The 72089-nt window shown below is 37.3% G+C and overlaps 1 protein-coding gene and 2 long non-coding RNA genes across 3 annotated transcripts; all 3 read left to right on the plus strand.

The window, feature by feature from the left end:
- The first annotated feature begins 22798 nt into the window (after window positions 1–22798).
- Window positions 22799–23270, plus strand: LOC140836151 (uncharacterized). The gene is made up of 3 exons (XR_012118986.1): window positions 22799–22841; window positions 22936–23028; window positions 23196–23270. It is a non-coding gene; the product is annotated as an uncharacterized lncRNA (long non-coding RNA).
- A 1392-nt stretch (window positions 23271–24662) lies between these two features.
- LOC140836152 (uncharacterized) lies at window positions 24663–25276 on the plus strand. Its single transcript, XR_012118987.1, has 3 exons — window positions 24663–24812; window positions 24886–24993; window positions 25076–25276. It is a non-coding gene; the product is annotated as an uncharacterized lncRNA (long non-coding RNA).
- A 20386-nt stretch (window positions 25277–45662) lies between these two features.
- Window positions 45663–46196, plus strand: LOC140835705 (uncharacterized). Its single transcript, XM_073201111.1, has one exon. It carries the CDS (start codon window positions 45663–45665, stop codon window positions 46194–46196), a length of 534 nt encoding a protein of 177 aa, XP_073057212.1.
- Window positions 46197–72089: the final 25893 nt, after the last annotated feature.

Genomic DNA, 72089 nt, shown 5'->3' on the forward strand with positions numbered 1-72089 from the left:
TCTAACTCGACGCTCATCAGTGCAATCTAATGAATCAAACAACATCTCAATATCGTCTAGCCAACTCTCACAATCAATAGAATTCTCTGTTTCAGGGTTGACAGTTTGAACGACTGAAATCTCTTCAGTAGTGTTTCCATCGGTGTTGCTGTCACATCCATCGGATTACTGAGGTACTGCCCTGTTCCGAGATTCGTGAGGAGGTATATCTGATTATCAAAAGGGTTAGCAATCAAATCTGACAAATTTGTCTCAGTCCCCTTCTGATCATCTTACCTCTGATCAAGAATCAGTTCTGATTCAATCTCAAACAATACATATTTTCAATCAAATCAGATAATCAGGTAAACATGTATTAAAGCAGGAAAACATGCTAGCATTCAAAAGCAAGGAAGAAAACTCAATCTACCTTGCTCACTAGCTTCTATCTCAGTCTAAGGAACCTACTGCTCTGGAACCTACGGCTCTGATACCACCTGCTGTGGGGACCCGAACGCTAATTCATTTCTCAATCGTCTTTGGGAATAATTGGATCAATTAAATAAACTGATTCTAATTTTTTTTAAATAAATACAGGTGCGGAACATATGATAATCAATCTGATATAAACATCAAAAGTAAAAGTACAAGTCTCGTACAAAATATATTAATGTCAAACTAGGGTTCAATCACTATACGTTAAGTGCTGAAACTTATTCTACTTCTGGGTCCGGATCTCCACGCTAATTTTGATCTCTCATCCTCTTCTTGACCCTGATCCTGTCCCACCTGTTTTCATGCACACATACAGACACAACAACAGCTGGATAACTTCGGTGAGAATAACATTATCAACAACATGTATCAAATCTTAGGGATCCCGGTTCCCGGACGTTGGTATATTATATCGAATCTCAGCAATAGATTTTGAATTATGCTTGTTTTGAATCCATTTGCACTTAATTTATATTAGAATCCATTTTGAATTATGCTTGTTTCGAATAAAATTATGCGGTCTTTGGTTTGTTTTTGTTGTCAGTCCAGGAATGAAGAAAATAGTGGAACGCAGCCAATTGGACCAGGAAAACAGAGTAGTGCGCAGCCGAGAGCACACGCAGGAACAGAGGTGCGCGCACGGCCGCGCCACTTCACGCGCAGCCGTGCGCACATACACGCAAATCATCAACACGAGAGGCGCGCGCGGCAGCGCCACTTCTCGCGCGCCCGCGCGCGCAGGAGCATAGGCGAGGACCAGTAGCCTGCGCGCCATCGCGCAACATCATGCGCGACCGCGCGCCCACAGAAGAACATGGAATCCCGAGAGGCACACGCGACAACGCCACTTCTCGCGCGACCGCGCGCGCACACACAATCAGATGAATAGAATGGCACGCGCCATAGCGCCAGTTCTCGCGCGACCGCGCACGCTGAGCGTCCAGAATATTATAAATTGCGCGAATAAGGTCATACTCGGGTCAGTCGCCGTGGAGAGAAAACACACGAAAATACAGAGGGAAGACTCGGAGCGAAGGCGAGACGAAGGCACGACACGCGAAGATCGATTACAAAAACGAAGAGCGACGAATCTGGGGACAGAGACGACACTTTGGATTTGTTATATGTCTTTTGCATTTCGATTTTCTTATATGTCAATGTCTAAAACTTTGAATATGCGTCGTTTTTATTTCGATTTCGTGATGAACTAATCTCCCATTCTAGAGAATGATGTAGCTTTGTGGACACGATGATTTGACAGGGTTATTTTATAGGATTGAATTCCATTTTATGTTTACTTGTGTTCTCTGTGTTTACTGCACTGCAATTTACTGGCCATAAACTGTCTGTTGTTTGATTAATTCTACAACTCGGGAGAGGGACTAGGATTATAGATCATGAGAACACATCGTTAAATGTTTATAGCGTTCGGAAGACGTATAACTTTAGCGAGGCTTAGTAAGAACATTGTTTGCATTTATCAATGAAACGTAGATTCTAATTAGGAATAATTGAATCGAAGTTGATAGATACAATTTATTCGTCACTTGGGAAAGGGGGAATAAAACAATAGAAGTGCTCTTGGCCATTAAATGATTGGAATTCAGGAATATAAATTAAACTGTGAACAATTATCGTGGAAACTTTGTGAAATCATTTCTCTAGATATTTTCTTTCATTATTATCTCTCAATTCGGTGATTTAATTAATTCATTGTTTTCAGTTAATTCGTTCAAACAAACCAACCTTTTATTTAATTTCTCTAAATAAAGTTGAGACTATTTTAATTACAAGAATTTTAATGCCCGAGATTTAATTATTGTAATCAGACGTTGATTAACTGACATAATTGAGATTATAAGAACTCAAATGACGATGCCGGGCGTCGGTGCAAGAAAAACAAAATTTGTACAGAACCTTCGGCGCTCGAGCGGTAGAAAAGGACCGCCCGAGCGCCAATGCACCACAAATATGGAGGTTGGGCAGAATGTCTGGCGCCCGAGCGGTAGAAAAGAACCGCCCGAGCGCCAGTGTTCCGTAAGAATAGGCTTGGGGCAGAATATGTGGCGCCCGAGCTGTAGAAAGTTACCGCTCGAGCGCCAATGGATAATCACCCGAGCATCCGAGCAGAAACTTCCGCGCCCGAGCGGTAAAGATCAACCGCTCGAGCGCGAGACATTGCAAAAGGAAAAGGTGCCACTTGCTTTCATGCATGTCACGGGTGAATATATATATATATACACATGCAAAACCTTCAGATGTTCAGAAGGAAATCGAGAAGTTAGGGAAAGGCTTCGTTCTTGAGTTTTGGAACTTAAGTACGAGAAATCCGTCCGTCAAAATTCGAATCCGACTTCAGTACTGTGTTCCTATCAACACAGGCTACAACTGGACATTTGATATGGACAGAGTTGAATACAGGTCATCGTCTTCGTCAGACCGGGACGACAAAGGTATAAATTAATGTTGAGTTGGGATTGCACAACTCGAGTTAGGTTTGACTTGAGTTTCCCTAAATCACATACTTTATTTTATTGCATTGATATTTGCAGATTATCAGATTGATATGTTAATGTATTGACTTAGAACAGAGTCAGAGTCCGAGTCTAGGGCAGACAGCCTAGCTAGGGCAGAAAAGCCGAGTCTTTCTCAGAACCGATAAGACTCTAGACTTACGGTGTATCGACGCGCTTAAATGTAGATCAACGTTTAATGTAGACACTCGATACAGCATACCGAAGTCTAACTTAGATCGGGATCCCTAGATTAGAATGAGAGATGAGTCGAGTCTTAGATATTGAGACTAGAGTTTGATTTACAGATCTGTATTAATTTATGTTTCGTAGATTACGATTCATGTTTATGTACAGACTTGTATTGATACATGTTACTGAGTATGTTACATGTGACAAGATATAATTAATGCTCTTATGTTAATTCAGTTAACTGCATGTATACATTGTTTATACTGGGATATTTATATCTCACCGGAGTTATCCGGCTGTTGTCTTGTTTTGTATGTGTGCATGACAACAGGTGGGGCAAAGATCGGGGTCCAGAAGAAGATGAGAGATCAAGATTAGAGTGGTGATTCCGGACTTGGATGTAGATAGGTTTCATTACTAGAACTTTAGTAGTTGAACCTTAGATTAATTGAAAGACTATTGTATATTATGTAGATACCATTACCTTCCGCATTTTAAAAGAAAAATTTTTAGACCCTGTTTATCTTAACTGATAATTAAACCCCAAAGATGATTAAGAAGATGATTAGCGTCCGGGTCCCCACAACAGGTGGTATCAGAGCGATAGATCCTTTAGATTGAGATAGTCAGAATTGATAGATCTTTTATATTGAGAGAGTCAGAACTGATAGATCTTTTAGACTGAGATAGCAGAGAATGAGCGGGGTAGATTGATTTGTCTTTCCTTGCATGTGATTGCTAGCATGAGATTTATTTAATGTTGATTGACATTATGTGTGCTAGCATGATGTACTGCTTTCCTTATTACATGTTGTTTGTATCTGAGTTGATTGAAGCATGTAAGTGCTAAGCCTAAATCAGAACCGATTCTCGATCAGAGGTATATGATCAGAGAAGGGCTGAGACAGATTGTATAGCTTGTGTACTAATCTGTGTGATATTCAGATATACCGCCTCGGAGAATTCCAGAAAGAGGTAGCACTTCGTCTGAACAGATTGATGCATCCGAAACACAGATAGAAGTAAAGTTGAGAGAGTTTCAGTTATTTCAGCCGCCGATTTTGAGTGGTATCGAGACATCTGAAGATTGTCAGAACTGGTTAGATGACATAGAAATATTGTTTAATCTAATTGACTGTACAGATGAACAGAAAGTTAAATTGATATTCCACCAGTTACAAGAGGCTGCCAGAAGTTGGTGGATTACAATTACAAGAGTTTTAGCACAACGTGGTACTGCGATCACGTGGGAAGTCTTCAAAGCTGAATTCTATCAAAGATTTTTCTCAATCGGGAGGATAAAGGAGCAGAATTTGAGAATTTAAGACAAGGCCCATTGAATATTGATGAATATACTGCTAAATTCTCTACTTTACTGCGTTTTGCTCCTCATTTAGCTGGGAATGATGATGCTGTAGTGAATCAGTTCATCAGAAGATTGAATTCGGAGGTAGTTGCACTGATGAATATGCAGCGACCTTATCATTTTGCTGATATTTTGGGTAAAGCAAAGAGAGCTGAGGCGAGTCTGATTAGACATGCTAGGGAGGTTGTGCATGAAGCCATCCCAAACCCAGCAATCCTCTCTTCGATTCGATCGAGGCAGTACGAGTGGAAAGCAAGATTTTCTGAAAGCTCGAAAGAAGTCATTTAAGAAATTGGGAAGTGGTTCCTCTAGCTCCAGCAGTCCTAGTCCTAGCAATACTGGAGTGTATTGCAGGACTTGCGGTGGGAGACACCCCACAGAGCAATGCCAGGGAGTGTCTGGTAGTTGCCATATCTGCAGACAGCGAGGACACTTTGCTAGAGTTTGTCCCCAGAGAGGTCCTCGAAGATTTCAGGGGGCTGGACCATCTGGATATGGTGACCGAGGGACAGATCCAGGTCACACTGGGTAACATAGTAACATGTACTATTCTTTATGATTATATTGCATATGTATTGATATGTACTAATGCATTCGTTATGAGTATCTGTGATTGAGTTGCATGGAGATATGCATTATATGTTGGATCTGATTATACTGTAGGATTGATTCCCTTACTTGTAAGGAAACTATTATTATCAGAGATTTCTGAACATGTTGTATACTACAGTAAGATGAGAATGAAATAGAGATAGATTATGATGTACTTGTGTTTTCTAATGCATTATTGGCAATTATATGCTAAACAAGTACAGAAAGATAGAAATATTGTAGAACTTGTGCCAGAAATGGTAAGATTCAGATCAGAGTTGACTGATTAGTGGAGATACCACAGTAAGGATTCTAGATTTAGAATTCCTTTGATATCTGTATTGTATATGACTCGATTAGTACAGAAAGGAGCAGATTGCATCCTTATGTATTCAGTAGATCCACTGAAATCGAGCCTAGCATTGGCAGATTCGCCAGTGATATACGTGTTGGCCGATATCTGCCTAGATAAGATTTCGGATTTGTAGATAGATTTCAGAATTGAGTTACAATCCGGTATTGTTTGTCTGTTAGATTCAGTACATAATGATATTGAATATTTAAAGATTTTGTTAAATATTCAAAGAACGATGATTATTGTATACATCAATTACTCAGATAAGAATTCCGCTTGAAACAGATTGTATTCAGAATATGCGATATCTGAAATTAGTATACAGATTGATGTGATACAGTTGAAATTAGGATCAGTGACAGAGTAGGATATCGATGTCAGAAAGATCAGAAAGATCAGGAAGGTCAGAAATTCCAGAAATGCCAGAAGCTTATTGTGAACCGTTGAGATTATATACAGTTCACTTGTATCAGCGTTAACTTCGAGAGTTACAGCAGTTCAGAAATGAGAGCAGAATGTGTCAGAATGTTTCAGAATTGTATAACAGAACTGACATTAAGAATCAGAGCCGAATACCAGGTAGGTATTTTTTTTAATTTTATTATTAACTGATTTGTTTATACCGAATAGTTTGAATCTGAAATTACAGATAGTGTCAGAAATCCATTGTAGTGGATTCAGTGTTCATTTTGCTGACTGAGAATGTATGAGATTCGAACAGACATGTATGATATAGACAGATTAGATCAGTTATGGCAGAATTTATGCTGAAATGTTGGCAGAAATCATACTGATAGGTCTGAATCGCTAACAGAATAAGCAGAAAGATAGAAATCAGAAGATTTATTACAGAATTGTATATTTCTGAATAGGAATGGGAGTGCATTTCTATGGCTTTCGTAATGACAGTACTGCCATTTTCTCCAGATTGTGATATGATATGATTATGATTGACAGATTGATCAATCTATATCTATTAGTTTGTACCAGTTAACGTACAAACAGAACCAGATGACACAGATTGATGTTAGAGGAATGATCAGAATCAACAGAATGTTGAGATAGAATATATCAGAATGTAATTTTCTGGTTGACTTTGTACTTGTGACAGAGTATATCATGAGTTGCTCCTTAGATTTATCGCATATTGACAGACAGTCAGGGTATATGTTATCCAGATGTTGGAAGATCTTGGTAGAATTATAGAGTGCTGGATGTTAGCACTAATAGATATGACTTATTATCACTGCATGATAATACCTATCAGCCTACCAGATTGGTAATGAGATAGTTTCAGTCAGGACAGTATACAGTGAATACTACAGATTTCTAGTTCTTTTGAAGAAAATTCGAAAGAAAATGAAGATAGTTCAGAATGAACATATGTTATAACCAACATCGGATGATGATGATTGGTATTTGAAGTCGAGGATTGAATATGTCCTAGATCGAGAGCAACAGATTTGATGATAGTTGGCTGTATTGAATTATTATAGACTATGGAGTGGTTTATACGGAGGTTGTATAACCAACATGGCCAGATTGACTTTGTCAGAGTTAATTTGAGAAGTATTATGATAATATACTTCATGAAGTCTTATTCCAGATTTGAAATCAGAAGTTGATACAAGAACGAGATTTCAGAATGGAGTCAGTGAGATGAGAGTTGATTTAAACTCTGTTATACATTTCTTCTAATATATCTGAATTGATTGCTTAGAGTTCGAGGACGAACTCAGATCTAAGAAAGGGAGAAATGTAATGCCCGAGATTTAATTATTGTAATCAGACGTTGATTAACTGACATAATTGAGATTATAAGAACTCAAATGACGATGCCGGGCGTCGGTGCAAGAAAAACAAGATTTGTACAGAACCTTCGGCGCTCGAGCGGTAGAAAAGGACCGCCCGAGCGCCAATGCACCACAAATATGGAGGTTGGGCAGAATGTCTGGCGCCCGAGCGGTAGAAAAGAACCGCCCGAGCGCCAGTGTTCCGTAAAAATAGGCTTGGGGCAGAATATGTGGCGCCCGAGCGGTAGAAAGTTACCGCTCGAGCGCCAATGGATAATCACCCGAGCATCCGAGCAGAAACTTCCGCGCCCGAGCGGTAAAGATCAACCGCTCGAGCGCGAGACATGCAAAAGGAAAAGGTGCCACTTGCTTTCATGCATGTCACGGGTGAATATATATATATATACACATGCAAAACCTTCAGATGTTCAGAAGGAAATCGAGAAGTTAGGGAAAGGCTTCGTTCTTGAGTTTTGGAACTTAAGTACGAGAAATCCGACCGTCAGAATTCGAATCCGACTTCAGTACTGTGTTCCTATTAACACAGGCTACAACTGGACATTTGATATGGACAGAGTTGAATACAGGTCATCGTCTTCGTCAGACCGGGACGACAAAGTATAAATTAATCTGGAGTTGGGATTGCACAACTCGAGTTAGGTTTGACTTGAGTTTCCCTAAATCACATACTTTATTTTATTGCATTGATATTTGCAGATTATCAGATTGATATGTTAATGTATTGACTTAGAACAGAGTCAGAGTCCGAGTCTAGGGCAGACAGCCTAGCTAGGGCAGAACAGCCGAGTCTTTCTCAGAACCGATAAGACTCTAGACTTACGGTGTATCGACGCGCTTAAATGTAGATCGACGTTTAATGTAGACACTCGATACAGCATACCGAAGTCTAACTTAGATCGGGATCCCTAGATTAGAATGAGAGATGAGTCGAGTCTTAGATATTGAGACTAGAGTTTGATTTACAGATCTGTATTAATTTATGTTTCGTAGATTACGATTCATGTTTATGTACAGACTTGTATTGATACATGTTACTGAGTATGTTACATGTGACAAGATATAATTAATGCTCTTATGTTAATTCAGTTAACTGCATGTATACATTGTTTATACTGGGATATTTATATCTCACCGGAGTTATCCGGCTGTTGTCTTGTTTTGTATGTGTGCATGACAACAGGTGGGGCAAAGATCGGGGTCCAGAAGAAGATGAGAGATCAAGATTAGAGTGGTGATTCCGGACTTGGATGTAGATAGGTTTCATTACTAGAACTTTAGTAGTTGAACCTTAGATTAATTGAAAGACTGTTGTATATTATGTAGATACCATTACCTTCCGCATTTTAAAAGAAAAATTTTAGACCCTGTTTATCTTAACTGATAATTAAACCCCAAAGATGATTAAGAAGATGATTAGCGTCCGGGTCCCCACAAGAATTGATATACAATTTTACACACACTCCTCGTGGGATCGATATCTGTACTCTAATCAGTACTAAAACTTGACACCGTACACTTGCGGTAGGAAAACACGCAACAAGTTTTTGGCGCCGTTGCCGGGGAGTGTCAAATTTGAATTTATATCAGTATTGTTACCAATTAGTCTAGATTTTAATTTAGAACTTTTATTTTTATTTTATCTTATATTGATTAAGCTTTTCATTTTTTTCCTGTTTGACAGTGTATGCTAAGATCGCAAAACTCAGACTTGCTGATTTTTGACCCGGAGATCGAAAGAACTGCGAGAAAATTAAGAAAAGCAAGTAGAGAAGAGATCCAAGCAATGGCTGAACACAGAGAAAATGACAGACACATCCCACCAGAAGCTATACCTATCAGAGATCATTTCCGACCAGTGATCAACAATCATTACTCTGGTATTGCAAGAGGTACCATAAATGCCAACAATTTCGAGCTGAAGCCTGCCTTGATCAATATGGTTCAACAAAACCAGTTCGCTGGAACTGCTACTTCAGATCCTCATGTTCACCTGAGAACCTTCTTGGAGATAACGGATACAGTAAAGATTAATAATGTTCCTGATGATATTATTAGAATGCGTTTGTTTCCGTTTTCTCTCAGGGATCAAGCTAGAGGATGACTGCAATCGCTCCCCTTGTGAAGTATCACGACATGGGAGGAGTTGGCGACAAAATTTCTGGCAAAATACTTTCCCCCTGCAAAGTCTGCACAGTTAAAGATTGAGATTAGCACGTTCAGACAGACTGATTTTGAGCAGTTATATGAGGCATGGGAAAGATACAAGGAGCTGTTGAGAAAGTGCCCAAACCATGGCTTTGAAGACTGGGTGCAGATTGAGCTATTCTATAACGGGTTGAATGGTCAGACGGACAACAGTGGATGCAGCGGCAGGTGGCACAATCTTTGCCAAGTCTCCTGCTCAAGCCTATGATTTGCTTGAGCAGATGACTATTAATAGCTACCAATGGCCGTCTGAGAGGTCAGGAGTAAAGAGGACAGCTGGAGTTTATTCCGTGGATCCTATCACATCACTTACTGCGCAAGTCTCAGCGTTGACTACACAGCTAGCATCCATGAATAAAGTGAGTACATCAAACACTGAGGGATCATCGTTTGTTGTTGAAGAATCACAATCTCCTGAAGAAGTTCAATACATTAACAACAAAAATTTTGGAGGATATCGAGGTAACCCTCCCCCTAATACCTATCATCCTGGACTGAGAAATCATGAGAACTTTTCATATGCAAACAATAAGAATGTGCTGAATCCACCACCGGGGTTCAATACATCAAATGGGGAAGGGAAGCCATCATTTGAGGATTTAGTTGGGACTTTTGTTGCTGAATCTGGGAAGAGAATGGCTAGGACTGAGTCTAGGCTTGACAACCTAGAAACCCACATGGCAAGTATTGGTGCCACTTTGAAAATCATGGAGTCGCAAGTTGGGCAAATAACGAAACAACTCACGTCTCAACCATCAGGCGCAATACAAAAGGCTGCAGATCCAAATATGAGGGAAGTGAATGCTATCTTTATACATCATGAGGAGATTGAGATGATAGAAGGAGAAGAGAAAGTTATTGATCGCACATCCAGCCAGGACTATAAGCCGACTCCAAGCAAAGGAAACCGAGGTAAGAAAGGTATGAGTTATGATTTTAATCAATGCATTGATATTTCTTTACTTCCCTACCCCCAGAGATTTTTACAATTACAAGTTGAATTTAAAAAGAAAAAAGGTCTTGAAGATCTCAAGAACCTACACACTAATAATGAGTTTGTAGATCAGGTGGAAGGTGAAGTTACCGAAGGAATACGAAGAAATCTTCCTCAGAAGCTGCGAGACCCCAGAGAATTTGTAGTACCATGTGAAATAGGGGGTAAATTTGTGGAAAAAGCCATCTGTGATTCAGGAGCAAGTGTGAATATAATGCCAAGCTCTCTTTACGAGAAACTTGGATTGAGAAGGATAGAGCCCACAGGACTAATCTTGCAGATGGCAGATAAATCGGTCAGGACACCGCTGGGTATTGTGGAAGATGTTGAACTTAAGATTGATAAAATAAAGCTTCTAGCAGATTTTGTCGTGCTTGACATGGGGAACAGTCAGAATGTTCGTGCTATTTTAGGGCGACCATTTTTGGCTACTGCTGGAGCCATCATTGATTTGAGACAAGGAAAACTGACCATGGAGGTTAATGGTCAAAATGTAGAACTCAGGGCTTCCACGAAATCATAAGACCCACCATGAACATGATTAGTGAGCGTCAGGCTGATGACGTTAAACTAAGCGCTATGTGGGAGGCAACCCACAATTATTTTTGCATTCGTTTTATTTCTATTATTTTATTTTATTTTACTCCCTTAGTTGTTAATTTTACCCACCACCAGATCTACTGCCGCAGCCCATGGATGATGATGCTGAAGACGCTGCGAATGATGACTCGAGCTCCAAGTTCTGACACTCGAGAGCGAGGTATGTGTTGTCATATTCTTTATTTCTTAACATTGAGGACAATGCATACTTTAAGTTTGGGGGGAGGTAAAATTGCCTTGCCTATTGGAATTTTTTTTATTTTCTGCATTTTTTTTATTGCTCAGTAGTTAATTTGAACTTTATTTATTATTGCATGCTAGATTTGTTAGGAAGAGTCATGGATAAGAAAAATGTGTGGCCGATGATGAAAATTGAATTATGGTCCTGAGGTTTATATGTGTTCATGATAACTTAGGAGTCACAATTATTCTGCACTGTCGTGTTTGTTGATACTATCATTGCTTATAGACAAGTTGCATGTCTGTGATGCTAAATAGATGAGGGAGATCTGATTTTTGATAATTCTTGCATGACATTGATTGACACTTCTGCAATCATAGGAATGAGCTAGGCAGTTTTTCACAATATCCTTGGGCATGTGTTCTTTGTTTACTGTCAATTGTAGCCCTTTGAGCTTTAAGTTAATTGAGATGCTTACTTTTGCTTTGTGCACCTATTTCATCTACCATTTTTATTGAAAATTGCTTGTGACTGGTTTGTATGAGTTGACTAATGGATTGATGGAAGTCTAGAACTTGTTTGAACACTTTTCGAGGCGAAATACGGATAATATGTGATATAGGAATGATTTAGGCGATCTTTGGAGCCATTTTAAGCCTTCGAGCCTACCAAACGAAAATGAAATATCCCTAGTGTTCCATTTTGAGCCTACTAAAAAAAAATCAAGTGGTGTTTGTCAATGACATACAATTAGCCCCCACTTGTATCTATTCTATATCCCACAGCAACTACCAAATGTAGTTTATACACTTAATTTCCTACCTGGTTTTGAGAGAAATAAATTCATTGGTGTTGTAATGATGCAATGCTCCTTGAAAAGAAAAAGAAAAATTTAAAGTGTGCAAAAAGGAGTTGGCAAAGAAAAGAAGAAGAAAAACAATTAACAGAATGAATCAAAAGTGGTGAGCAAGAAAGAAAATACGGGAAATGGAGGATATGATGAGGAAGAAAATAATGAAGTGATGTTGAATGAAAGGATAGTGAAAATGATGAAGAATTGATTACTTCTCTCAAATTTTGATTTCCATACCTTTATTGTAGCCGTGAGCCGTGGCCTAACGTTACAAGCCTACAAGACCTATTAACAGTGTCACATTTATCCAATATACTAGTGGAGAAAAATTGTTCAAGTCAAGCCAATGGATACCTGAAAAACATAGTCATCAAGTATAAACTTTAATCACTTGCTTGCAAGCATCTCGTTGTGTGATTTCATATTTGGTATAATTTCGTTGAATATTCATTGAGCCAATTAATCACCAATAAAGTCATATGTGATCTATGAATGTGAATTTGTATTTTGATGAAGTGTGAGTTGAACTGAACTGAGGATTTCTTGATTCTGTAAGGCGAATGGGCATTACAACTCTATTTGAGCATTCGATGGGGTAAACGAACATTGACATATCACACACACGCACGTGACTCTTGGGAAATCGTGAATTACATGAAATTAGATGAGTCGGAGGTCAATATCACTTTTCGCATATCCATGACTTTAGTAGTGGCGTTAATCTTTTCCTTAGTTATTAGCTTTTATTCTATTTTGCTCGGGGCTAGCAAAAATTCAAGTTTGGGGGGTTTGATAAGTGCAAGATTTGCACTTAATTTATATTAGAATCCATTTTGAATTATACTTGTTTCGAATAGAATTATGCGGTCTTTGGTTTGTTTTTGTTGTCATTCCAGGAATGAAGAAAATAGTGGAACGAAGCCAATTGGACCAGGAAAACAGAGTAGTGCGCAGCCGAGAGCACATGCAGGAACAGAGGTGCGCGCGCGGCCGCGCCACTTCACGCGCAGCCGCGCGCACATACACGCAAATCATCAACACGAGAGGCGCGAGCGGCAGCACCACTTCTCGCGCGCCCGCACGCGCAGGAGCATAGGCGAGGACCAGTAGCATGCGCGCCACCGCGCAACATCATGCGCGACCGCGCGCCCACAGAAGAACATGGAATCCCGAGAGGCACGCGCGGCAGCACCACTTCTCGCGCGACCGCGCACGCACACACAATCAGATGAACAGAATGGCACGCGCCATAGCGCCAGTTCTCGCGCGACCGCGCGCGCCGATCGTCCAAAATATTATAAATTGCGCGAATTAGGTCATACTCGGGTCAGTCGCCGTGGAGAGAAAACACACGAAAATACAGAGGGAAGACTCGAGGCGAAGGCAAGACGAAGGCATGACACGCGAAGATCGATTACAAAAACGAAGAGCGACGAATCTGGGGACCGAGACGACACTTTGGATTTGTTAACTGTCTTTTGCATTACGATTTTCTCATATGTCAATGTCTAAAACTTTGAATATGCGTCGTTTTTATTTCGATTTCGTGATGAACTAATCTCCCATTCTAGAGAATGATGTAGCTTTGTGGACACGATGATTTGACAGGGTTATTTTATAGGATTTAATTCCATTTTATGTTTACTTGTTTTCTCTGTGTTTACTGCACTGCAATTTACTGGCCATAAATTGTCTGTTGTTTGATTAATTCTACAACTCGGGAGAAGGACTAGGATTATAGATCATGAGAACACATCGTTAAATGTTTATAGCGTTCGGAAGGCGTATAACTTTAGCGAGGCTTAGTAAGAACATTGTTTGCATTTATCTATGAAACGTAGATTCTAATTAGGAATAATTGAATCGAAGTTGATAGATACAATTTATTCGTCACTTGGGAAAGGGGGAATAAAACAATAGAAGTGCTCTTGGCCATTAAATGATTGGAATTCAGGAATATAAATTAAACTGTGAACAATTATCGTGGAAACTTTGTGAAATCATTTCTCTAGATATTTTCTTTCATTATTATCTCTCAATTCGGTGATTTAATTAATTCATTGTTTTCAGTTAATTCGTTCAAACAAACCAACCTTTTATTTAATTTTTCTAAATAAAGTTGAGACTATTTTAATTACAAGAATTGATATACAATTTTACACACACTCCTCGTGGGATCGATATCTGTACTCTAATCAGTACTAAAACTTGACACCGTACACTTGCGGTAGGAAAACACGCAACATATCTCCCGTTTAACATTGATTTATACATTTCTTTTATTGAGGTTGGCTCTGTTCTCTCTTTGAAATCTTCAATACCAATCCTGGAATAATATTTGAGAAGTACCATATCAATATACAACTCATATCACAATTTGTTCTGATCAATACTCGATCTAGATTAATGTCAACGGCACAACGGCACAATAACGATATCTCTGGTAACTCAACAACACGAGATATCCATTACAATTCATAACCAATAGCCAATACAATCCATAATCTCAGATTATGTACAATCTCAATCAAATCAAATCTGAAAATCATAACAATTTCATACGATATATGTTCTTCAATCCGGTTTCGATTATAAGATGTCTAATATCTCAAGAACACCATATATTAATCATCATGATTTCTTCAATACCAAATTTCCAAATCATCACAAAACATAAGAAAACTTACGTACGCGTGAAGCCTTTGTCGAGAGGATCACGGAAACATGTTCGGATCGAAAATCAGACGGTCGGATCTTGCAATAAAATTCAAATTCTCTTATATGAAGAACTTTTCTCTAGAGCTTCTCGTTCTTCTTCTTTGTTGATTAGGAAGGAATGAGGTTATTAACATATATATATATATATATATATATATATATATATATATATATATATATATATATATATATATTTATATATATATATATATTTATATCATGCATGGCTAGGACGAGTGGCCAACTTCTTTGTACTGCACGTCTCGCGCATATGAGCGACCCTCCTCGGCGCATATGCGCGAGACATTCTGTCTCGGCGCTTAACCATCACGACAGCTCACGCATATGCGCGCACCATCTCCGTGCATATGCACGAGACCTACTGCCTCGGCACTTGGCTTCTTCACATGCTCGCATATGCGCGCACTCTCTTCGCGCATATGCGCGAGGTCTGCCCATCTCGCGCATATGCACGGATTGTGTCGCGCATATGCACGAGACGTTCTGCCCTCGCACATACGATATCACATGCTATCTCATATCTTGCCTTAGAATGATCCTTCTATCATCATATTAATTCATAATCAATAATCTCGGATTAACAGGATAAAAATCTCGGGCATTACAGTACCACTTGGTACTGTTCCAAGGGGTCGATTTCCTAACTGATTGGCTATTTGACCCATTTGAGCTTCCAACCTTTGCAAGATAGCATCATGATTTTGCAGCCTCATCTGCATCCCCACAACATGTTTCATCATAAAATCCTCATAAACTGGTCTTTGATCTCCTTGCTTGAATCTTGGAGGTGGTTCTGGTACCAATAATCCTTGTTGTCTCACTTGTTGAGGAATGGACAGTGGAGGAATATGTGTTGGATTAAGAGAATTCTCAGCATTCTTCCAAGATAAATTAGGGTGATTCTTCCATCCTGGATTGTACGTGGAACTGTCTGGATTGGATTGCTGTCTCCATTGATTACCCACGAAATTCACTGCTTCCTCATCAAAATTGGGTTGTCCCTCGATGACTATTTCTTGGACTTGATTTGCTTGATTCAGTTGCAGCTGAGAGAATTTATGGGCCAACCCATCAATCTTAGCAGTAAGTGCATTCAACACGTCCATTTCAAGAATCCAACCTTCTTTTATCGTTTAATATCCTCCAACCCACACTATTTTCGGCCATATTTGAAATTATTTCCGAGGCAACTCGTGGAGTCTTCATATATAAATTACCATTGACTGCCGCATCTAGCATGGAATGCACAGAAGGATCAACTCCGTTATAGAAAATCTGAACTTGCTCAGATGAAGAGAAACCATGTTGAGGACACCTACTCAACATCTTCCTAAATCTTCCTCAAGTTATATGTAGTGTCTCCCCATCCTTCTGGCTGAAAGATGAAATATCCACTCGCATTTGTGCTAGCTTGGTTGGTAGAAAATATTGATATATAAACATTTGAACCAAACCATTCCATGTAGTAATAGAGCCAGCTGGTAAATCTGCCATTCGGATGCTTCACCATACAAAGAGAAAAGGAATAGTCTCAATCTTATGACATCAGTGCTCACTCCATTAAATTTGATTATGTCACAGATAGATAAAAATCCTTCCATATGCGCATTAGGATCCTCAGTCTGCGATCCTCCAAATCTCACTTGATTTTGTTTCATTTGAATAATGGATGGCTTCAACTCAAAATTGTTTGCTTCTACAGTAGGACGAGTGATGCTCGAACCATAACCTCCAGTAGTTTGTATAGTGAGATCATAGACAGTGCAATCATCCTCTTCATTGGCCATTGCTTCCATCCTTTTTGTTTTAACCTTGTCCTCTGGTTTTAATTGTTCTTCCACGTCAGAGTTTGAGGATTTCTCCCTTTGTGCTCTACGTCTCCTTCGAAAAGTATTTCAATTTCTGGATCAAATGGCTCTAATTATGTGTCTCCTTTAGCACAACTCATGCAGAGTTAGATAATTACTGAAAATAAATAAATAAAAAATTTAAACATACGAATATGCGTAAAATCCACAAAATTAAATAAAAACCTAATATCAAGAAAATAATAAATCGCAATATTAAACAATTCGATCATCGACAACGACTCCAAAAACTTGACCAACGATTTTGGTTAAGAATAAATCTAGCAAGCGGACTAGGATGATGAGTTCAGGTATCGTACCCACAGAGATCGATGTTTAAATACTAGAATATGAATTATTTTTTCTAATTTAGCTAATCAAATTCATGTGAGATGAGATATATGACTTGAAACAAATTTAAACCATTTAAATAAATTAACTAAAGCAAAAATAATCAAAACTATTAATTTAAATGAAAATTCAAATTATTTAAAAACGACTAAGGCGCACAACGGTACCAAGCAAACTTATAATCCACGTGTCAAATTTAAATCCAATAAATTAATTACTTGATTCACGCCGAAAGATTTTTCGAATTAATAAATCTAATTAAATCTAACGGTCCAATTATTTCTAACTGAATTTAATTATATTCTACCGCATTAAGTTGCTACGAAATTTCAGTTTTTCAACCTAAAGTCGCACACTAAAACCAAACACTATCTCTAGTCGGTTTAACCAAATGTTGATTGATGTATGAAGCAAATATTAATTTATCGCCTTCCGGTTTTAGATTAACCAACACATATTCAATTTAATTGGACATATTAAAAAAACACATGATAAACGTCATCAATCAATAAATAAAAATAAATAATAGAATTGAATCAAACTCAAAACATAAAAAATTTAGCCCTATCATGAACTTAGTCTATAAAAATTTACTCCATAAATTCAAAACAAAAGTGGAAATCCATGTTTAAATTTAATGAAGAAAACATAGTTGAGAAGGAATGAAAGGAATTCTCAGTGATTTGGCTTATGTTGAGGAATTCCTCCAGCTTCTGCCTTCAATCTTCCTCCCTTCAATCCTTATTCCGCGTTGTTGCTGCTTCACTGTAGCCTTCTATTCTGGACTTCCTCTATCTTTCTCTACTGTTACGGCTCCCCCTCTCTGTACGCTTCTGGCTCTCTTTTATCCTTCTAAATAGGCCTCCTCCTTCAATTCCTTTTAAGCCCATCTCCAACTTAAACCTTGTAGATAAGATTGTAGATTTTATTTTCATAGATGAGGGACTTCATCTTTATCAAGATATGCACATATTTTCTTCCAAAACTTCAATAATATCAAGGTAATAAAATATAAAAAATATTTTATTTCCTTTCTTTTGATATTTTTTCCTTTGAAGTCTTGTAAACTTATTTTATTTCCAAATTTAATCATTTTTCCTCTTTTATTCAAATCTACAATTATTAATTCACTTAAGACATAATTGGGATAAAAAGTTTAGATAAGCACAAATAAAATCCCTAAATCTCTATAAGATTTGGGCTTATCAGTCTCTTAGTAGGAAAAAATATTACACACCAATAATCTATCTCCCAAATATTATGTGTATTTCCATCTAGATCAAACACATGATATTGACTCTGGTAGGATCGAACGCTTAGCATAATAATAAAAGATATAGTTGATGATAACTATAAAACTAATATATTTTAAATTTTATAGCATACTCAAACATTATCATCTCGATCGCTCTATTAACAAGGACAATATTGCATACCAAAAATATTTTATATAATAAATATGTCCCTGTACACATAGTTGATTAAACCAATTTAAGCGACAATTAGAAATGATGATTGTTATTATTATCGTTCATTTCTCATTCTAAAGAGACGGGTGCACATGAACGTGGGTACATGGTCCATAAAAAATATAGACACATACATTTAAAATTTTCTTAGTTTCGGCGATAAAAACTAATATTTGGCTATTAAGCTACCCGTTTGAAATTGCTGAAGTTTCTCGACAAGTGTGTTGGCTATCTATCTAGCTGGACTTATATTTGCTGTTGGACAAACTTGCTAGACGCTCGCTATTATCTTCCAGCTGGTACCAGAGCAAGTAGAGTTATCTCAAGCTAGTCATTTGATCTGCTTCAAGCCATCCAACTGACTTCATTTATGTTTATATCTGCTAAACTATGTGCTAAACTTTACAAGCTGTCACAAGAAAAGGACAACCGCATACACCAACTGAGCTACTCATAGTTCAATCGAGAATGTTTCCAAACAAAAACCAAGTAATATCTAGCCTCATCTCTCGTTGTTTTATTCCTATTTAATCTATATTCCATCAGTTTGAAACACTATAATTTCGCATTTCTAGACTAATTTAAGTGATTATACGATAAGATCTTTTCCATATATTTAGATTTAGGATCTATCTCTAAGATGTAATATGATAGTCTAAAATAGAGTTCAATTTCTAATAAACTCTTTATTCTCCTTATTTATAGGATCTCGAGTATCTATGGAAAGGCGATCTATATAAAAAGGAGATATGGAGAGAAGTCCAGTGTGGAGAAAAAAATGAGAAACATCAGGCTTGTTGCAGGAATTTCAGAGTTGAAGATTTCGGCGTAAAGGCATATGTGAGTTAGTGTTTCACGTCACAACAGTGTTGCTGATCGGTGTTGACAACGCTCGAAGAACAACACTGACGCAGAGTGTTGATTGAAGAGTGATTTTGTTTGTTTTAAGCAATACGTGTTTTTTTAGTTTATACATCTAGTTTTGATGAGGTTTATTTTGATGCATTTTTAGTGAATTTTTGCCATTAGTTTATACATTTAGTATTCTCACTAGTATTGTTTTGGTGTAAACAATTTACATAATCTTCTAGTGAATTTTTGCCATTAGACTTCACACAAGTATTCGTACTTGTGCATAATTTATAACTGGTGTTTATTCTTTAAAGTTTGCGTGGGTGTTTAAAATATATTTCCGTTGCATGTTGTATCCTTGGTATTGACATCACCAAAGCACAACACTAACTTTTGATACACACACTATAATATTTGAATTTCCTGTATGTTTATGAACAAAATTCTTTTCATAACCGATTAGCCATTAGAGCCAAAATTAGCCACTATTAAGTAACATTTATTGTGGCATATTAATTTTGGAAAAAGCCAAAAAAACACATGTCATTCTCTGTATTAAAGGTTGTTGGTTGTATGAAAGAGGACCATTTTATAAAAATCTCTAACACTGATATTTTCAAATATTTTGGAAGAGTGAATATTTGTTGTATTTGTCATAAATCACTTTTTTGAACAGATTGAGAGTTTTGTTGAGCTGCTATGAGTTTCATTTGGTTAGAGTTAATATAGGTTGTGTAAACCAAAGTTTTTGAGTGAATACCTTTCTGCACTATAAAGAAGGAAAAATGTAGAAGGAATTCTTTCGAACTTCCAAAAACAAATCATTCCTCCACTTATTTCTACCTAGTTATCTTTGTCAAATTATTTACTGAGTTTAAAAAGCTCTTTTCACATTTAGAAAATATTTTTAATAGTTTTCTGTTGCATCCGACTGATTGAGATTCAATTTTGGTTTCCAACGAGCTGAAATCACTTAAGTTTCAAAAACCACAAAAAATTATAAGGTGATCGCTCCTCTCCTCTTGACACCTAATCAATTCTAACATATATTATTATTGTTGGAAATTTGAATCAAATTTAGAGTTTGAATAAAAATTATGTCTCATGAATGTGGGAGTGTCTTCTGGCTCTCCACATTCTTGAGTTAGTTGTGGCTCATTATTGTAGAAGTGTCTTTTCCACATTTTTAAGTTAATTGAAGAGTTTTGGCTCTTCATATTTTTGAGTTAATGAGAAGATTAATTGAGTTAATTTATCTTGCATGACTCTTGGTGTGTATTTTGAGGCTTATAAATACTGTGTTCATTTCCTTATTTCAAATACATGGAAATCTTATCTCTTTCAAGCATTCTCTTGCATTTCATATTGTTAGCTTTTCATTTTCCTCCGTTAAATCTCGGTGATAAAGTAAATGTACGTTTTCAGTTCGCCGTAGTAGTGTCCGTGCTAAGTCACTGCTAATTGTTCCGTTGTATCTTGGAAAACAGACGTCCAAGACGATCCTCGAAGCACATACAGAAGGGGACCCATATGTGCGCCGTTAATAGTGTTGCACTTGATACTATTAACGGCGTACATTAAAAGGTACGCTGCAGATATTACTATGGACGGACGTGCTTTCAAAGCACGCTGCGGATAGTAACTTGATACTATTCACGGCGTGCTTTCAAAGCACGCTGCAGATATTATTATGAACGGCGTGCATTAAACGCACACTACGGATAGTAATATCCGCAGCTTGCCTTTATGTGTGCTGTTAATAAATTATATAAACGACATCGCACAATAAAGACACGCCGTTAATAATACTATTAACGGCGTGCAAGTTTATGTGTGCTGCAAAAAATAAATATTTTTTTTTAAAAAAAAATCGTGTTCAGAAATTAACGGCGTACATTAATTGAACGCCGTCAATAGTATTATTCACGACATGCATATTATAAGCCCGCTGCGGAAAATGAGGTCGAATTTTAAATTAGCGACGGCTTTAGTAAAACCGTCACTAATTATAAAGTTGCGACGATTATAAGGTCACATTTAGCGACGGTTTACATGAAACCGTCGTCGATTTTAGGCCACATTTAGCGACGGTTTAAAACATACCGTCGCCGATTCAAATGGGCGACGCTTAATGATGAACCGTTGCTAATTGACACACATCGGCGACCGTTTATTAGTAAACCGTCGCTACAAAATCGTAAATTCTCTATTTATAGCCAATCTCCGTTCCAATTTTCTTCACAACACTTAAAATTTTTCTTTACTTACATGATTTAAGATTCGATTTAAATACATATTTTTGTTTTAATTTTTGGTTATTTTTTTAATTGTTAATTAAAATCATGAGTATTTTTTAATTGTTAATTATGATCATGATTATTATTATTACAATTGTATTGTATTTTTATAAAAATATATTAAATTATAAAAGTAATTTTTTTTTTAAATTTACGCAAACTTTAGCGACGGTTTCCAAAACCGTCGCGAAATTTTAATTTCGTCGCTACATTTTAAGACCGTCGCTAAATTAGCAACGGTTTTATACCGTCGCCATTGCACGACGGTGTGTCGAAAACCGTCGCTAATATTTTTTTTTATGACTATTAACAGCGTATATGTGCACGCTGCAGAAAGTTGTATTAACAGCGTGCATATGCATGCTGCCAATAGTTTAACTATCAACAGCATACTCTGCATGCCGTTATTAGACTAAACCGCAGTGTAAATCGCACGCCGCCAATAGTGTCAAAATTAAGACTGGCTTTCAACTTTACAGCGTGCGTCGCAGCGTGCGATACCTTTCCGCGGCGCATATTGCACGCCGCGGAAACCCACTTTTCTTGTAGTTATTTTGTTAAATGTGATTTCATAGTACAATTTTCTTGATTAACGTATAATATACTTACTTAAAAGTCTATACCAATTTCAACTTTAAAGAATTCAAAAAAATAAAATTGGAGACAGAAGCTTACTTAATTTATCCAAATAATAAATTAAGTTATCTCGCTCTATGATTTTGAAACCACACCTACACCTGTCTCGCCGTTGATTTTAAGTGCATTGCCAAGGCTACTTTCTCTTTCTGCACCCCGATACCATTAGTCTAAGATTTCGCTGTGAAGAGTTGCTTTAGACTCGAAATTCCTCCTTGAGTCTCATTTTAATCGAGACTGTATTATGTGTCAGTGTAGTAGTGCAGATCTTGTGCAAGTGTATATGTAGGGATTTGAATGGTTTTTTGGTAAAGTTGGAATCATTATTCGAGTGTGATTCCAAAGCTTCTTATTTGGTGCAGGTCTTGCAGGAATGTGAACTACTTCCAGCGCCTTTCGGTGTATGCTGATATGGGAAGTTCACAGGAACCTTGCTAACATACTTTGGCTATGGTCTTGCACGAGATGACTGGATTTCTTTTGTCATGACTCACATATCTGATAAATTCATTGTAAGAATCTTTTTTTGTTTTTTGAAAATAAGTCCACCATGAAGTATTTGACGAATTAAAAAAAATTGATATGTGTAATTGTTCACTTGACAAGGAAATAAGTGATCAACAGAAGGAATGAAGGAAGAAGAACATATACCCTCATCACCTTGCTTATTAGAGATATGCACGATTTGCTGAAGAAATAGTAGGTATATTTCAACATTTGTGACATCCAAGAAGTGACCGTTTCTTTCCTTTGCATTAATACTTGTAACATGGGTGGCTGTTTTTTTTTTCTAGCATGTGATATATATAATTGCATTTGCTGTTTTTTTTCAACATTTAATATCATTTGATTGTTCTTGAATGTAGGCAATTGAATTGTGTGACGATGATGATATCAATAGAGCTATTATTTGGAAAAAAGGGCGAGTGAATAACGAAGGGAATTTTGATGGCCAAGAGTTGCAAATAACATTAGAAAATATTGTGAGCAAACTATACATAAAAATCAATTATTTTATTTTAATGAAACTTTTTAAAGTAATTAATATTTTCAAGTGGATGACATGATGATTACATACAACAAAAGCGTGAGGGGAAATTTGAAATAAAAGGGACAAAAAAGGATATTCTCACGAAAGCACTCATTTCAGATGAACATGGTGGACGTGTGAGAGCTGTTGGAGGTCACATCACTCCAACAGTATATTTCAATGTTTGTAGAAGTTCGAAGACTGAGGAGGTTGACAGAGAGCTAATGATTGAGCAAAAGAAAGAGTTGATAGAGGCTAGAAAATTAATTCAAGAGCAAGATACACACATTCAAAAACTTGAAGCAATTGTCTACAAAAAGGGTGCATGGGACAGTGGGATTGATGACAAAGGAAGTTGCTCAGAAAAATTGCATCAAGTGAATGAATGTGAAATGAAAATCGACAAGTTTTTCCCTAGTTATGAAGATTTGAATGATGACGAAATGAAAGTTGTGGAAAAATCTGTTGCTTTAAAGGTATATAATTTGTTATGGTTATATAGTACTTAATTTTTTTTAACTAATGAGTTAGTACAATTCATTGAAATAAATATTTTTCTTTTAGGGGGAACCAGTTATTTTGACATTGGATTCTAGCACAAACATCGTTGCATATGGAACAGTTGTTGAGGTCAATGGAGCTAATAACTTGCTTCATGGTGTTCCATTACCTCAAACTTTCATGCGTGTATCCATTGATGAAGCAATGCAAAAATCAGCACTTTTTCCGGTTCCGATTCCCAAGTGATGCCATAAGAACAAATGTGGCTTGGCCAAATCATTTGATAATGCTAAGACAACAGGTACACATATGCTTATATTTCAAAGTAAATATCTGAAAATTCTCCAGTATTGCACCTATCTAACATTTTTACAATAAATTATCAGAATTGTCAAAGGAACTAAAATCTCAGTGTCGAAAGAAACCAGACGTTATCATCAAATTTGCCAAGAGCAGTGCACATGGTGTATTGTTATTGCAAGAGAGCCTTTGAAAATGGAAGGAAAATAACATTTCTTTTAGATCATGAAGTATTTGCAAATGATTATGAAGTTAACTTGCACTTTGAGGACATCAATCCTTTGTATCACTTGGAGCCAATTACAGGAAATTGTGTAGTTGTCTACATTTGGTAAGTCTTCGATTAACTTAAAAGTTTGTTTGTTCTTTTCTTATATTATTATATAAGATACATATAATTTGTTAGTTTAGTATATAGTGTAGTTTTGATTTTCTTTTACTTAAAATGACAGGCATCTTCTAAAAATATTGTGAAAGAAAAAAAGATTGAAAAATTCATATTTGTTAATCCACATAGTATCCCAAATTTGCAAATAAATACACACGACAAAACAGGTAAAACTGAAAGGTTGAACAAGAAGGCGAGTTCTTTAGTGGATAGGCTAAGTGGTGCAGCAATGGATCAATTGGTTTTGGTTCCAAGTTGTTTTGGGTAAGTAAGATCCTAATATAATTTTCAATTGTTTTTTTAGTGAATTGCATACGCTTATTATGTACGTGTGTAGTTTTCATTGGACTCTCACTGTCATCGAACCTTATAAGGAGATTGTTTATTTGGTGGATTCCCTAAGTCATCGCATTCGCGATGAGGATTGGAAATATGTTGTGGAAATGTGAGTACATATTTCATTTTAATGATGCATTTTATTTAATGAAAAAACACTCATATATCAACTATGTTCAATGTTAATTAAGGGCGTTGAGATTGTTTAACTCAACTAAGGGAAGGAAAGGAAGAAAGCATATACAATGGGAAGTCATAAAGGTATGTGTATTTCTCATTCGAGCTAATGTTTTAATGTGTATATTTGTCATTAACAATTTGACATTTTTTAACATAGGCTCCTAAGAAACCGGATGCAAACAATTTGGTTATTACGTGATGAGATTCATGAGGCAGATTATTGAAGAAGTTACAACTCTTGAGGGGGATTCACTACGATCGATAGTAATATTATTTTGCTTAACTAAAATAATTACAAGTTATCTAGCTACTTATCATTTTGAAAATTCATTAAGTTGTTTTTTTTACTTATATACTTTTTGTGTGTGTTAATAGTTCACAAAACGGAGTATTCTGTGGAAGAAATTGATGAGGTGCGCACCGAGCTAGCCGAATGCATACAGGATCATATTTATGAAATAGGCAGGACATGGGTTCATCTTATTTGAAAAAATACAGCTCATATTGAACGGATTAGAACATTATTGTTATACATTTTAACATGTTTACGGGTTGTTTCAGAAATAGTCATTTTGCACATTATTTAGCTTCTAAATTGGGTGAAATTTTTGTTTCTACTTTAAGATTTTTATAACATCTTTTCTGTGTATTTCAAAAGTGATTATTTTAGTTCTTCTTCTTGAGTTTCAATCTTAACGGTTTCTGGTTCACTCTCCACCTTAGACTGATAGCTACTTTCTGTTCCATTTGAACAGATTGAGCTCCATTGTCTTCTAGTCTATGCATGTCATGTTTTAGTATCTCCTGCTCATTGAAGATCACATCCCTGCTGGTGATTGCCTTAGTTGTTCCCTTTATCAAGACAATATCTGAACCCCTTCACTCCATCAGAATAACCCAAAAAAATACACCTCTTTGATCTATGCTCAAGTTTTCCTTCATTACCATGCACATATGTTGGGCATCCAAAAATTCTTAAGTTTGAGTAATTCACTGGACATATGTTGGGCATCCAAAAATTCTTAAGTTTGAGTAGTTCACCGGTTTTCCAGACCATATTTCTTCAGGTACCTTAAAATCCAAGGTTGTAGAAAGACATCTATTAATTAAGTAAACTGAAGTGGCAACTTCCCCTCAAAATTGCTTGCGCAAGTTATCATGGTTAATCATACATCGAACTCTTCAAGTATTGTTCGATTCATGTGTTCTGCAACACCGTTTTGTTGAGGCGTGTATCTCATAGTTTTTTGTCTTGCTATCCCTTGATCTTTACAAAATTATGTAAACTCGTGTGTAAGGTATTAAAGTCCATTATCAGTTCTTAGTCTCTTAATCCTCTTCCCAGTTTGGTTTTCTACTAAAGCTTCCATTGTTTGAAGCTTTTAAATGCCTCATTCTTTTGCTTTAATATGTAGACCCAAACCTTTCTAGAAAAATCATCAATTAAGGTTATAAAATATCTAGCTCCACCTAGTGTCTTCACCTTAGCTGGTCCCCAAATATCGGAATGAAATTAATCCAAAGTTCCCTTAGTGGTATGCTGTGCCAGACTGAACTTGACTCTAGTTTGTTTGCCGAAGATACAATGTTCACAAAAGTCTATTTTGTGCACAAGGTCAGAACCAAAGATCCCTTGTTTCTTTAATTCATCGATTCCCCTTTGACTAATGTGACCCAGCCTAAGATGCCACAGCTTTGTCATAACTTTTGACTGTTCTGAAACAAGACTGACTGTGGGAATAATTGTGCTGCTTTGCAAGACATAGAGACCTCCTTTCTTGATTCCTTCGTTATAACCAGAGCTCCTAAACTAACTTTTAGGACTCCTCCTTCAGCTTTTTATGTATAGCCTTTATTGTCCAGACATATGAGTGAGATCATATTTCTTTTAAGGCTTGGTACATATCGAACTTTTGTCAAAATTATACTGATTCCATAGTTCATGGTAATTTTGATGGAACCTATGCCCATTACTTTGCATTCGGTGTTTTTTCCCATAATCACTCGACCTCCATCACCTTCTTCAAGGTTTCAAACCATTCTCGATTTGGTGTCATATGGTATGAACACCCTGAGTCTAGTATCCCCTCAATCTCTTTCTATTCAGTGGACACAGCGAGTACTTCAGAACTTTCATATCCATCTGAAATAATGGCTTGATTAGTAGGTTCATCTTCTTTGCTTTTTATTTTCCTTTTCCAATCAGGACAATCCTTTTTGAAAATGTCCTTCTTTGTGGCAACAAAAGCACTTGAATTTTGTTTTTGATTTAGATCTACTTACCCTTTCTGTTTGTTGTTATGTTGCTCCCTTCTTTCTGATCTGCCCCTCATCACCAAACCTTACCAATCTACTTCATCTTTCACTAGTCTATCTTGGGTATCCTTAGCCTTCAAGGCTGTTAGGACTTCATCTAGAGTCATTGTTTCACGGGAAAACTTGATTGAATGGACGAAGATCGAGTATGATTTTGGTAGGGAGTTAAAAAGCAGAATTGCTTTGTCTTCGGTATCGATATTTATCCCAAGATTCTCCATTGCAATGATGATTTTATTTAACTCGTCAAGATTGTATTCTACAAAATTATCTTCGAGCATCTTGAATCGAATAGTTTGCCTTTTAGATGGATCCGGTTGTAAAGGGTGTTTTTCATATATAGCTGCTCCAATTTTAACCAATTTCCGGCTGCTGTAGATTCTTGATCAACCTCCCGTAAAACTCTATCACTGAGATGCAATATAATAATGTTGCAAGCTTGCTCGAGAATATCAGCTTTCTCATCGAAACTCATTGTCGATGGTAGACTCTTCTCCCCTTCAAGGTCTTTGACAACCTTCATTTGTACCAGAATTGCCTTCATCATCTTTCTCCTAATTGAGAAGTCAGTTTTTCCATCGAATCGTTCAATCTTGACTCAGGAGACTCCCATCCTTGACATTTTCGGACTTTCTGAAGCGATAGCTCTGATACCATTTTGTTGTGTATAATCTCAGTAGCTTCTTCTCATGTAATGTATAAGAACTCACCTACCATTAGGCATATGCTCTCAAGCGCATTCAATCAAGATTCAACAAGCAACACACGTATAAAGAAAAGCAAGAAACACGAACAACAAACACAAGAATTATAGTGGTTCGGCTTTCTTCGCCTACATCCACATGGAACTCAAAGCAAGATATTATTAGAATTTGCAGTAATAGAACGATACACAGAGGACGTGAAAGTAAAAGCAGGAAGAAGACTCTACAGGTCACGCTTCATGCTCATATATAAGCCTTATCCCTTTTTTAACTAACTTCTAATTACCTATCCTAACTAATTTGGATATTAGTCACCTAATTAGTTATTAGTGGCTCATTAATGAACACCTAAGAACGACTTCTGAATATGTTGATCTACTTTTCCTACATATTCTCATCAAAAATATATATTTTTTAATTTATACACTACAAAAAAATTAGGTGCCCAAACCATCATAAATAAAATATTTGCGATGATTTTTAAAACCGTCGCAAATATTAGCGACGATTTATAAAACGTCGCTGATTAGCGACGTTGATTAGCGATGGTTTAACAAAAAAACATCAATAATTAGCGATGATTTAAGCAAAACGTTGTTCATTAGCGACATTGCAAGGTAAGCGTTGGGACCTGTCGCTAATTAGCGATATTATTAAGAATTGTCGCTATAATTAACAACTTTTTTTCAAAAACTCATTGCTAATAGTGACAGTTTTATAGCCTTCGTCAATTTAACTCGGTGAAGATTTTTAAAACCGTCGCTATTGATGAGAAACCATCGCTATTAGCGACAGTTTCTCAAAAATATCGTCGCAACTTGTCTATAAATTTGGGCGTTTCGGTCCATTTTATCACACCTTTTCACCTATGTAATATATTTTTCTCTCTGAATAGATTTTATTGTTTACTTATTATCGGAAGATTTAATTGTTTCATATATTATTTATAAATTTGAAAATCATTAATTTTAGATGAGTTGAGTAGATTATTTATAAACTTGTATAAATAATTTTAATAACAAATTTTATTTTAAGAAATTATAAAACAACATTTTTTTTTATAAAAACAAAACAATTGGCGACAAAATATGAAAAAACCATCGCTACTTGAGAAAACCGCCGCTAATTAGCAACGGGTATTGACAAAACTGTCGCTAATTAGCGACAAGTTTTGAGAAACCGTCGCAATATTTAACGACGATGACTTTTGTAACGTACGGTACTTTTACTACTCAAAATTTGCGGAAAAATTAAAAATTTTCTTAAATAAAATGTGAACATTCAAAATTCGATAAAAGAAATATATTGTATGTCTCACAAGTTTTTGTAACAACGGCTTTGAAATTTAAGGTTTGACAAAAGTCTTAAATGTTTTCATAAAACTTAAAACATGGCGGTCCTCGGGTTTAGCCTCCTGCTCAGTCCAAGCCTGCTCCTTGGTCCCCACCTCCAGCCTCCTCGTAAACATCCTCACCTGCATCGATCAAGTCTAGTGAGTCTAAAAACTCAACACGTATAAATTGGAAGTAACAATTACAACATAATAAAATCACATACAACTTTAAAATAGAACATACATACTTAAAACCTGAACTTACATAACAAAACCTGAACATACGTACATACATACTTAGACGTGCCATCAACATAAACTTTTCTTAAACATGCTTGCATACTTGAACATACATAACTTCATCATTTTGCGTAGAGGTATGTTTCAAAGCAAGTGACCCATAACATAATCGTCTGATCAGACTAAACCACAGTACTAGGCTGACAGGGAAGATCCCATACCACATACATGAGATCACCGTTCATAATTTAACGGGCTGATTGGTCCCCGTTCATGATTTAACGTTTTCCAATCTCGATCTAAACCCGTTCATAATTTAACGGGGTGGGTTGGTCCCTGTTCATGATTTAACGTTTTCCAAACCCATACATGAATTGGTCACAAGAAATTTAGCATACCTCAAAAACTTGAAAACATTTTCTTGCACGTCAACATATTTACCTGGCGTTGAAGGATTCGTTGGATTTCGTTTAGGGCCGTTGCTACACATACTAGCATGAATTTAAATACTTAATTTGCATAACTTAGACGTAGGTACACATGCTCACCACCGAATTCCATAAATAACTTAAAGATATTCTAAAACACTCGTGACTTGACCTCATTTAAATCATAAACCCAGACATGGAACTCCCAAGCAAACAATCAATTTTTCCCAAAGTCATGAAGTACACGGACCCCGTACCTGGGTCCGTGTAGGTGCGCAAAAGAAATACCGAAAAGAAGTAAGGGCAAGGACCCCGTGCCAGGGTCCGTGTAGGGGTCCGTGTAAGGTCACAAAATTGATACCGTGAAAGAAAACAAAGGCACGGACCCCGTGCCGTAGTCCGTGTGGTGGTCCGTGTCGGCTTGCAAGAATGACACCAAGAAGAAAACGAAGGCACAGACCCCGTGCCGTGTCCGGGTCCGTGTACCTGCACGACTTGCAAACCCACGAAAATTCAATACATACAATGCTTATCATTCTAGACTCGATTGTACGGACCATGAACCGACACCCCGAGACCCATCCTAGTATGCCATAACATCGATTTTAAATCATACAAACACCCAAAGTAATGACGTCCACCCTATGACACATACAATTCAAAAACGTAGCAATCGACACCAAATCGTTTCCTACGACTTCTGATGAATTTGTGTGCCAATCGTCACTAATAGGTGACCAAAATTCCAACCCAACCTCATACTAAGCATACCTAGAAGCAGAAATGATCATCCGTCGTTCCCCAACGAAGCCTGCAACAAACAAACTTCAAGAACGCATCAATATCATAGTTTTCTGAAAAACACAGTTTGAGCAGTCCCACGAAAAACCTCATAACTCACTCAATATTTATCCAAATATTTTGAATTTACTGTCAAATCGGAGGTATCAAAATTTCTACAATTTTTGTGTTGAAAGTTTTCTTAGAATCACGAAATAAAAATCGCAATATTTAAAAAGACAGTAAAACGGTAATTTTAGATCTAAAAATGATTTCAAAAGTGATATAGACATAATTGCTCAAACTTCTACACATCACACATGTATTTTTACGCACAAATAACAATCCAACGCATAATATGACGAGATCGATGCAGAAATAACAATCCGGGACGACCGTGGCTCGATTTTTCTTGCACTAAAGCACATGAAAATTGCTGGAAAAGAGAAGAGGGGCGGCTGACTTCTAGATATGAACCCGAGGTTTGCATAGTCACAAATGAATAAAATCTGAATTGGAATAAGTGTGTGTGCGTGTGTGTTGAACGGTTTCAGTGTGGGTAAAAGTGTGTAAAACGTATGATTAGTTAATTAGGGAATTAAATGGCTTAATTACACAATTAAAAATACTAATTAGAAATGCTAATAAAAAGTCTAGTTAAAAAGTTAATCCTCCCTACAAGCCAAGTCCCTAATTTAAAATAAAACGCACACTTCCTAAACTTTAAAAGTTTTACAATCCTTAAAATCACTCAATTAAATAATTTAAGCTTTAAAATGCTAAAATGAATAAATTAATTAAAATGATCCAATCTTAACTTTAAAATAAAATACCGCATTTTAAATTGCCAAAATTGTCACCGGTCTTTTCCTCGATCCCGCCTCGAATAATCACCTAAAACATGAAACTCGAAAAACATTTTAACGTGCATCACATAGACATAATTAATTTAAAATATTGTATTTAAATAAATCATGCACCACTAAGAATCATTTAAAATTAAATAAATGTTTTAATAATTAAATAAATGCATGGGTTAAATGGGTACTGAATTTGGGCACTACAGTTCCTCCCCCACTTATAAAAATTTCGTCCTCGAAATTAAATCTTACCAAACAACTCCGGGTATGGAATCCTCATGCCCGCTTCTAACTCCCAAGTGGCTTCCTCCACGGATTGGTTTAGCCACCGGACTTTAACCAACTTGTTCACTTTGTTCCGAAGTCTCCGCTCCTGTATGTCTAGGATTTGGACAGGTCTATCCTCATATGACAGATCTGGAGCCAACTGCAACGGCTCGTAGCTCAGAACATGCGAGGGGTTAGCTAGATACTTCCTCAACATCGAGACGTGGAACACATTGTGTACCCCGACCAGATTCGGCGGAAGGGCAACACGATAGGCTAGTGTCCCAACTCTATCCAGAATTTCAAACGGTCCAACAAACCTCGGACTGAGCTTGCCTCTCTTTCAAAATCTCTCAACACCCTACATGGGTGCTATCTTCACGAAAACGTGGTCACCTACGGCAAACTCTAGATCTCTTCTTCTCTTATCAGCATAGCTCTTTTGACGACACTGGGCGGTCTTCATTCTGTCCCAAATCCTGACCACCACATCCACAGTCTGCTGAACTATCTCCGGACCAAGTTATGCTCTTTCCCCAACCTCATCCCAATGAATTGGTGATCTGCACTTCCTTCCATACAATGCCTCGTAGGGAGCCATACCTATAGATGATTGGAAACTGTTGTTGTAGGTAAAATCCACTAGAGGTATCTTCGATTCCCAAGTCCCCTGAAAATCGATCATATAGGTTCGCAATAGATCCTCCAAAATTTGAATCACTCGCTTAGACTGGCCATCTATCTGCGGACGAAAAGCGGTACTGAAAAGCAACTTCGTCCCTATGGCTGCATGTAAGCTCTTCCAAAAGGACGATGTAAATCTCGGGTCCCTGTCGGACACGATTGAAACTGGGATCCCGTGCAATCGAACTATCTCCCTGATATAGAGCTCCACATACTGCGTCATGGAGAAGGTCGTCTTCACTGGCAAAAAGTGCGCTGACTTAGTGAGTCGATCCACTATAACACAAATAGAATTCGATCCTCTGACTGACCTCGGCAACCCAACCACAAAGTCCATTGTAATATTCTTCCATTTGCACTCTGGGATGGGGACTGGATTAAGCATTCCTGGTGGCCTCTGATGCTCTGCCTTCACCTGCTGACAAGTGAGGAATGCAGACACGAATCTGCGGATGTCTCTCTTCATCCCTGGCCACCAATACAAAACCTGCAAGTCTTTGTACATTTTGGTCCCTCCTGGGTAAATGGAATACGGAGATGCATGTGCCTCTGTCAGAATATCCTTCTCTGATCGAATCAACACTAGGCACCCACATTCTACCTTTGTATCTCACCAAACCATCTGACACTATGTAGAGTACACTGTCCTTGGCTTCATCCTTCAGCCTCTATTTCTGCAACTGCTCGTATGAAGGCTGGCCCCAGGAATACGGTCTAGCAGGGAAGATTGACCTATCAGATTAGACAGCCTTGGAACTCTGCCCATGCGATAAACTTCTAAATCAAACCCCTGAATCTCAGACTGAAGAGGTCTCTGTACTGACAACTGTGCTACAACTACCACTTTCCTGCTCAAGGAGTCTGCGACAACATTAGCCTTTTCCGGATGGTAGCTAATCTCGCATTCGTAGTCTTTCACCAACTCTAACCACCGTCTCTGTCTCATGTTCAGTTCCTTCTGCGTGAAGAAATACTTGAGACACTTGTGATCGATAAATATCTGACACTTCTCGCAATACAAGTAGTGTCTCCAAATCTTCAACGCAAAGACAACAACGGCTAGCTCAAGATCATGTGTCGGGTATTTCTTCTCGTGCACTTTCAACTTCCTGGAAGCATAGGCTATTACCCGACCCTGCTACATCAGAACTGCGTCTAACCCGAGCTTAGATGCATCGGTATATAGCACAAAATCACATTGCCCTGTTGGCATGGCCAACACTGGTGCTGAAATAAGAGTTTGCTTCAAAGTATCGAAGCTCTTCTGGCACTCGCCACTCCACAAGAACTTAGCATTCTTCTTGGTCAGTGAAGTGAGTGGCACTGTTATGGACGAAAACCCCTGAATAAATTTACGGTAGTAATCGGCTAAACCCAGAAAACTACGTATCTCTGATGCATTCTTCGGTTCAACTCAATCTCTAACTGCTGCCTCCTTGGCTAGATCCATTTCAATCCCATTGCTAGATATAATATGACCCAAAAACGCCACATTCTCCAACCAAAACTTGCCCTTACTGAACTTTGCAAATAACTTGCGACTCTGCAAGGTCTGCAAAACTGTCTTCAAGTGCTGACTATGTTCCTCATGACTCTTCGAGTAAATAAGAATATCGTCAATGAACACTATGACGAATTGGTCTAAGTAGGGCTGAAATACTCGGTTCATCAAGTCCATGAAAATTAATGGAGCGTTCGTCAGTCCGAATGGCATCACTAAGAACTCGTAATGCCCATACCTGGTCCTGAAGGCTGTCTATGCACATTTGCATCTTTCACCTTCAGCTGGTGATAACCTGATCAAAGATCTATCTTAGAGAACACCGTGGCTCCCTGCAACTGATCAAACAAGTCTTCGATCCTATGAAGTAGGTACTTGTTCTTTATCGTTACCTTGTTCAACTCTCGGTAATGGATGCACAGCCTCATACTCCCATCCTTCTTCTTTACAAAAACTACTGGTGCGCCCCACTGTGAGAAACTGGGACGAATGAATTCCTTGTCGAGAAGCTCCTGAATCTGTTGCTCGAGTTCTAACATCTCAGCTGGAGCTAATCGGTACGGTGCCTTAAAGATTGGCGCTGTGTCTGGCATTAGCTCAATTGCGAACTCCACCTCTCTCTCTTTGGTGGAAGACATGTGACGTCGTCAGGAAAGACGTCTGGGAAGTCTCTAACTACTGGCACATCTGATACCGACGGAGTGGGCAGGTCAGGTGCAGAAATAACGCTGGCCAAGAAGGCCTGACACCCCTTAGAAATAAGTCTCTGAGCCTGTATGCAAGAGATCATGCGAGAGAAACTTCTCCATCTGGCTGGTTCAAACAGAAACTACTCCATGCCCACCGGCCTAACCAAAACGGATCTCTTCTGAAAATCGAATCAAGACTCTGTTCCTCGTCGCCAGTCCATTCCCAGAATGATATCAAACTCTGGCATTGGTAAGACGATCAAGTCGGCATACACTAGGTGGCCGTGTAATTCCAGATCGATGTCTCTGACCACACTAGTAGCTGATAATTCTTCCCCGGATGAGACTGTCACTGAATAATTCAGAGTCCAATGGTATTTATATCCAAGTGGCTAGCAAACGTTTCTGAAATAAATGAATGGGTGGCTCCTAAATCTATCAAGGCCTGAGTGGCTATTCTCTTAATAAAAATATTTCCTGAGAGACGTTGGCACAACACAAACTTATATCCCAATTTACTAACATTAACCTTAAACATAGAAGAAATCAATACTCCAAGTTACTCAAAATATCGCTAGCACATTAATAATCCCAAATAAACTTCCACATGCAAGGCAAAATTATACAGGGCTTAGGTAGAAAAGTTTACCAGTCAGTAAAGTCGTGTCTGGGTTCGCCTATTGTGCATGCATGGCGAACTGGGCATTCTTTCAGCATGTGGTCAGTAGCTCCACATTTAAAACATTTGCGTGACCCATATAAGCACTGCCCCGGATGCTGGCGGTTGCACTTAGAGCATACCGGGAAATTTCCGGGCTTCTGAGGCGCCCCTGCTGCTGAATCGGACCCTTGCCACTTGGCGGTCCCTGATAAGGCTTCTTCCCCGAAGGCCCCTGATACGGTTTCTTAAACTGGGGTCTCTGATGCTGCTGCTGGTGGTGTTGCGGTGGTGCCTAATAGGGCCTCTTGCCCTGCCTATCCAACTCGATATCCCTCTGAACCTGATCTGCCGCCAATGCTCTAGATACGGCGATTGCATAAGTAGTAGGACCAGCAACTCGGACATCACGGCGCAAGATCGGCCGCAATCCATCCATTAAATGCCTCAGCTTACTCTGGGCATCATTAGCTATCAGGGGTACAAAGTGACACCCCCTCTCAAATTTCTTGACAAAGTCTGCCACGCTACTGTCCCCCTGCCGCAGCGACATGAATTCCCTGGTTAGACGGGAACGTACTTCTTCAGTGAAGTACTTAGAGTAGAAAACCTCCTTGAAACCATTCCAAGGCAACACTTGCAAGTTGACTGCCACTGACACACTCTCCCACCATAGTCTGGCGTCCCCTGTCAGAAAGAACGTGGCACACCTGACCCTATCTACATCGGTCAGTTCCATAAAATCAAATATTACCTCGATGGACTTAATCCATCCATCAGCTATCATCGGTTCATTGGTACCCGAAAACTCCTTCGGATTCATCCTCCTGAATCTTTCATACACCGCCTCAGGTCGGGGCCTCGCCCCTGCATCAACTGCAGCCTGGTTCCCCGAAAATTGTGCGAAGAACTGAGTCATCCCAGCAACCATCTGAGCTTGCATATCTGGTGGTTGAGGTTGGGGATTGGCCCTCTCCTCAACTCAAGGCTCTTCGCCCTCTTCCATTGCTTCCCGGTCAATCACACGTCTAGGAGGCATACTATTCCAACAATTTACCCATCATGTAAACCCAATGTGCATGAATGTAGTATCAATAGCATAAGATGCACGTAATTGAATTTTAATATACACATGCTGAAATCATGACTCAATGCTTATTACATAACATAATTAAATCTTTAAAACATACAGACTTGATGTGTGACTTTGTGAGCTTCTTGCAACTGGCACTAGGCATAACCCTTTACAAGAACACCGCTCTGATACCAACTGTAACGTACCGTACTTTTACTACTCAAAATTTGCGGAGAAATTAAAAATTTCTTAAATAAAACGTGAACATTCAAAATTCGATAAAAGAAATAAACTGTATGTCTCACAAGTTATCGCAAAACAGCTTTGAAATTTTAAGTTTGTAAAAAATCTTAAATGTTTTCATAATACTTAAAACATGGCGGTCCTCGGGTTTAGCCTCCCGCTCAGTCCAAGCTTGCTCCTTGGTCCCCACCTCCAGCCTCCTCGTAAACATCCTTACCTACATAGATCAAGTCTAGTGAGTCTAAAGACTCAACACGTATAAACTGGAAGTAACAAGTACTACATAATAAAATCACATGCAACTTTAAAATAGAACATACATACTTAAAACCTGAACTTTCATAACAAAACCTGAACATACGTATATACATACTTAGACGTGCCATCAGCGTAATCTTTTCTTAAACATGCTTGCATACTTGAACATACTTGAACATACATAACTTCATCATTTTGCGTAGAGGCAAATTTCAAAGCAAGTGACCCTTAACATAATCGCCTGATCAGACTAAACCACAGTACTCGATCTAAACCCGTTCATAATTTAACGGGGTGAGTTGGTCCCCGTTCGTGATTTAATGCTTTCCAACCTCACACATGAATTGGTCACAAGACATTTAGCATACCTCAAAAACTTGAAAACATTTTCTTCCACGTCAACATACTTGCATTGTGGGATTTGTTGGATTTCGTTTGGGGCCGTTGCTGCACATACTAGCATGAATTTAATACTTAATTTGCATAACTTAGACGAAGGGACACATGCTCACTACCGAATTCCATAAATAACTTAAAGACATTCTAAAATACTCGTGACTTGACCTCATTTAAATCATCGTACTAAACCCAGACATGGAACTCCCAAGCAAACAATCAATTTTTCCCAAATCCATGAAGTACACGGACCCCGTACCTAGGTCCGTGTAGGTGCGCAAAAGAAATACCGAAAAGAAGGAAGAGCACGGACCCCAAGCCAAGGTCCGTGTAAGGTCGCAAAATTGACACCGTGAAAGAAAACAAAGGCACGGACCCTGTGCCCTAGTCCGGGTGGGGGTCCGTGTCGGCTCGCAAGAATGACACCAAGAAGAAAATGATGGCACGGACCCCGTGCCAGGGTCCGTGTACCTGCGCGACTTGCAAACCCACGAAAATTTAATTCATACAATGCTTATCATTCTAGACTCGATTGTAAGGATCATGAACCGACACCTCGAGACCCATCCTAGTATGACATAACATCGATTTAAATTCGTAGAAAAACCCAAAGCAATGACGTCCACCCTATGACACATACAATTCAAAAACATGGCAATCGACACCAAATCGTTTCCTACGACTTCTGATGAATTCGTGTGGCTATCGTCAGTAACCGGTGACCCAAATTCCAACCCAACCTCATACTAAGCATACCTAGACGCAGCAACGAGCACCCGTCGATCCCCAATGAAGCCTGCAACAAACAAACTTCAAGAACGCAGCAATATCACAGTTTTCTGAAAAATGCAGTTTGAGCAGTCCCACGAAAAACCTCATAACTCACTCAAGTTTATCCAAATATTTCGAATTTACTGTCAAATCGAAGGTATCAAAAAGTTCTGCAATTTTCATGTTGAAAGTTTTCTCAGAATCACGACAGAAAAATTGCAGTATTTAAAAGACAGTAAAAACGTAATTTTAGATCTAAAAATGGTTTCAAAAGTGATATGGACATAATTGCTCAAACTTCTACGCATCACACATGTATTTTTACGCACAAATAACAACACAATGCATAATATGACGAGATCGATGCAGAAATAACAGAATATACGTGCCTTTGATGATTTGAAATACCGTAATGACGATACCGAAGGGGAAGGAAGCGAGGCTTGATCCGGGACGACCGTGACTTGATTTTTCTTGCATTAAAGCACACGAAAATTGCTGGAAAAGAGAAGGGAGGGGCGGCTGCCTTCTAGATATGAACCCTAGGTTTGCTATCTCAAAAATGAATAAAATCTGAATTGGAATAAGAGTGTTTGTGTGTGTGTTGAACGGTTTCAGTGTGTGTAAAAGTGGGTAAAACGTGTCATTAGTTAATTAGGGAATTAAATGACTTAACTACACAATTAAAAATACTAATTAAAAATGCTAATAAAAAAGGATAGTTAAAAAGTTAATCTTCACTACAAGACAAATCCCTAATTTAAAATAAAAGGCACACTTGCTAAAATTTAAAAGTTTTACAATTTTTAAAATCACTCAATTAAATAATTTAAGCTTTAAAATACTAAACTGAATAAATTAATTAAAATGCCCAATCTTAACTTTAAAATAAAATATCGCATTTTAAGTTGACAAAATCGTCACCAGTCTTTTCCTCGATCCCGACTCGAATAATCGCCTGAAGCATGAAACTCGAAAAACATTTTAACGTGCATCACATAGACATAATTAATTTAAAATACTGCATTTAAATAAATCATGCACCACTAAGACTCATTTAAAATTAAATAAATGCTTTAATAATTAAATAAATACTTTAATAATTAAATAAATGCATGGATTAAACGGGTACTGAATTTGGGCACTATAACTTTAGCGACGTCGCTAAAAACTGTCGCTAAAAACCGTCGCTAAACATAATTTTTTTTGTAACGATCATTTAATTATTTTTGAATTCATGTGCTTCTTATTTACAACACTATATTTAGGTAGTTTTTGCAACCTCTCAAAAAAATCATGAAAAAATTCATGATTTGGAAAATGGTTTCATTATACTTTTGGTCTTGGTTTCGTTTTTCATTTTAAATATTTTCTTTTCTAAATTGAATGTGTTTTGATTTTTAGAAGATGGATATTTCTCATTTTTAGCGGAAAAAGCGGATACGAATCGAATGATACGAACGTAGTTTTAGTTTGAATGACCCGAACAAGAAGAAATATATTCCCTTTTGGAACCGTAATAAAACTTGGGAGTGAGTTCAGGTTTCTCTCATAAACTCTAACGAACATATATTATCATTTTCCGACATCAGATCAGTACTTCAAAAAAATATATTAAAATTGAAAGCATGTGATACTTTTCCGACATCAAATCAGTACTTCAGTTAAAAAAAAAAGATTAAAATTGAAGCATGTGATACTTAATTAATTAAAATCGTAAATTATTTGAAATATGATAAAAATAAAAAACTTGCAAAATTTATTTTTATTTACTTTATATATATATATATATACGAAAATGTTATGCTGCTCACCCCTTGGTGAGCGTTCCGTGGGCGACAGCTGAGCTGGCGCCCACGTGTGCATTCTGTTTTTTTAAAAAAAATTGAAAAAACGTTTAGCGACGGGTTTTAAGAATCCGTCGCCAACTGTTGGCGACGGATTCTTAAAACCCGTCGCTAAACGTTTTTTCAATTTTTTTTTAAAAAAGAACGACAGAGGGGCGTTCACAAAATCGATTCTCCCGTCCAACCTACCGCCCCACAACACAGAAAAGTTTGAGAGAAACACAACACAGAAAAGTGAGGTTCAACTGAAGGCAAATCTGGAGATCTCGTGCAAGGTTTTTCTGTGCGCCTCAAATCCGAAGGTAACTCGATTTTGTCGGAAAATTTCTCACTCCCAGTAGAATTTGTGTGTGAATGTGTTAGAAAACCTCGGGTATAAAAATATGTGCGTGAATGTAAATCGAAGTTGTTAGAAATAAAAATTTGGTTCGATGTATGTGTGAATGTAAGTGCGGCTCAAATAAAAAATTTTCTGTGCGCCTCAAAATCACACTTTGCTTGAAACCTCACAATTTTAATGTATACTAGTGACTATGCACACGCGATGCGTCTGTAAATTTTTTTTTTATCATTATCAATGTACTAAAGTATAATTTGATAATTTATGGGGTGACTAAATTGATATTTAAATTGTTGAAATAAAAAAAATAAATAAAAGTGTGTGTTGAAATTTGAAAAAAAAATAACAAAAAACAAAAGTGTAATATTAATATCATGTAAGGGTAAAATTGGAAAAAAAACTTGGTGTCTTCCTAGATAGTTACTATCATGTGCTCATCCTTAATATAATAGTATAGATAAAGGAATTTAAATATTTAACCAAAATTAATTTTGTTCATTTCATATTGTAGAATGGAAGAAAACAGCGGCGATGAACTGTCGTACATCGATTTACCTTCGGATTTGAGGCGCACGGAAAAACCTTGCACGAGATCTCCAGATTTGCCTTCAGTTGAACCTCACTTTTCTGTGTTGTGTTTCTCTCAAACTTTTCTGTGTTGTTGGGCGGTTGGTTGGACGGAAGAATTGATTTTGTGAACGCCCCTCTGCCCCCTCTGTCCGGTTTTTTCTTTAAAAAATTAGACATTTAGCGACGGATTTTTATAATCCGTCGCTAAGAGCGACAGATTTGTAAAATCCGTCGCTATTAGCGACGAATGCTTAAAAGCCGTCGCTAAACGTTGTTTCGTTGCAACAACATGGGCGCCAGCACAGCGCCAGCTGTGCAGGCGCCCATGTTACCCTGCACCCAAGGGTGCAGGGTAACAGCCCTCGTATATATATATATATATATATATATATATATATATATATATATATATATATATATATATATATATATATATATATATATATATATACTTCTTTCCTGTTTTACCCTTTTTAATTTTTTATATTTACTATTTTATTTTTGAGTCCTTAATAATAACCGTTCTATGAGGACACCAACTTTTTTCCTATTTTACCTTTTTTTATTTTTTATATTATATTTTTTTTAACAAATAATATTATATTCACCGTCATAAGAAAACTGCTCACGTGAAAAAATAATATTATTTCTTCTCTAAACTAGCCACCGTGAAAATAAACTCTCTTCTTTATATTGTGACGTCATTATATTGTAATATCATGAATATTTAATATATTAGTCACATGTATTCAGCGTGTGTCACGGTTACTAGTATATATGTATGTATGTACCCGACATAAATGTGGGGGGGTTTTTGGGAAGTGGAGGTCAAGTCAAATAACGTGAGCCGTTAATGAACGCCACGTGTCACTTAAGGGCCGGATTAAATTCAAAGTGGTTTTTTTGTGACAAAGCAACAAGTCCCCAAGACCCAGTTTGTCGCCTTGTCGGTTCACTTGATGAAATAATACTCGACACAAATTCAAAGTGATTAATTCCCCGACTCATAGTTCCAACTCGTTTAAATACCATTGAATCCGATGAAATACGTTGTGATACAGTTGGAAATTAGGTCATTCGACCTATACGTTGGTTCGGGTAAGTAGTAAGATGTTCGAATGATATTATATGAACAACGCATTTGTTTTAAATTGATTGAACAAGTCTCATTCTATTGACCACACATTCATGAGATAAATGTTGATTCTGTAATGAAAAATATGGTTTAAAAAATTGTCATGATTCGAATTCTAAGTGGAAAGGAAATTTCCAAATTATGTTTGTGACCTTGATGCAGTGAAATAATAAACGATTATATGTTTTTACTTCTTAGAGGAGTAACATAGACGAGAATGATATCAGTATTCCATAAGAAAAATAGAAAAATTTCAGTGCTTACATGATTTTGTTTTGTTTATGAAATGAATTGCTAGAAAGATGCATTTTAGTTCTTTCATTTCATGTTTATGTTCTGTCATGTTTTTGTTTCGAAATTTCATATGTTATATATTCTATATTATACTCTATCGGCTCTCGATTGCTCACAGCTTCCCAAAACACTTCATTCTCATTCAAGTTCTGGTCTTGGGTGATTAAGTTTTGATCCAGCAATGTCCCATTCGAATTATTCTGAGAACTTCTCCCTAATGCCACTCAGAATCCAACAATCGGATAAAGGCTTGATATGTTGACTAGTTTCCCATTGTGAGGATTCGAAATTTCGAAACAAATCATATAAGTAATAAAACTCGAAATGAATCTCAAAACTTTGAACTTAATCATAAAACTCAATTACAAGCTTAAAATTTCAGCTAACACGGCTCGAGGGAGTAACTCAAAAGCTCGAAGAGTAACTCAAAAGGAATCTACGCCATAAGAAACCACATCTTGAGAACTCGGAATTTCCGAAGTAAATCATGTAAGGAATGGAGAGTTAAAGGAGGATCTAAGGGATTGGACAAGTTAATTATGCAAGAAATGACCCTTTAGAAAGTCTATGTGATCTTTGGTGCTTGAGATAGCCTTGACTACATTCATTTCATTTCTTGGGGGAGATGAAAGGACAAAGTCATGGGGGAGGTGAAGGGACAAAGTTTTCCTCTATAAATGGCACTCAAAAGGTGAAAGAAAAACACACCAAAAAGCCATACAAAATATCGGCTACTCCCCTCCATAAAGCAACCAAATTTCGGCCAAGGCAAGGGAGAGAGAAGAACCAACTTCGTGCAGTTCGAGTGCTCAAGAAAATACGTCGAGGTGCTGCTAGATTGACGACATAAATTGCTCAAGCAACACGCCGAAGTACTGTCCGGAAGAAACTTCGTTCAAGAATCTGCAAAATTCGAAGCATACCTAGGCATTTCAGTAAGTGGGTTTTCGTTACGTATTTGTTTGTAATTTTAAACTTGAATATATTTTAAACTTGATATATATATATATATATATGTGTGTGTTTGTGTATATATATATATATATATATATATATATATATATATATATATATTATGACATGCATGTGTGTGTGTCCTTATTTGCGAAAATTTCAGTCTTTCCTTGTTAATCAATTGATGATACGTTCTTTCTGGTTTGTTTGTTGTGTTTTTCGACGTCCTTTGATTCCGTTGTATTCGTTCAAAAATTTGATAAGCTTTGATTGATAAATCCGAATTCTATGATACACTGTTACAAATCGATTTGAAATGGAACGATAGTAATTCTGTTCTGGCCCCATCGGTAGGTATAAAACCTTGTTCTGGCCCCTCTCGGTGGGTATAAAACCGTGTTCTGTCCGGGCCCCATCGGTGGGTATAAAACCGTGTTCTGGCCTCACCCCTTAGAGGACTAACATATTGGGGACAATTTGACCATAGAAATAAAATGAGTAACAATGTTGTATTTGTTTTTTATTTGCTTCTGAATTGCCTCTGTACTGCTCTGATTCGTCTGATAACCTTTATCTCATATTTGATTCGGTTATTTTAGGATAAGTTAAAAGTAATAAGTTTTGAAATTTTGTTAAAAATATGTTTTAATAAAATTAAGTTTTATATGTACCTTTAGAAGTCGATTGACCCCCACTTGTTGAATATTTCCCAAAACACTCACCCCTTACAACTTTCAGATAAGAATGAAGAGAAACTGAATGAGGAAGAACAAGAAGCTTTCAGGGGATGGTAATTGATGGACAATATCAAGAATCAAGATTTTTTTTACCTTTTCTTTTGTTTAGTTTCCGCAAAACTCTGATGTAATGGTTGTTCTATTGTTATTGTAAAAACAATGTTATATTTATGAAAAAAACTGGTTTATTTGGCTTTTCGATACGAGGCTTGTTGTTTTCCAGTATTTGTTAAACAATGCCGGATGTCACCGACGCTTCGATCTCGGGACGTGACATTTAAGTGGTATCAGAGCCGCCTGGTTCATAATCACGCTGGGATTTTGATAGACAAAATTTGACGAAAAGCCTAGTGCATCCCAATCTGAATCCAACTTCCATCTGTTCCCTAAACTTTCAAGAAACTCAAAAATCTATTCCTTCAATCGTTTTGCAAACACTTTGTATCCAAATTTCCACGACAACGTTGTTTCTATTTTTGTGCCTTTCCATCCTATATATTGTTCTGATATTTTACCTTGATTTTATCCTCGGAAATGGCGGGCAGACCACCCAGACACAATCTAAACCCTCGAGGAGTTAATCAAAACAAGAACGAAAATACACAATCACCACCGAGGGTGAACCTCAGTCGATAAGACATGATGTCAATATCTACCATAGTAGCCACCACTTTGCAAGGAATGGTGAATCCCATTGCTAATGTCATCCAGCGGCCACCAGAACCACAACCACGAGGAATCAAGTATCATTACGAATCCTTTAGGATGAACCGAGTCCCAACTTTTGATGGAAATATAGACCTAGAAGTCAGTCATAACTGGCTTAAGAATGTTGAAGCTCGGCTGCACTTATTGGAAGTACCTGAAGGACTTAGTGGAGATCGTAAACAAGTTTCTAGAAGATCGAGCACGAAAGTGGTGGAAAAAAGTGTCACCATCTTTGGCTGAGGTGGAGCATATCACATGGCAAACCTTCGGGAGAGAATTTTTGAAGCATTATTACCCAGCTGAATTTCGGCTGCAAAAGTTGAGCTAATTTGAGAACTCTAAACAGACACCAGACATGATGGTGATGGAATACACCTCAAGGTTCAATGATCTGGGAACCTATGTTCCAACGATCATGTCTGATGAGACATTGAAAATGCATCGTTTTAAGAAAGAACTGAACAACCGGATCCAATCTTCTTTGGCTGTATTCAGGCCAAGCATTTTGCAGATTTGATGGGCGCGACAATGAGTGCGGAAACTGATATCAAACACCGCGAGGAAGAAAAAAAAACAAGAGACCTTTGACTAGTCAGTCTGCTCATAGTGGCCCAAAATTCAAATGGCCAAACTATTCAAGCAGCCCCACAAGAGGAACCTTTAGCAGTGTTGACAATAAAGAAGTAAAGTGGTGCGATACCTATCGATAGAATCACATTGGGGAATGTTATAGGAAAAAAGGGCGCTTGTTTCAGATGTGGTAAGTTGGGTCATCAGATTAAAGATTATTCGGACAACAAAGTCAAAGGGATGGGACCCAACAAACAAAATGAAAACAAGACTAATGCTCGAGTGTATGCAATAACCCAGGAAGAAGCTGATAACACCAACGAGGTAGTGTCATGTACTGTTTTACTCAATGAAATACCTGCATATACTTTGTTTGATTGTGGTGCTACGCACTCGTTTGTGTCTAGAAGATTTGCTATGAAGCTAAAACTTGAGCATGAAATTCTTAGTGAACCGTTAAGAGTGACAACACCTGCAAGTAAAACAATTGAAACCCACAAGGTGTATCGAAACTATATCATTTGTATCAGTATTCAGATTTTTGAGGAAGAATTGATTCAACTCAATATGATTGAGTTCGACATCATTCTTGGAATGGATTGGTTAGCTAAATACCATGCCAGAGTAGACTGCCAAAAGAAAAATGTTAGACTTCAGACTCCGACTAAAGAGGAAGTCATATATCACGGAAAATCAAAAGAAAGAAAATCTCTTTTATCTGTCTCAAAAACCTGGAAGGCCATAAAAGAGGCGAAGAAATTTATCTGGCAATGATCAATGTAGTCAAAGAAGAAGATGCCCCAAAGATGGAAGATATTCCAGTTGTTCAAGAATTTCCAGATGTTTTTTCTGAGGATTTACCATGTACGATACAAGATAGAGAAGTAGAATTCAAAATTAATTTGATCCCTGGTGCGACACCAATTTCAAAGGCACCATACCGAATGACTCCAGCTGAATTAAAGGAGAAACATCAGGAGTTATTGGACAAGAGACAAATTCAACCCAGTGCATCCTCATGGGGAGTCTAGTGCTGTTCGTAATGAAAAAGGACGGAAGCAGGAGGCTATGCATTGATTATAGAGAGTTAAACAAGATCACCATAAAGAATAAGTATCCGCTCCCAAGAATAGATTATCTTTTCGATCAACTGAAAGGAGCCAAGGTTTTCTCAAAGCTCGATCTAAGGTCAGGTTATCATCAGCTGAAAGTCAAAGCCGCAGATATCCCTAAAACCGCGTTTAGAACAAGATATGGACATTACGAATTCATGGTAATGCCTTTTGGTTTAACAAATGCTCCTGCAGCATTCATGGATCTTATGAACTGTGTATTCGAACCATACCTTGATAAGTTTGTGGTTGTTTTCATAGATGATATTCTGGTATACTGACCAAGTGAGGAATAACATAGAAAACATTTGCATCTCACTTTGCAAACACTGCGAGAAAAGGAACTCTATGCCAAATTCAAGAAGTGTGAATTTTGGCTAAAAAGTGTGGTGTTCTTAGGACATATAATCTCTGAATTAGGGGTGTCAGTGGACCCTAAGAAAGTAGAGGCGATCAAGGACTGGTCACAACAAAAAACAGTAACCGAGCTAAGGAGTTTTTGGGTTTAGCTGGCTACTGTAGAAAATTTGTGGAAGGATTTTCGTCGATAGTCATTCCTCTCACCAAACTTACACAGAAAAATTCGAAATTCATTTGGAATGAACCATGTGAGAAGAGTTTTGAAACCCCTGAAGGCGAAACTCGCATCCACACCAGTACTAATTCTTCTTGAGGATGACAAGAACTTCACAATATATAGTGACGCTTCAAAGGGAGGGTTAGGACGTGTGCTTATGCAAGAAGGTCAAGTAATTGTCTATGCATCACGGCAATTAAAATCGTATGAGCAAAATTACCCAACTCATGACCTTGAATTAAGTGCAGTAGTATTTGCGCTCAAAATCTGGAGGCACTACCTTTATGGAGTAAAATAAGAAGTACTCACTAATCAGCAGAGCCTCAAGTACATATTCACAGAAAATGAATTAAACATGAGGCAAAAAAATTGGATTGAACTTTTGAAAGCTTATGATTTATCAATCAACTACCATCCGGGTAAAGCAAATAAAGTAGCAGATGCTTTGAGTCGAATGAACATTGGGAAAGTGAGCTTATCTTCTCTATCGGCACAACAATCCCTTAGAGAAGCAATCAAATTGAAACAATACCAAGATCCCTCTATCACAAAAATTAAGGAACAAATTCAAGAAGGAAAACCTAAGAATTTCAGGCTGATGGAAATAGTGTCCTATGGATGAAAGGACGTTTGTGTGTGCTAGACATCGATGAGATTCGTGAAGAAGTAATGGCCGAGGCACATAAACCGAAATTTTCTGTTCATCTGAGAAGCACCATGATGTACTGAGATCTGAAAATTAATTACTGGTGGAATAGAATGAAGACAGACGTAGTTGTCTTGTCCAAGTGCTTAACCTGTCAACAAGTCAAGGTGGAACCTCAACATCCTAGAGGACCCCTACAGCCATTAGAAATAATAAAGTGGATGTGGGAAAACATCTCATGGATTTCGTAGTAGGGCTACCGAAATCAAGGCAAGGTCGCGATGGGATCTGGGTAATCATGGACAGGTTGACTAAATCTGCACATTTCTTACCAGTGCAAATGAATTACAACTTGGGAAAATTAGCCATCCTATACATGGACAATATAGTGAGATTACAGAGAGTCCCGACAAGCATGTTATCTGACAGAGATCCAAGATTCGTATCACGATTTTGGAAAAGTTTCCAAGAAGCCATGAGAACCAAAGTCACTCTCAGCACGGCCTATCATCCACAGATTGATGGCCAAACTGAAAGAACAATTCAAACCCTCGAGGATATGATGAGGGCATGTGCACTGGATTTTCATGGAAATTGGAGTGAACAGTAACCCATGATAGAATTTGCTTATAATAACATTTATCACAGTAGCATTGAAATGGCTACGTATGAGACATTGTATGGCCGAAAGTATAGATCACCTCTATACTGGGATGAAGTTGGAGAAAAGGCTATTACTGGACCACATATTTTTTGAATAACCATTGACAAAGTCGCCATAATCAGAGAAAGACTCAAGATAGCTCAAGATAGACAAAAGAGTTGGGCAAATTTGAAGAGAAGCCCGTTGGAATTGGAAATCGGTGAAAAAGAATATGTCAAAGTCTCTCCTATGAAGGGAGTGGTTCGTTTCAGTAAATCTGGAAAGTTGAATCCAAGGTATGTGGGACCGTTCAAGATACTGTAAAAAGTTGGAATCCTAGCCTACCGACTAGCTTTGCCACAAGATATGTCCAGAATTCATAACTTATTCCACATCTCACAACTAAGGAAATATGTCCCAGACCCGAGTCACGTTCTCAAAGTTGCACCTCTGATGATGGAAGGACATATGAATGAAGAACTTAAATATGAAGAGGTCCCTATTCGAATAGTGGATGCAAAAGATCAAAAGTTGAGAAATCGGACAATTTCATATGTCAAAGTACAGTGGTCAAATCACACTGAACGGGAAGCAACCTGGGAACTAGAAAATAATATGCGCACACAATATCTTCATCTATTCAAAAGATCGAGCTGATACAAGCTTTGAGGACAAAACTTTCAATAAGGATGGTGAGATGTGAGAACTCGGAATTTCCGAAGTAAATCATGTAAAGAATAGGAAGTTAAAGGAGGAGCTAAGGGATTGGACAAATTAATTATGCAAGAAATGACCCTTTATAAAGTCTATGTGGCCTTTGGTGCATGAGATAATCTTGACTACATTCGTTTCATTTAATGGGGGAGATGAAGGGACAAAGTCATGGAGGAGATGAAGGGAAAAAGTCATGGGGGTGGTGAATGGACAAATTTTTCCTCTACAAATGACACTCAATAGGTGAAGGAAAAAACCATCAAAGACCCATAAAAAATTTCAGCTACTCCCATCCATAAAGCAACCAAATTTCGGCCAAGGCAAGGGAGAAAGAAGAATCAAATTCGTGCAGTTCGAGTGCTCAAGAAAATAAGTCGAGGTGCTGTTGTATTGACAGGCCGAAGTACTATAAAATTTTTGGAAGAAACTTCGTTCAAGAATCTGCAAATTTCGAAGCATACCTACGTATTTCAGTAAGTGGGTATTCGTTACGTATTTGTTTGTAAGTTTAAACTTTATATATATATATATATATATATATATATATATATATATATATATATATATATATATATATATCATGACATGCATGTGTGTGTCCTTATTTTTGAAAATTTCAGTCTTTCCTTTTTAAAATTTCGATTGATGATACGTTCTTTTTGGTTTGTTTGTTCTGTTTTTCAACGTCCTTTGATTCCATTGTATACGTTCAAAAATTTGATAAGCTCTGATTGATAAATCGGAATTCTGTGATACACTGTTACAAATTGATTTGAAATGGAACGATAGTTGTAATTCTGTTCTGGCCCTCATCGGTAGTTATAAAACCTTGTTCTGGCCTCTCTCGGTGGGTATAAAACCATGTCTGTCCGGCCCCCATCGGTGGGTATAAACCCGTGTTTTGGACTCACCCTTAGATGACTAATATATTGGACACAATTTGACCATAGAAATTAAATGAGTAAAAATGTTGCGTTTGTTTCTGATTTGCTTCTAAATTGCCTCTAAACTGCTCTGATTCGTCTGATAACCTTTATCTCATATTTATTCGTTCTGTTATGATAAGTTAAAAGTAATAAGTTTTGAAAGGTTATTAAAATATGTTTTAAGAAAATTAAGTTCTACATGTACCTTTGGAAATCGATCGACCCCCACTTGCTGAGTGTTTCCCAAAACACTCACCCGTTAATTTCAGATAAGAATGAAGAGCAACTAAACGAGGAAGAACAAGAAGCTTTCAGGGGATGGTAATCGATGGACAAGATAAAGAATCAAGATTTTTTTACCTTTTCTTTTGTTTAGTTTCCGCAAAACTCTGATGTAATGGTTGTTCTCTTGTCATTGTAAAGACAATGTTATATTTATGAAAAAGACTGGTTTATCTGGCTTTTCTATATGAGGCTTGTTGTTTTCCAGTAATCGTTAAACAATTCCGGATGTCACCGACGCTTCCGTCTCGGGGCGTGAAAGCATCAATCGAAGGGTCATCACCGGAGGAGTAAACCCACAGCTCATGAACCCGATATTTTAGTTCAAGGAAGCTCATCATTTCTTGTCCTAAAAGAACCAAGAAGTGGAGCTAAAGAGTTGGACAAATTTAATGTGCAAGAGATGACCCTTGAGTTAACCAAGAAGAGGAGCTAAAGGATTGGACAAAGTTAATGTGCAAGAGATGACCCTTGAGTTAATCAAAGTGACTCTTGAGTATGGATAAAGTTTGACACATAGATGGCTTTGCTTGGACATCAAGGGGGCGGCCAAGGAGAGTTGGAAAGCCATTTTTGCAACTATAAATAAGACACCATATGCTGAAGAAAATGTTTAAAAAATCCCTCCCAACAAGCCTTCAAAGTTCGGCCTCCCTCTCCTCACAAAATACCTCTCGACCGCCGCACCAAGGAGGAAGAAGGAAAACTCGTGCTAGCTGTCTCATGCTGAAAATTGCTATCAATATTGTCGTGAAGTCGTGTACAAGTTCGATCATCCGTCCAAGATACAACAAGCTTCGAATTATACCTTCAAAATTTAGTAAGTGGGTTTCTGCTATGTATTCATTTGTAATTTAATTTTTGTATATAAATATATCATGTCATGCTTGTATGTGTGTCAACCCATTTTCAGAAAAAGGCTATTCATTTTGATAAAAATCTAGATCGATGTACAATATGTTTCTTCTATGTTCGATGTTCTTTGATTCCGCTGAGTCCTTTCACAATTCAGATAAGTATCGTTTGATAAGTCTGATGTTGTGGTTCACTGTTATGATTCGAGTTGGATATGGAGCGACGATTGTAAATTCTGTATGGCTCCCATCAGTGAGTATAAAACTGTTTTCTGTCTGGCCCCCATCAGTGGGTATAAATTGTGTTCTGGCCTCACTCCTCAAAAGACTAACATATGAGGGACAATTTGACCAAGGATGACAAGATGAAGAACGGTGTTTTGTTTGTTCCGATCTGTTCTGAATTGTCTTGATAGTCTTTGTTCTACATTTTGACTCTGATTTGGTTAATGTTCTGATATGATAACTCGATATAATAAGCTTTGAAAATTTGTTTTAAATTATCAGTATATGTATTTGTGGTAATCGATCGGCCCCAACTTGCTGAGTGTTTCCCAAAGCAATCACCCTTATATTTCTTCCCAGATAATCCTGAGGAACAATTGAATGATGAAGAACAAGAAACATTCTGGGGCTAGTGAACGCATCAAGGGATCTAGGATCAAAACTTTGTTTGTTTTTTTTTTGTATTTTTCTTCTGCATTATTGATGTAATTTTTATTTTGTTGTCATTGTAAAGACAATATTTATTATGAAAAAGACTGATTTTTGGCTATTTGCTACGAGAATTAATTGTTCATGAAAAATGATAAACAATGCCGAATTTCACCAACGCCTCTGTCCCGGGGCGTGACACCTACTCTCCACATTATTCCTTTAAGAACAAGGTCTCGGCTCCAAAAAATAGAATGCCAAATATATAATGGGTTACATCCCGATTTCGCATCCATAATATCTTCAAGCTTAAAATAATGCGCTTTGAGTAATTGAACCATAAGCGAAGCAGGATCTTGGATAATTTGCTATATTTGTTTTTCAAGAAAAGCATTATTGAACTTGTAAAGACTTCGAAATCCCATACCTCCAAACTGTTTTGGACAATTTCCTCCGGCTGGCCCAATACATACCCTTACCATTAGATTTTGAATCCCACCAAACATGGCACACATTTGTTCCAATTCACGACACAATGAGACAAAAGTTTAAACCAAGACATTGCATAGGACGGGATAGCTTGTGGGACCGATTTAATAAGAGTTTCTTCCCCCTGCTGAGAAGAATATGGATGCTCAACCATTGATTTTTATGAGTAATATTTCTCTCAGTTTTGAAAATTGTGTGTGCTTACTCAGAAGAGAGAACATGGGTAACCCCATATAAAGATCATAAGGCTTTGGATGGCATGAATGATGCTTGAAGATACACTTGGATCCAAAGAAAGTGCCGATTTATCAGAGTTCACAATTTGGACCGAAGCATTTTCGTAAATCTGCAAGAACCTTTGAAGTTGTAGGCATTCAGTTTTGAGAGCAAAAAAAAATATTAGATTGTCGTCAATAAATAATAGGTGAGAGATTTCTGGACAATTAGTTGCAATCTTTGTCGAGGCACCATTTTCGCGCACCCAAGGATGAGCAGAATTTTTTTAAAAAAATTTTTAAGCAATCGAAATGGTTCTTGGGCGTCGTATGTATAAAAAGATTCATAAGGGGTACGAATTTTATACATGCTCGTATATTATGCTTGAACTCCAAACTCTTACATGTTTAAAGTGGAGATAATAATTCTTGTAAATTCCTACGAACAGAACTCTTCTTTGATCGTCTAATTGGGTCAATGATCAGAAACTATCTTCCTCGCTTGGATTGCACTATAAGTCGCAAGCGATTTATGTGTTGAGAATATGACCTCCGAATTTCCAAAATCCGGAGACGATGCAGCGATGGCGATGCGGCGGTGGAAGACAAGTGTTGGCCAAAATTATTGTTCCAAGAACAAGAGGTGGCCAAAACTTTTCAAGGAATGGAGGAAGGGTTTTTGAGGTTTTTTGTGCTTGAATTGTGTGCAAAAACTTCGGTTGTTATCGTCGCGTAATTTCCGCTCGCAAGCACACAATTGTCAAGTTTTAATGTAAGAAAGTAAAGTATCGTTCCACGAGGAGTGTATATATAAAAGTATATCAGTGCTTGTAATTAAAATAGTAACGACTTTATTTAGAAGAATCAATAAAATGTTTAGTCTACTTAAAGAGAATTAATTGAAAAAAAAAATATTAGTCGAATCACCGGATTCAACAATTATAAAAGATGGAAAATATCTAGAGGCATATTTTTCTTAATTTCCACGATAAATATTCTCGATTTAATTTATATTCATGAATTCCATCCATTTAATAGCCAAGAACACTTAATTATTTCATTTCCCTTTTTCCAAGTGACGAATTAAGTGTTATCATTCAACTTCGATTCAAACATCCCTAATAAAAATCTAATTTCAAATGATATATGCAAACGATGATCTTACCTAAGCCCCACTAAAGATATACGCCTTCCGAACATTATAAACATTTAACGATATGTCTCTAATGATTCATAATTCTAGTCTCTCTCCCAAGTTGTAGAATTAATAAGATAACAGTCAATTATGGCCAGTAAATTGAAATCAATACGAACTAGAAAACACAATTAAACTAACAGAAATTCAATCATATAAACAACTAGAGGTGTCAAAATTAGACACGACCCACCAACCCGACACAGTTCAACCAGAAAAAATCAGGTTTGGGATTTTCGGGTTCATATCAGATCGGGTTGGACCCGATAGTTGACCCGAAAAAATGATTTGGCTGGGTTTAGTTCGGTTGACCCGAAAATTTATTTTTTAAAAAATAATATAATTAATAAATATTACCTACATTTTTATATATTATATGTCTGAAAAAATATTTTTTGTATATTTATATAATAAATTTTTATTACTTAATATTTATTTTGAATATATTTTTTTATTTTTTAAACAATTGTTTATTTGATTTGGTAAATATAATTTATTTTTCTATAATTAAACTTTCAAATTTAAATCATATATATGACATAAATTTTGTTATTGTGTGTTTAAATAAAATATTATTTTTTTAATTATATTTTTTAAAACAAATACAATAAATTTAAAATCGGGTTAGTCGGGATGATGAGTTGATTCGGGTTTGGGTTTGGGTTGGGGTTGGCATTTTTCAGGTTAGCTCGAGTTCGGTTGGGAAATTTTTGAATAGTACTATTGTTCAACCCGACCCAACCCACCCGAATTGACACCTGTATAAACAACAGAGTCAAATTATCGTGTTAACAAAGTTACATCTTCATTTATAATTGAAAAGTTAATTCATAACTAAATCTATTCTAAAACACAGCATGTTCGAAGGGTTAAACATCTCAATACAAGAAATTAAAGGGCAAAAGAACTAGATAACGAGTCAGAAGTGGCGTATTTGTCCCCAGATTCGTCGTTCTTTGTCTTTAAGATCAATCCTTGCGTTCTAAATCCTTCTCTCTTGTATGATCTTTGTCTCTCACGTGATTTTTTTCCTCCAAAAATAGCCTCCCCCGACGGAAACCCTATTATACTTCGTCCAAGATCGTAAAATAAAGCCCACAAAACTTTTACGCGTAGACATTAGCGCCGCGACACTAGTCAAGTGACGCAGGTGCTCGTAAATCATACTCAGCTCCCAATCTTAGCGTCGTGATGCTAGTAATGTCGCATCTAGGCACTACATGCATCGGCAACCATGGTGCTGCAGCACTGAGTTGTAACGCTGCGTCTCTTCTTTCTCTCATGTGAAGCCTTAGTGTTGTGCCGCCCCTTCCTTGGCGTTGTAGCGCTAGTCCATCAACATTTCAACATAAAAAACACCTCTAATCATCATCATTTATCCAATAATTGTTTACCTCCTACAAGACACAAAAACAACAAATACAAAAATAATTTTGTCCAAAACTAGCATAATTCAAATGAATTATCATATAAGTTAAGTGCAATTATTACATTTATCAACCCCCCCAAACTTGACTTTTGTTAGTCCCAAGCGAAATTGAACTCAACTAAACAAAATAATCGCAAAGTAAAGTAATTAAAGAAGACTCTTGGTTGTGGAATAAAAAATTAGCATTGGCCTCGGAGAATAAACTTTTCAGTCAAACATATGCATAATAACTCTTACATTCATGTGTATGCGTGTCTCGTGTAATTCTTGCCTACCTACACGATCGATAAGATTCACTCAAAAACCTGTTCACTTCACTAACTCAAGATCCCTTTAACTTTATCTTCAAACAATTTCCCCTAAGTTTAATATATACACATACAGAACACAAAGGACTTTCTTGGTTCATGTTAGTTCAAAATGACATTCAAGAAAATTATTCTAAGGGATAATTCAAACTCATGCAAAATATGTAGATCTACTAATCATTATCTGCATTTTCTAATTGTGTTTCTCAAGCCTCCATATGCTTAATTCTCACAACTGCTCTGCAATAATATATTGGATAATTGTGACGAGGTTATTAGGTCTTGCAGGTTCATAACGTCAGGCTTCGGCTCACGACGAATAAATTGTATAGAAATCAAAATTTGAGAGAAATATTTGAATTTCATCATTTTTTTCTCTCATTTGATTCATCATCGACTTATTGTTTTCTCATCATTCACATCATCATTTTCCCATTTTTTTTCCAACCACATATTGGTTCATTATTTTTATTCTTTTGTTTCTTTCTCAACTCCTTTATACACATTTTTTTCTCTTTTTCTTTTCAAGGTGTAAATGAATCCTTTCTACACCAATGAACTTATTTCTCTCAAAGTTCGGTTGGATAGTAAGTGTATAAGCTCCATTTGGTAGTTGTTGTGTGATATAGAACATGTACTTGTGGGGGCTAATTGTATTTCATTGACACACTCCACTTGATTTCAGTAAGCTCAAAATGGAACATTATGAATATCTATGATGCATTAGGTAGGCTCGAAAGGTTCAAACCGCTTTTAAGAATTGCCTAAATCATTCCATTTCACACTTTACCTGTATTTCGCCTCGAGGAATGTGAGGTTATGTTCTAGACAACTATCAATCCACAATCAACAAATACAGAATGATCATGCATCTCAACAAGTAAGTGATGTCATACAATAAGAACACAACTACACATTTAAAGTTTCAATTAGGCACAAAGGGCTGTAAATGATAATAAAAGGAAATAGGCCCAAAATAGTTCGAAACAATGCCTAAGTCATTTCTGTGCGACAAAAGGATGTTGGCCTTCCCATTTGTGAGTGAAAGATTTGTCCCCGGGACTACGTTGAGAGTACACAAACCTATTACTTAGGTTCATGTGATTCTCGCTAATGTTTTAGTTCTCAATCATCAATTTAGTGTCCCAATTGAGTGAATGTTTCCTAACAATGCTGGGATCTTAGGCCAAATACTATCTTCTACAACCTGACTCGATTTTTATTATACTTTTTTTTTAAACTAGACATAAATCTCAAAACGACTCGACTAGACTCCGTAAGAAATTAAAACAATTTAACAATTATGCAGGAGATAACTAATCACCCCCAAACTTAAGTACTGTACATTAATGGACCAAGAAAACAAGGGATAGCGTACCTCGTGCAGCGAGCATTAGGACTCGTTTTCCTTGCCTGACAACTCAACCTCCTCATCATCTAGATCATCAAGCTCATCATCCTCATCAAAATCAGACTCATCATCATCTTCGAAAGATCGGTGTAAAAAAGCCGACGGAGGCGGAAATGTCTCATCGGAGGCACTGGACGCAGGTAAACGCTGTCCAAGCACACAGGTAAAGTCATGCACATAGTCCATGTGCTCGCGAGTAATCTGCCACTGTCTCCTCATCACGCACTCCAAATCATAGAGATGCTCGTGCGTGGACTGTGGCCTCCCAGTACCTGCCCATGGTACATGTGGTGCCTGTGGGGCGTCTGCAGCTGTGCTACACTCCTTGAAGCCTCACCTGGACCACTAGAACTATGTCGTCGTCTCTTATCTCTTGTGAGGGCCCCAACCAGTAAAATATCTCTTTTTTTCGGCAACGCCTGCTCATTGTCATCCCATTTGACACTCGTTATGTGATAGAGGTTCGTAATGTTTGAAGAATGAGGCATACTAACAGTGGAACTGCCCCGGGAAGCTTTCAAAATCGAATACATAATCACCCGGTCTGCATCAACTGTCTTTATGGTAATGATACATTATACCAAAGCTGCCTTACTCTTAGTTACATCCGACACATGCTCAGATAATATCAACCTCGATGCTACAAAATGGTACCAATTATACGCCTCCCTCTTCATAGACGTATCCGAGAATGTTACAGGGACTCGCTGATTATTGAACTTCCAAACTGTGCCGGCTCACAAAGTGTAGCAATAATTGCTTCATATGGGTACGCCTCTTGCATGAACATCGTGTACTCGTCAGTTTCATAGTCGGGCATCGAGAACAACGAGTTAATTGTCCGACTGTCGAATGCAACCATCCGCCCTCGGATCTTTACATGATAATCTTCGGGTTTCACCTTTAAAATTTCAAAGAATTCTTTAACAAAGGACATCACTACATCTGCAGGCGGATTCACAAATTCGTCCCGATGAAACTCTCGGGCAAGAACTAATGTATCGCGATTCAGGCTGCTATGATCCATCTTTCTTTCCCACTGGATACTCTTTTCTTGCAGTTTAGTTTATTTTTCAGTGGCTGTAGAATCCCAGAAACGTCATCTATCAAAACTAGCAGACGAAGACTCACCATCACCACTCTGACCACGTTTACTTCTTTTCTTTGGTGGCATGATTTAAGCACAGGATAAAAACCCCACTAGCTAGCAATCGTCTCCAAAGCGCCCCACAAAACAACAACGTTCCAACAATGTAATCTACCACAATGTCTAAACAATGAATCACTCACTAGTTCTTCTACTAAATGCGATATACTTGCACCACTATCCATCAACCAAAAAGAGACAAACTCACTGAATCAATTCATCAAACATCTTGTGGACATAAATCAAGCAACTAAATCCCAACAACACAAAGCATGAAATGCGAGATTCACAACACCCAAAACAATCACCTTGTTTAAGAGGACTGAACTTCGCTGCTATTTTTTTGGGATCGAGTCATTGGAGAACCCTTGTTGTAACCCTTGAGTCAAAAGAAGCTTGACATGTGAGATATAAAGATGAACTAGGCTCTTGACGATTTGTGTTGAGTATGAGAGTGTTTCACTGGGTCGAGATGTGGAGGAGGGTCAAGTTTGTTGATGGTGGAGGAGGAGAGAGGCGCGGCGCTGGTGATGTATTAGGGTAGAGTGAAATATGTGGCCACTATTTTTTTATATATAACCCGTCATAGCGGTGTAGTGCTAAATAAGTCACGCCTAGGCGCTAAAGTTTCGGCCTGATGAGCGTCGTGGAGCCTAAATATTGTGCCTAGGCACTTAGTCCTTCGAATAAAGTAGCACTACAGAACTAATAACATGGCGCTTAGGCGCTGGTACTTCCGAAGTTACAAACACTTGAGCTCCTTTCCACACCTCTTTTCAACCTTGACCTATACAATAAAATATATATCACTGTCTAATCTTCACATGCATAAAATAAAATAAATTATACTACTTAAGATGAAGGAATTCACTAAAACATTAAAAGATACTAATTGGGTTGCTTCCCAACAAGCGCTTGGTTTAACATCGTCAGCTCGACTGTCACCAATCTGTCTTAGTCTGGTTTGCCTAATGAAATCTTGCCAATATTCCTCACTTCAGTCCCATAGTAATGCTTGACCTGGTGTCCATTCACCTTAAAGGTTATCCCATCATCGCAATTGAGCTCAATTGCTCTATATGATTGCATAGATTCTATCATTAAAGGCCCAGATTCTATCGTAAAAGGCCCAGACCATCTCAATTTTAGCTTACCCGGAAAGAGCTTGAGGCTTGAATTGAACAACATTTCTTCTTGTCCGGGCTTGAAGTCTCTGTGCAAGATCTATTTTTCATGTCATTTCTTAGTCTTCTTCTTATAGATCTTCGCGTTCTCGTAAGCCTCATTCCGAAATTCCTTCATCTCATTCAACTACAAAAGCCACTTCTCACCAGATGTTTCCATGTCTCAGTTCAGCTTTTTCACGGCCAAAAAGCTCTGTGTTCCAATTCCTGTGGCATGTGAGAGGCTTTACGAAAGACCAATATATAGGAATACATCCCAATAGGTGTCTTGTACGCAGTTCTGTACGCCCATAAGGCATCATCCAGCTTTATTGCCCAACCCTTCCCGTTTGTCTTTACGGTCTTCTCCAATATATGTTTAATCTCTTGGTTAGTTATTTCAGCTTGTCCATTTGCTTGTGGATGGTATGCCAATGTCACATTATGCTTCACATCATACTTGACCAAGAGAGAGTTATATATTTTACTACAAAAATGTCTACATTCATCACTGATTATGGCTCTTGGTGTCCCAAATCTTGTGAAGATGTGAACAAACTTAGCAGCCACTCGAGTGTCATTAGTACTGGTGGGAATCTCTTCCACCCATGACACATAATCAACAGCAAGTAAATTATAAGATTGACCATGTAGTCAACACCCCAGTCATCGAAAAGTTCCACCTCCAAAATATTGGTCAGTGGTAACTCATGGCATCTAGAAATATTGCCAACCCTTTGGCATCGATCACATGACTTGTAATACCCGGATACTCGTACACATGATAATAATGCGCTTATGTCATTTATTATGTAGTTATTTAGCTCATTAGATTTCACGTGATGATTGAGGTATCGATATTGAGATTGAATGTGATTTATAGATTTCCCATAGGGTATTGAAAATGAATATGAGTTTAAATAGTGATAGTAAGATGGGTAGGTAGAAATAGTGTAATGAAGGTGGTAGGAAATGAGATGAAAATATGGTAGTTCTTACAGGTTTTAGCATAATCATTTGAATTGCATATTATTAAGGGGGAATAATGGTTTTAAGAGGTTAATTGAGAAGACAAATGTTAGTAAACTCTCAATTGAAAGGACACAGTCTTACAACTGATCATTCAGTTGGGTATTTCACTAATCTTCTCATATAAGTTAACTAATTAACCATATTATATTCCAAATCAAGTGATGTGACTGTCTGCTATCTAATGATGTATCTTATTTTAAAACGTGGAAGCATTTGAACCGTTTAAATTGTACACACGCTTACAGCACACATACACATATTTTTTATTCAAATTTTTTCATGGACTGACACGTGTCCCGAATTTGAACAGTCGCGTACAAATGTACTATCCCCGCTTCAATTCAGTTTTCTTTCTTACGCGTACATCATCTCTCAGAGCAAACTCATACACTCAGAGCTTGTATTTTGCAAAATTTCAGGTTTCCTTACTCTCAGCAATGGCAAATCAGATCCCTGCTCATATATTGAACGCTATGGCTATAACTTTTTATCATCTTTATCAGTCAAAGAAGTCGATGTGAAAAATGTATTTCTGAAGCTTGAATCAACTGGGCTGAGGATATATCAACTCTGATGGATATATCAACTCTGATGGAAGCATCATTTCCACTATTAATGGTCAGTTGGTGACCATTTCTGAAGATTTTTTCGAAGAAATCTTTTCATTACCTTCTGATGGACTGGTACACCTTGCTGATGTTAAAGCATCAGATATTGAAGAAATACAAACTGCACTCTCTGCTGATGGACGGAAAATCAAAGTTTCCGATCCTAAGAAGGAACTGAAGCATGAGGTTCAGTTGCTGGCTGATATCGTAGCCAAAAGGCTATTGGCTAAGGCAGGATCGTATGCTGCCCTGACTTTGGAAAAGTTTCAAGCTATTACAGTTATTATGGCTTTAAGAAAATTCAACTGGAAGCAACTTATTTTCAGTATCTTGAAGAATATGTTTTCCTCCACCAAGCAATCCAAAGGATTTGCAGTGCCGCTGAGAAAGTCAAAGGGTTGGTGGCTGATGATTCGGAGCGATTATCTAAATTCAAAATTTTCAATGGGAAGAATGTTCTACCACCCAAGACTAAATTAGATATCTCTCCTGATCAGTTCGTGAAGATCAAGAAGGAGATTGGGACACAACAGGCTGCTCCCAAATCAGTTAAACAGACCAAGACATTGGCTCAACTGAATACAGTTAAAAGAAAACTGATTATCAGTGAATCCGATTCCGAGAAGACGCCCTCTCCAAAAGTTTCCAAGAAACCAAGAACACAAAGGACAAAATTACCAACCACAGTAGAATCTATTCCTACTGAAAGGCTGAAATCTTCGAATGCCCAAAAGCCTATCAAAGAAGTTCCTCTGAAGATCATCCCACCAGAAATCTCAACTGATGCAACAAAGAAAACAGTTAGTATCAAAGCTCCTCTAATCCATATCAATCGTCCTGATGTTCTAGCACCTGCCAGACCCAAAGGTATAAAGATTATAGAACTGATGGACACTACTCGTACTGGATTGGAAATTCCACACATCCTTAGTACTGAAAAAGGCAAGGGCAAATTGATTGAAGAGCCCAGGCCATCCAATTCCATTCAAACTCATATTGACCTTGTTTGGGAACATGTTAATAATTTTGCAGCATCAAAACTTCAATCCTATGATGCCTGGACCGCTTACAGAACTCAAAGTTTTGCTAAGCAGCTAAAAACGAAATTCCAGGTGAACAAGTTTATCAAACTGGAAGCAATTGTACTCAAGATGATCAAAGCTGCCACAATTGTTCAGGCTTTGTAGAGGAAAACCTATTTTTTTGACCAAATTCGAGCTAAGAAGCTATCTCAACTGCTTGAAAATTGAAGGCAAACTACATTCCCTACCAATCCAACTGCTTATAATGATCGAGCTGTGATCACTCGGCTAGATACATATCTTAAGAGCTTGCAAGCTCAGACAAAAGTGTGGGAAATGGATCAGGAGTTAGTTCTTCCTGAGGAAGCCTCTGAAGAAGAAGAAGAAGAAGAAGAAGAAGAAGAAGAACCCTCCTCTCAGCAGAAAGAGTCCATTCTCAGAACAAACTATTGTTACAACTGAAGAAACAGTTCAGGATGTGCCACAATCATCTGCTGTGAAACATCAGCTGTACTCTGAAGCCGAGTTGAACTTTGCCAACATTGATGAAATTATTCAAGCAGTGGTGACAGAATCTATTATTAGTAAACCCATTTCTGAAGAAGTTGATCACTCAACTGATCAATTTACTCAAGAGGTTCCTATCTCAACAAAAGCACCAGTTTAGCATGCTGTTTCTGAACAAAAGAAGCAAACAGTGGTGCCTACTCAATCACCAAATCAACAGATTGCTGAGAATATGGAGGCATTGTTGATTTCTTCTGAAAAACTTCCAACTGATGAACCAGCACGAATATCAGAGGACTATCAAATAGATATATCAGTTCATGATCCTCTCACTGAAGATCTTATTCAGCAGGAAAGCCCAATTGCTGATCAACATCAATCCTCATCTCCTCCAGTCCAAGTAGCAGTAACTGAAATAGATGTTCCAGCACAGACTGTTTCTGAAACGATACTATCTGATAGGACCATGGTGGTCTTTGATCAAGTCTCACATGAACCAAGAACATCTGATCAGTCACCTCCTCTTCAATCCACAGAAATGGATCTTGTCCTTGAATAAATCCAGAATATGCAGCAGATGATTACTGAAATCAAGAAAATTCAATCCACACAATTTTCTCATACTGTCAAATTGGATTCTTCAATTGAATTTGATTCAACAAAACTGAAAGCCATTCAAGCAAACATGGAGTCTCTTACCCGAACTGTGGATGAGATGAAGAATAACAAAGGTCTAGCTCAAAGTCTCTTTACAAATCAGGATATAATCAGTAAACGAGTTGAGCGATTGGAAACTTTTGTTTCTAATAAAATGGAATTGTTGCAGACTTCTTTACAATCTGCTGTCAAGTATCTCCTCAGATGTCAAAATTCTTTCCATTGAAGTTCGAAAATTATGTATGAAGATGGAGTTGTTTGACAAAAAGGGGGAAGAGATCAAAGAGATTCTAGAACAACAAAAGAAATCTTCTCGTTGAAGAAAAATCTCTACAAATTCGTGTAGTCCATTATTCAGTTGATCAATCTCTTATTTTATCTACAATGAGCTCAGACGTTCAGTTATTATTTACTTAGTTTTGTCAAACACCCTAAAGAGGGAAATTGTTGGAAACTAAATTCCGGCGTTTGACAAAATATGAACCAACTGAAAATACGAACCAAATGATCGAGTAAACTGAACTCAGCAACTGATCGAGTAAACTGAACTCAGCAACTGAATCTAGTAAACTAATCTACGCAACTGAAACGCAATTCAGTTATTCTCCTCACCAGCAAATCTGGAATACGTCAACCGACAGATAATACATTCAGCCGTATGCTTTTAAGCTAAGCATCCTTCAACTAAACATGTCTTGGGAAAGAACATTCAACCGACAAAGAGACATAGAATACTACAACTGAATGTGAAACGCCGCACTTCAATCAATACAGCTTAGAACAACGCATTTCGGCTAAAGAAGTTAAGACGCCGCATTACAATAAATGAAGCAAACAATTACCAAGGAATAATGAAGTGGCAATCAACGGATACAAAGATTCAAATATATCTCAAGATACCGTTCGAAGGGAAGCTTATAAATATGACAGAAGAACAGCTGAATAATAAGAAGATCACTCCATTCAAAGCTTGCTGTTATTCTGCCAAAATCTTAGCTCACTCTTACTTGGTTTATTCGTAGCAGTTAAGGCTACAATTTGAGCTCACTAGCACTTTGAAATAATCGTTAAATTCGATAGTGCTAAGATCAGTTACGCACTGAGAACATTTTGTAGTACTAAGAGTTTCAGCTTTTGGCAGTGATAAGTCCAAACTGAAGTGGATCAGTACAAATCTTGTATTTGATTAAAGTCTTTTAGTGGAAATCCTATCCTTGAGATAGAAGGGGTGACGTAAGAGTAATTGAAATCTCCGAACATCCAGAAACAATTCTTGTGTATTTTCTTTCAATTTTGTATTCTATCTTTCAGTCAATTACTTTCCGCAACTACTTTAGTTTAACTGATTGTCATTGACCAACAAGATTCCGAGAATCAGTTTGTCACCAAACTGAACTCAAAATCCGAAAAGATCAGTTTTAATTGTGAGTGTTTATTCAACCCCCCTTCTAAACACTCTTGATACGTTAATTGATCCTATCAGGGTTATTGTGGATCTTTTTACGAAATCAGCTCACTTTCTTCCGGTGAAGACCACATACACGATGAATCAATATGTTGAAGAATACATCAAAGAGATAGTGAGACTTCATGGCATCCCGATGTCCATTGTATCTGATAGAGATCTCAAATTTACGTCTGCATTTTGGAAGAGTTTACATCATGCTATTGGAACTCGATTGGCATTTAGTACAGCATTCCAACATCAAACTGATGGACAATTGTAACAAGTGAATCAGATCTTAGAAGATATGTTGAGGGCCTGTACTATTGACTTACCGGGTAGTTGGAACAGTAAACTACCATTGGCTGAGTTTACATATAACAATAGCTATCAGTCAAGTATTGGAATGACACCATATACTGCATTATACGGTAGAATGTCTCTCTCCGGTACATTGGGATGAAATAGGATAAAGAAAGTTATTAGGCCCTGATTTGGTACAACAGACAGTAGAATTTGTAACCAAGATCAGAGAAAGAATGCACACAACCCAAAGTCGACAGAAAAGCTATGCTGATGTGCGACATCATCGATTGGAATTTCAGGTTGGTGACCATGCATTTGTAAAGATATCACCATTGAAGGGCATTTTACTTTTTGGTAAGAAGGGAAAATTGAGTCTAAGATATATCGGTTCATTTGAAATCTTGGAAAGAATAGGAGACATGGCATACCGAGTTGCTTTACCACCGAACTTATCAAACGTTAATAACGTTTTTCATGTTTCCTTGCTACAAAAAATATTTGGCCAATCATTCTCACGTTCTTCATTACGAACCATTAGAGCTTGCATCGAATCTCTCGTACGAAGAACGGCCAGTCCAAATCCTTGATAGGAAATCCAAAATGTTACGAGGCAAGGAAATACCCTTGGTAAAATTGTTATGGCGCAATCATGCAATTGAAGAAGCAACTTGGGAGAGAAAAGACGATATTCAACAGATATATCTTGAACTATATGGTATGTCAAATTTCGAGGACGAAATTCTTTGAAGGAGGGGAGAATTGTAATGCCCGGATTCTCGTACAAATGATAATAATGCACTTATGTCATTTATTATGTAGTTATTTAGCTCATTAGATTTCACGTGATGATTGAAGTATCTATATTGAGATTGAACATGATTTATAGAATTCCCATAGGGTATTGAGAACGAATATGAGTTTAAATAGTGATAGTAAGATGGGTAGGTAGAAGTAGTGTAATGAAGTTGGTAGGAAATGAGATGAAAATATGGTAGTTCTTACGGGTTTTAGCATAATCATTTGAATATTGATCCAAATTGTGCGAGACCATAACCATTAGAATGCTAAGATATAATGCTACAATTTTCATGTTTTGGATTTTGTCCAAATCATTATGGAAGACAAGCCAAAAGTGCCCCGAAGTGTGTCGTGTATACCGTTATTCCTTCACTGCCACATGTTGGGCGAATGGGCATAACTTTTTACTCAGACCTCCAAATGACCTGAAACCAATTGGAGATTCAAGCCAAGACATAGGGCTACAACTTTCATGTTTACCACTTTTTCAGATTATGAACGGCAGAGCCGTTTATGGAGCTCTCTTTGATGAAACAGTGTGCAGGGCAGAACATGTAATGCTCGAGCGGTAGAAAATGACCGCCCGAGCGTCAGTGCACTTCTAGCCCACCAATTTTACAGAATGTTTGGTGCCCGAGCGGTAGAAAATGACTGCCCGAGCGCCTCTGTGTATAAGAAAATATAAACTTCGAAATTCTTGACATCTTTATCAATTCCTTCTTTTCTTTAGCAGCAAGAACTCGAGAGAAATCAAGAATTCTTCCTCCCAAAAGCTCCTTTCTTCCTCTTCTTCATCATCTTGAGGTTAGAAGTTAGTTCTCCATCACAAGAACTTTATAAGGGTGTAAGTTTTCTTCTCTTTTAATTGTTCTACTTGTAGAGGTGTAACTTTCACCTAGTATAAGCAATAGTGACTGGATTTTGATATATTTGACAGCATAAGAGCACGAAACATAGTCTCAAACCAGTGTTCTTATGCTTGGACTGTAAGTTGGCATGTTCTTGAAGTAATACATGAGTAATATTATGATTTCAAATACTTCTCATTGATTATTGCTATATGTACATTGTTAGTATCTTATTGATGAAAATATAGCACCATATTCTATTGTTATGTATTAAATATGTAAGAAACTCATTAATATTGATGATGGGTGCTATGTTATGAACATGAACTTGAAAAGAACATGAATGATTTTACATGATATAGAGCTTGTTGACATCATGGGTGGTTTTAAGTCCACCAAACCTATTGGCCAATATATGTTCATGGGGCGTGGGGTTGCCAAAAGTTGCTTCCTGACGTCCAATACAGTAGTAGCTATATAATAAAGCAAGCACGGTAGTATAGGTCAACTAATGAGGCTCAAGTACAAATTCAGTGGTAGTTCTCCTGCAGCAAATAAATTAACTATGTCTGCAAACCAAGGGCGTGTAGTAGTTACCTTGAGAAGTTGTTCATCTGGGAATGTCTCATTGATAGCTCCTCTTTCCATTCTTTCTTCCAGCTCCAAACGTGACAAATGATCTGCCACTTGATTCTCATAACCTTTCTTATCCTTGACTTCAAAATCAAATTCTTGGAGTAGTAACATCCACCGTATCAATCTTGTCTTTGCATCTTTTTTGGCAAACAAGTAAAGAATAGTGGCATGGTCATTGAAAACAGTTACCTTGGTGCTGATAAGATATATTCGGAATTTTTCAAGCGCAAACACCACTGCTAGCATCTTCTTTTCGGTGGTGGTGTAATTATGCTTGGCCAAATTCAAAGTACGACTGGCATAATAGATGGTCTGGAACATCTTATCTCTCCTTTGTCCTAACATTGCTCCAACAGCACTAGCATAGCACATAAGCTCAAAAGGCTCTTTCCAGTCTGGCACAAGCATAATTATTGCTGAAATAAGTGCCTCTATGATTTGTTAAATGCCGGCAAGAAATCATCGTCAAATATGAATGTGGAATCCTTCTCTAACAAATTACACAAAGCCCGAGTAATTTTAGAAAATTCCTTAATATAACGAAGATAGAACCCTACATGTCCCAAAAACCTTCTGATGGCCTTCACATTCTTTGGCAGTGGTAGGTTTTCATTCGCCACTACCTTGGCTCTATCCACTTCCATTCTTCTTGTTGAAATCTTGTGCCCAAGCACAATTCCTTCTTGCACGATGGAGTGGTATTTTTCCTAGTTCAGCACTAAATTCTTCGCCTAACACCTTTGCAAAAACTCATAAATATTTCTTAGTCGTAAACTTAAGCTCCTCAACTAATTTCTCAATTTGTTTTAAAACTTAAACATACATATAGGTTTTAACCCAGATCGAATCGAAACTTAACTAAACTTTACCAAACTTGAACCATAAATTATTAACACCTAACTATGCTCTATACAACCCAAATCAAACCATTTATAACCCTTGAACTAGCCTAGAAACTTGCTGGAAATTCTGCACGATTTCGAAGAAACCCTAGCTTGACAAACCCTCAATTCCTTTGACCCTAGCCCATGGCCGAACCAACCAAGCCCTAGCTGACCCTGTTGGGACCCTAACCAAACCCCTTAGACCCTACTATACCAGCCCTACAACAGCCAGCACTTTCAACCATCAAGCCATGCCCTTCAAGCTTGCGCGACCCAACCTAGCGTCCCATGCCTTAACCCTTGCACCAACCATCCCTTGGCTTATCTAGGACCATGAATCGACCCCCTAGGGACCTCTGTACGTGACCTAACAATATCCCACACCATGCCCCTTCAAGCCATCAAAAACCGAAACCCTAGTCTTGTTAAAACCCAAATTTCCGTTCAACATGTTGCCCTACATTTTCAAGCCCTTAGCCATGCCCCTATAGACCCTTAAACATATTGAAAAACTTCCCTTGCCATAGCCTATCATGGCAACCCATTTGTGTATCATAAACATGAATTTCAAAACATAAAAACTTAAGTTTTATTCATGTTTTGCCATAAAAACGAAAATAAAAGAAAGTGAATCGTGTTTTCATGCACACATATATAATATGGTATGAACAAAGAGTGAAGGAAGATTAAGGCGTGTCTTTGCAAATTTTACACAAGAAAAACAATCCTTGATGCGAGGGACGTTGGCGGAGAGATGAGGGAGGAAGCTTGCTGAAATTTCCCTTCAATATTCACGTGACTTTGCCTCAAAGTTGTGTGTGTGTGCTGTTGATGGAGGAGAGAAAACTAGGAGTCTAGAGCTTGAAGGGGGCATGCATTTTGTAGTAGTGTATGTTAGAGTTTTGGAAGCTTGTTTTAAATAAAATACTAGGTACAAGTTTAGTCCCAATAACTATTGTACGTTAGGCTCATTAGGACCATTAAATAGTAGGTAAAATATTTTGTTTAGGATAGTTTTATAAAATATTAGCCGATTCCCCGAAAAGTCCTTATTTTCGTCAAAAATCGATCACCAGTTTAAAATACGACTCAACGCGTAAAAACATCAAAAAAAGCACCATTTTCGAAAATCCTATTTAAAATATACCATATATTAAATAATTAAAAATAATCATTTAATAATCGTTTCTCGATCGCGTCTTGATAGGGGGTGTTTTTGCGTGTTTATTGCATTAGTTTTAATCGTGTTTACATTGCGCATGCATGCATTTCATTTACTTTTTGTTCATTTTATAGTTATTAATTGCTTTTGATTATGTCTCACTTGTGTGTGATGGATCTGCAGGAAAAATGATCGGAGAACGAAAATCAGAGCGAAAGGTGGAAAGCTCAAGAATATTGGACAGAACAAGCGGCGCCCGAGCGGTACATTTCTACCGCCCGGGCGCGAGAAGTTGAAGTGCCGAGACAGAACATGTGGCGCTCGGGCGGTACTTTTCTACCGCCCGAGCGCGAATGCCGCACAAGTCCAGCAACTCATAGAGAGTGTGGCGCTCGAGCGGTACTTTTCTACCGCCCGAGCGCCGCCTATTTTTGGAAGATTATTGTGCGCGATTTCTTACCTTAATTTTGGGAGGGTGGCTGATATGGTAAGGCGATTGGTCGACTTTGGAGGATTATTCAGACATATTTTGGAGAGCCAAGGAGTTTTTGAAGAGCTTTTTGCACTTGGATTGAAGATTCGACTGTGTCCGAGCATCGTTCTTCGCAGAATTCGTCACGTCTCGTATTTTTAGTTTATTTTCCGTCATTTAAATATTGTTTTGCTGATTTTCATCATGAATTCTAGTAGCTAACTTTCATATTTGTTGGGATTAAAGGGGATCCTACCCCAAACTTTTAGTTGATTAATTTATATTTTGAGTTGTGCTTTATTCTTGATTACACTACGATTTTTATTGTGTCGTTTGAGCGTAGCTAACTTTTACGACGATTTTATATCACGAGTGAGTTCGAGAGAATAACTAGTGATAGGATCGAGTAGTATAATCTGCGGATCTACAATTTGCATAGACATATGAAATTGGATACGTGCTGATAGTCATAGTCCTTAGGGTCGAAAACTAGGGGATTTCATCAATCGAAATGCGGTTCATTCTTGATAAATAATTAAAGACATTTAATTACTTCATTGAGTGAATTAGTTTGGCATAGCTCGAGAGAGTGTGTTCAATTGAATAGGAAATCCTGTCGGAAGCGTAGAACACAATCGAACGAATTGATTAATTAATACGGGGTAGGTGAACCAGAATTCCCAACAAATTCTTTTATCATTTGAAATTTAATCCATTGATTTAGCATTCATATTTCATCATTTAATCTTTGAGTTTGTTTATTTAAATTTTCTTGAATTTTATTAGTCATAAAACAAACAATCAAATTTCGTCGCTAAAGTTTCAATAACTAAAATAATACTTGTTAAATACAGTCTCCAGTGGAACGATACTCGTACTCATATACACTATACTATTACTTGACATCGTGCACTTGCGATTACATTTTGAGCATACAAAATCATATTTTCTTGGGGAATTTATAGTGCAAGTTTTGCTCGATCACGTCTCGAATAACTTTTAAAGCACCTTTTTATGCATCTAATAGACAACCATATTTTAAACATGTAAACATGTCTAGCACATTTAATCATGCAACTAAAATAATATAATTAGTAATTTTTCATTTTTTATAGGTTTGCATGCAGTTGGATTATGTTATCGCATTTTGGACATTACACAATAGCTCTCGGCCACTTTGAAAAATTTGAAGAGAAATTTGGACGTGAGTTTCTTCCTATGCCGCTTCCATGTCCGCTGCACTGACTCGAGATTTCTGAAATCCAGGTGTCCTATTCTCAATGCAAACATTGTTTGCGATTTCTAGTGCAATCCAAACAAAGAATATAGTTTTCGATCATGGACTTGATTTGATGATCAAAGGCTGAAGATTCGTTCGAATGGATATAAAATAAGGGACAACTCTATTAATTCCTGTAGTAGTTTGGTTTCCAACCTAATTTACGCAAAGATAACAATACTAAATATCTTATGGATGTTTTAAAAAGTTTTGATCGCCGAAACTAAAAAATTTAAACTTCTGTTACGCCTTAAGTGCGACAAAATTGTGACCCAACAAAAATTACATGAACTTTATCATCGGCTTGTGATAACTTGAGGTTCGAAATCAGCTTAGCTAATTAGCTAGAAGAACAGGAGAAGAGCCCTGCCCACAAATGTATATTCTATTTTGTGTTAGTATACAAGTTCCCCTAGAAGACAATAAAGATATGGTAACATGCATTCGATTTATACTATTTTATATATTTTAAAAAAGTTCAGTGATATTCAATATAAATTTTTGTAAAATTTTAAAAAGTCATGTGGTATTCAAATCTGATTTTTAAAAACTCTCCAAAGGTCTAGATAATTAAAATGTCAGATAGACTTCTAAAGCCTCTTATGTTTAATTATTTTCTATAATTTTTGTTAATCTACGTCTTAAATCAAAATTCATATATGATAGTGAATTTTTATTTTATTCACTTGATATATATAAAATGTGTGTGTGACTGATTGATACATTAATATACTTTCAAATATTTATTAACACACACATATATAAGGATAATTATATGAAATTATATATTAAATTTTTTTAAAGTTACACTAATTGAAATATTTTGACATACTTATTCTATATTTTCATGTACATACAACTGTTTTTTTTATTTTGTTGTTAGATGTATCGCTAAAAACAAAATTGATATATATTTTCATATAAAAAGTTTAATTAAAATGAATGAAATTATTTTAAGCTTGATTATTTATCAACATTGAAAATTATTGTTGCTTATTTTTTAAAAATATTAATTAATTATTTAATTATGTTGGATTGATTTGAATAATTGAAATTTAATTGTAATAAAGTTAGTACGTCTTTCGTAAAATAAATAAATAAATAAATAAATAAAAAATATTTATATTGATAGATAATTTTTTATTAAACTGCTTCTTCATAAAAGTTTTTTTAAAAAAAATCATAATAATAATTACAAAATCCATAATGTTCTATAAAAATATTTACAAATGTCAACAAAAATCCTC

This window comes from Primulina eburnea, chromosome 7 (assembly GCF_022965805.1).
Source record: "Primulina eburnea isolate SZY01 chromosome 7, ASM2296580v1, whole genome shotgun sequence".
Lineage (NCBI taxonomy): Eukaryota > Viridiplantae > Streptophyta > Magnoliopsida > Lamiales > Gesneriaceae > Primulina > Primulina eburnea.

What these genes read in the sequence shown, in the direction of transcription:
- LOC140835705 (XM_073201111.1), top strand. Translation starts at nt 45,663, where the DNA reads ATGGGACCCAACAAACAAAATGAAAACAAGACTAATGCTCGAGTGTAT.